At 34.4% G+C, this 72,089-nt stretch overlaps 4 protein-coding genes across 4 annotated transcripts in view; 1 reads left to right on the plus strand and 3 right to left on the minus strand.

Annotated features, from left to right (window-relative positions):
- LOC145795368 (uncharacterized) overlaps window positions 1-772 on the minus strand; it is a 3,473-nt gene extending 2,701 nt beyond the window's left edge. The window contains exon 1 of the mRNA XM_082879549.1: window positions 58-772. Coding sequence (XP_082735675.1) covers window positions 58-772 — 715 coding nt within the window. The remainder of the gene's footprint in view (window positions 1-57) is intronic.
- A 10,445-nt stretch (window positions 773-11,217) lies between these two features.
- On the minus strand, window positions 11,218-20,225 carry LOC145794362 (uncharacterized). Its single transcript, XM_082876987.1, has 8 exons — window positions 19,775-20,225; window positions 13,112-13,155; window positions 12,968-12,991; window positions 12,809-12,886; window positions 12,630-12,719; window positions 11,648-11,826; window positions 11,459-11,540; window positions 11,218-11,370 (listed from the first exon to the last, which is right to left on the minus strand). The coding sequence occupies exons 2-8, from the start codon at window positions 13,136-13,138 to the stop codon at window positions 11,224-11,226; spliced, it is 627 nt and encodes a 208-aa protein (XP_082733113.1). The 5' UTR covers window positions 13,139-13,155; window positions 19,775-20,225; the 3' UTR covers window positions 11,218-11,223.
- Window positions 20,226-23,996: 3,771 nt separating this feature from the next.
- Window positions 23,997-25,530, plus strand: LOC114263326 (LOB domain-containing protein 12). Its single transcript, XM_028203833.2, has 2 exons — window positions 23,997-24,385; window positions 24,974-25,530. The coding sequence occupies exons 1-2, from the start codon at window positions 24,230-24,232 to the stop codon at window positions 25,322-25,324; spliced, it is 507 nt and encodes a 168-aa protein (XP_028059634.2). The 5' UTR covers window positions 23,997-24,229; the 3' UTR covers window positions 25,325-25,530.
- An 8,167-nt stretch (window positions 25,531-33,697) lies between these two features.
- Window positions 33,698-52,719, minus strand: ENGASE85A (Glycosyl hydrolase family 85). The gene is made up of 11 exons (XM_082876985.1): window positions 52,126-52,719; window positions 47,839-47,976; window positions 47,272-47,381; window positions 47,058-47,169; window positions 46,869-46,976; window positions 40,938-41,050; window positions 40,096-40,177; window positions 39,409-39,489; window positions 37,089-37,144; window positions 36,425-36,557; window positions 33,698-34,570 (listed from the first exon to the last, which is right to left on the minus strand). Exons 1-11 carry the CDS (start codon window positions 52,603-52,605, stop codon window positions 33,836-33,838), a joined length of 2,148 nt encoding a protein of 715 aa, XP_082733111.1. The 5' UTR covers window positions 52,606-52,719; the 3' UTR covers window positions 33,698-33,835.
- Window positions 52,720-72,089: the final 19,370 nt, after the last annotated feature.

Below are 72,089 nucleotides of genomic sequence, written 5' to 3' on the forward strand. Positions count from 1 at the left end.
AAGGTCGATCATACTGAACATTCCACAATTTCAACTCAGGTTCCCATCCAAGCTCACCATATGGAAATAATAGAACATAATGTAATGGCAAGTATGCTGGGTGACATTCATTAATTTGCATCAACTCATTATTTCCTCGGAAATGTAAAATAATATCTCTCATTCCATTTACCTCTGTTCCATCACCTGGTATTACAATTGCAATCTCATCTGTAGTTGGTAGGTTATACCGACGTCGATCAGTTGTTGAACTGTAATGAAGATGAGCAGGTAGATTGTGTCCTGCCGAGTCTAATTGATGTAAAATGGCATGAGCCTGGCGATATTTATCTACAAATGCATTGACTTGCAACAAACTATCCTGAATAGTTTTGAGAACATCCCTTCTCAAGTTAGGATTTCTACGATTACGAATTTCTAAAGCTGAATAAGGGTCATAGATATACAGCTGAGCATAACTCGCATCCTGCCCTAGTTGTGGTTGTAGTGATCCTGTTCGATGTCGCAATTCCCCATGAATTGTGAATGATGTAGGGCCCCTTCCACGGAGTACTCTAGGATCCAATGTAGCACCAAGACTCGTAAAAGCATTGGCTGCATTGTACACTCGAGTATAACTTCGAAAGGATTTTGATTGATCATTATTCCCATCATACAATGCCTGAAGTGGTGGAGGGGGTGTAATAAGTAAAGGTAGCCTAATCTTTCCTTCCAAACAGCAAGTTCCGAATAAGGGACGCTTTATAGATGATTTTGTCAATTTTTCATCCATCCAATGTAAGGCTAAACAATAAGGACATAATACATCCATCTTGCCAAGATAATGGCGGCAAGAATCTTTGTGTGCCCGGGCCTCAATTGATATACTCGTAGGCAAATCTTCTAATTCATCATCAGTACATAGATCTTGTTGAAAAAATCGATTTATAGGAGTAGACCTACGAATATTTGTGTATAAATAAGATTTTGTAAAACAAAACGGTATGAGTAAAAGTATGTATTTCAAGATTAGACATAGTAGTTTACCGATTCCTTTGTGAATTTGAAGATGTGCTTGGCATAGAAAACGAACATGTAGAATGATGGGTAACCATTGATCGTTTTTGTGCCGACTGAGAATCTTCAGTTATTGTTTCCCACTCCAAGTGAGTGCGATCGCGACGAATTGGTGTTAAAGAATGTTGTCTTAGTTGAACACATTCTTCTAATCCCTCTTGCTCTCGTTGCAAGCATTGAAATTTAATTTTTTCACGCTCTCGCCGTGCCCGTTGGGCCAATGCAGCTTTTGATATTACATTATCATTTTGTGCCTAAAAAGAAAATATTTTATCATTGAAGCAAAAGATGTGAATATTTTGTGCTTAAAATGAAACTATCTTCTTATTTCTTCCCTTTCTCTTAATTTTGTTTTCTATTTTATTTGTTTTATACCTTTAATAGTGTTTTCTTTATTTTTTTTTTTCTTATTTCTTCCCTTTCTATCTTCTTATTTCTCCCCTTTCCCTTTCCCTTTCCCTTTCTTTGTTTTCTATTTTATATATTAAATAAGAATTAAAAACCTATCTTATTTAGTTTCTCCTTTCTTCATATATATTTTTTTTATTTCTTCATTTCTTTTTTCCTATTTTCTTTATATAAGTAGCAACTTATGGACGGTACATTATAAATGCACATGTATTCATGCAAAATAAGAATAAATAAATTTGAAAGACACATACAAATAATAGCAAGTTACAGGAAAACATAGTACAATCATTCTACAAAAACAACATTATAGCGATCCCGGGTTTACCTTTGTTATACCGTGATCCGGACATGTGTCCGTGGATGTTGGTAGTTGTTTATTATCTTGTTTACATCCTTTCTTACTTTGTATTTGAGTTATAGGATGTGTTGAGCGGGTTTGTTACAGGTTGGTTGAGTTTAGAAACCAAAACTAGTTGCCCAGATTTTTGGCCTGTACGCTCGAGCGGAGGTGTTGGCGCTCGAGCGTAGATTACGTCCATCCAGTATCTTGTTGTGCAGTGTTGTGAGCTCGAGCGTAAGGTTGGGAGCTCGAGCGGAGGTCTGGTTCTGCAAAAGTGCTGGGCGAGTGCATTCTGCGCTCGAGCGGGAGGTTGGCCGCTCGAGCGGAAGTTTGTGAGTGGCCGCTCGAGCGGGGTGTTTTACGCTCGAGCGGAAGACTGGGTTTAAATCCCGAAATTGTGACTTTTCAAATCACTTTTCACTTTCTCTTCTCTCTCTTACTTTTCCAAAAACACCATTGTTGAGCCTCTCACTCTAGACTCTACCTTCTCTCTAGGTTTTGATCTAGTAGGAGTGATTTACTCACCTTTGGCCTTTACAAAAAAGTTGTTGATCGTCGAGGGCTTCATTTTAATCTAAAAATCTCGGGTTTTGGAGCACGTTGGGTTTTGTCGTCTTCTCCTTTGGAACTCCGAATTCGAGGTAGGGATAACCTACTCCTCTCTATGGGTTTTGTCTTTAAATTTTGGTATTTTGAGATGTTGGGCTTGGTTTGGTAATTTTGTGAAAGTTTGGGGCTTTTGTGCAATTATACAAAAGTTGGGGTTTTATTCATAATAAACCTAGATGCATGTTTAGCATGAAAAAAATGGAATGATTGCTGAATCATTGAAGAAAATGGGACCTAAGGGTTGAAATGGTAATTATGGAAAATGGCCTAATTACATTGATTAATTAATTGGGATAATTAATTGGTGAGAAATGAGGAAATGAAATGTTGATTGAATATCCATTTGCGCATTTATATTCTGTTTTAGAAATAACTGCTTGGGGCTATCGGTGGAGGATAGTCGTGATTGTTGTAGACAATGTATGTTGATTAGGCAAACTGAAACTAATCAATGGAATGTGTTATGGAACTTGACAGTTGCTAGAATACATTAATTGTTTGTATTGTGTGATTGTATATAGAACCAATGTGTTTATATGCGTTATGTGTAGAGGAGGAGATAGGGGATGTACTCCGCGGTTTAGGGGAAGATAGGGGATGGACCTCTAAACCGGATAGGTATTGGGAGGAGATAGGGGATGAACTCCGTAGACAGAGCTCATATGCTTGTCTAGAGAAGTGAAGATAGAGCTCATACGCTTATCTTTGTGAAGTGTGGATATAGCTTGTATGCTTATCTGTGGATATTGTTGATATACATATCTGTTGAGATTGTGGATATAGCTTTTATGCTTATCTGAATGTGAGATATAGTTTTATACATATCTGTGGAAATGATGATAGAGCTAGCATGCTTATCTGTTGAAAAAGGGAAAATGAAAAGTAATTGGGACTTGTAAGTCGTTGACATAAATATGAAATTTATGTGATTGTATCAGTGTTGACCAACTATCAATTGCTAATGTTTTAGTCATTGTCCATGGTTGGTTTAGTGTATTTCTACTGGGCTGTGGCTCACCCTATATGGGAATATCATTTTCAGGTACAGGAAGCATGCCACCTCCAAGGACATAGCTGGGAGGCTTGTGGCGGGCATAGTTTTGTCGTTTTACTTTTGATGTATTACATGTAATTTCAAGCCAAGGGCTTAATGTGTAAACGAGTTAGAACTCTTTGTTGTAACCAAGTGTTAACTTGGAAAGCTGTAAGCCCGTAGGGCATTTTGTTATGAGGTTAACATGTAATACTTATGTCTTGGAATTCTAATGAATGAAAGGAATGCGGTTAGTCTAAATGTAAATGCATGTCTTATCTGATGGGTTTATTGTTATTATTTTGAGGGCGTTACAACTTGGTATCAGAGCGTACCGGGTTCGAATACTTTGGGTACGTGGGAAGTGATTAGGATCACAATGGGTTTGTCTCGCTTGATAGAGACGTAGATGTAGTACCATATGCTATGTGTTTATTTGATAACATGCTTATGTGGCTATGTGGGTATGGGATTTAATTTCTGGGATATTGATTGGATCCTTGAGTTTCTGGGAGTCTTGTTGGAAAGGCACTTGATCAATGCTGTTTCTAACCGGAACTCTAGTAACGTCTCGGGACTATCATTATCCGGAAATGAAATTCGTAAGTGCTTATGTGTTTATGTGCTTATGTGGAGTGAATTACAGTTGTCCATGCATTAGGACGTGAGTGTTTAGTTTCGGCACATTCGTGAATGTGCTAACGTTCTGTGTTGCCTTTATTAGGATGTCAGGACGAGGAAGAGGTGCTAGGCGTGGTAGACCTGCGAGGCAGGAAGTACCGTTACAGGGTGAGATTCCGGCAGTGCAGGAGGGAGTTGGGCAGGCCAATGTGGCCGAGCCAGTGGGTCAGCAGGCTATGGGTGCCTTGGCCAGAGAGATAGCAGGAGCTTTGGGTATTCTTAGAGCTGGGAATCAGGCAGCTGAGACAGGGCCTTCCTTCTTGAAGAGGGAGTTCTTTCGGTGTAATCCGGACGAGTTTATCGGGGATCCTAAAGAGCCGCTTAAGGCAGATGAATGGCTCGAACAGACAACGAAGACGTTTGAGATGCTTGGCATCGAGGACGGAGCACTGAAAGTGACCTTGGCATCTTTCCAACTGAAGGGAGATGCGGGTCAATGGTGGAAGTACGAGAAAGCTCGTGTTGGTGGTACTTGGGAGGCGTTTGTGAATGCTTTTCAGGAGAGGTTTTTATCAGCAGCAGCTAGGGAGAAGCTGAGGGATCAGTTTAGCCGGCTTAATCAGCAGGGCTTGTCAGTGGCCGAGTTTGAGGCTACTTTTACCAGTCTGTCCAGGTTTGCACCTGAACTGGTGGCGTCTGAGGAACGCCGTTGCTATGAGTTTGAGCGGAAGTTGAGGCGGGGCCTCAAGTTGAGAATTGGTGGGTCTTATATTCGAGAGTATAGACACCTGGTAGATGCTGCAGCTCATATGGAGCTTATGATGCAGGAGGAGGATGAGGGTCAGAGAGGCTCCAAGAGGAGCCAGGATAGTCAGAGTGATGGCAGGAGGCAGAGGGGTTCTAACCCTCAGCAGTCTCAGGGTGCAGTCTCTAGATCGACCTTTCCAGTGCCTAGTGTAGGCTCCGGGAGAGCTGGTCAGGGAGAATTCACTTGTTACAAGTGTGGCCAGTTGGGTCACAAGGTTTCTGTTTGCCCGCAGAAGGGTGGGGGTCAGAAAGCTGCTTCTTCTTCAGCTAGACCGCCGAGTCAGAGTTTGGGCAGGGGGCAGCTCTTGACTTGTTATCAGTGTGGACAACCTGGGCACATGAAGAGGTTTTGCCCACAGTTGAGTGCCACTTCGGGAGCGTCTGGTTCTAGGCAGACGCAGGGTTTTCAGCCAGCTCAGTCTGTGCAGGCCTCGAGGGCCAATCCGGGAGTTTCGTCATCCCAGTCTGTGCAGCAGTCTTTTGCTCCGAGAGGTGAGCAGGTAGACCAGGGGCCTACGGGGCGCGTGTATGCTGTTACCGCGCAGGATTTAGTACCGGCTCCATCAGTAGTGAGAGGTACTTTTCTATTTTGCAACTCGGTTGCTAATGTGTTGATAGACACGGGTGCATCTCATTCTTTTGTATCTGCTGCATTTGCATCTGTTTTGGAATTGGAGTTAGCACAGTTAGCATCTCCTATTTGTGTGGTATCGCCTTTGGGTGGTGAGTTAATTCTGAAACAGGGTGTTAGAGGATGTGATATAGAGGTCGCCGATTATAGGCTTCCTTTTCCGTTTGTTGTCATGCCCATGAAGGGTTTTGATGTTATTTTGGGTATGGACTGGCTATCGTCATACCGGGCTGTTATTGATTGCTACCGCCAGAGGGTCACGTTATGTACCTTGAGCGGGGAGTGGTTCCATTTCTTGGGAGACCGGGTTGGTAGTGTTTTGCCACCGGGGTTTGATTCGCGAGGGCGAAGTGAGCTTAGTGGTTTACTTGCTAGCTTTGAGAGTAGCGAGTGTGTTGAGACCCAGGTTGTGTTACCGAGGGTGGTTTGTGAGTATTCGGATGTCTTTCCCGAAGATCTTGTTAGTTTGCCACCTCACCGAGAGATAGAGTTCTCTATTGATTTAGTGCCTGGTACGGCGCCGATTTCTATGGCACCTTACCGTTTTGCTCCAGCAGAGTTGGTTGAGTTGAAAGTTCAGCTCCAGGAATTGCTAGATAAGGGCTTTGTTCGCCCTAGTGTTTCACCATGGGGAGCACCGGCACTCTTTGTTAAAAAGAAAGATGGTGCCTTGAGATTGTGTATAGACTACCGGAAGTTGAATCGGGCTACGGTTAAAAATAAGTACCCTATGCCCCATATAGATGATTTGTTTGACCAGTTGAAGGGTTCCCGTCGTTTCTCTAAGATAGACTTGAGATCGGGTTACCATCAGTTGAGGGTCAGGGAGGAAGATATTCCTAAGACGGCATTCCGTACGCGGTATGGCCATTATGAGTTTTTGGTGATGCCATTCGGACTTACCAATGCACCGGCAGTCTTTATGGACTTGATGAACCGGATTTTCCGGGAGTTCTTAGACCGATTTGTGGTTGTTTTCGTGGACGATATCCTTATCTATTCGTCTTCTGAGGAGGAGCACGAGGCACACTTGAGAGTGGTGCTTGAGTTACTTAGAGCCCATAGGCTGTATGCCAAGTTTGGGAAGTGTGAGTTCTGGCTGAGGGAAGTCAAATTCTTAGGCCACGTGGTATCCGGGGAAGGGGTGTCTGTTGATACATCCAAGGTTGAGGCAGTGCAAGATTGGGCACAGCCTAAGAGTGTGTTTGAGATCCGCAGTTTTCTGGGATTAGCTGGGTATTACCGTCGGTTTGTGAAAGATTTCTCCAGGTTAGCGTCACCGTTGACTAGGCTGACTCGGAAGGGAGTCAAGTTTGTGTGGAGTGAGACTTGTGAAAAGTCGTTCCAAGAGTTGAAAATTAGATTGACCACCGCTCCGGTGTTGATTATTCCGGAGAGAGGGTTGGATTATGCGGTTTATTGTGATGCTTCACGAGAGGGTTTGGGTTGTGTGTTGATGCAAGAGGGAAAAGTGGTAGCTTATGGCTCACGTCTGTTGAAAATACACGAGAAGAATTACCCCACACACGACCTAGAGTTAGCAGCTGTGATCTTTGCCTTGAAAATCTGGAGGCACTACCTTTATGGTGAGAGGTTCGAGGTATTCTCGGATCATAAGAGTTTGAAGTATCTGTTTACACAGAGAGACTTGAATCTGAGGCAGAGGAGATGGATGGAGTTCATCGAGGATTATGATTTTGAGTTGCATTATCATCCGGGAAAGGCCAATGTTGTGGCCGATGCCCTTAGTAGGAAAACCATTAGTGATGTAGCTTGTATAGCCATCCGGGAATGGGAGATGTTGGGGGCACTTGGCGAGTTTGATTTGCTACTGGGCGAATCTGTTGAGGCTGCGGCCTTGTTTTCTGTTGTTGCGCAGCCTACACTTATGATTAGAGTGTTAGAGGCACAGAGAGGTGACCTTGAGGTAGAATCCCTCCGAGAGAAGATCTCCAGTGGGAAAGTTGAGAAGGGTTTGACGGTGTATCCCGACCTGAGTGTGAGATACCGAGACCGTTTGTTTGTACCGGAGTCTTGCCGAGAGGAAGTACTCCGAGAGTTTCATCATTCGCGCCTTGCGGTGCATCCGGGAGGTACTAAGATGTATCAGGATTTGGGTCGCCAGTTTTGGTGGCGGGGTATGAAAAGAGATGTGGCTGTTTTCGTATCGAAGTGCCTTACTTGCCAGCAAGTGAAGGCCGAGCATCAGAGGCCAGCGGGTTTGTTGCAACCTTTGCCTATTGCCGAGTGGAAGTGGGAGCATGTCACTATGGACTTCGTTGTAGGTCTTCCGAAGACTCAGCGGGGTAGTGATGCTATTTGGGTGGTTGTAGACCGGTTGACTAAGTCAGCGCACTTTATTCCTATGCGCGTGAGAGATTCGATAGATCATCTTGCCGATGTGTATGTTCGGGACGTAGTGCGATTGCATGGGGTCCCAGTGACGATCGTCTCAGATAGAGATCCTCGTTTTACTGCTAGGTTGTGGCAGAGTTTGCAGAGTGCGTTGGGCACTAAGTTGACCTTTAGTACGGCTTATCATCCTCAGACTGACGGGCAGTCCGAGCGTACTATTCAGATCCTCGAGGATATGCTTCGGGGTTGTGTCCTGGATTTCAGTGAGACGTGGGAGAGGCACTTGCCATTGGTAGAGTTTGCCTACAACAACAGTTTTCAGTCTAGCATCGGTATGGCACCGTTTGAGGCCTTGTATGGCCGACCGTGTAGGTCTCCAGTGTGTTGGGCCGAGGTGGGTGATGTACCTTTGTTGGGTCCGGAGTTGGTTAGGGAGACGACGGAGAAAGTTGAGCTTATCCGTAAGAGGCTTGTTACAGCCCAGAGTCGACAAAAGAGTTATGCCGATCGTAGGAGGAGGCCTTTGGCGTTTGAGGTAGGTGATCATGTCTTTCTGAAGATATCACCTAGGCGAGGTCTGATGAGGTTTGGGAAGAGTGGGAAGTTGTCCCCTCGGTTTATTGGTCCTTTTGAGATCCTTGAGAGGATAGGTGAGGTTGCTTATCGGTTAGCCTTACCGCCGCAGTTGTCCGGAGTGCATGATGTGTTTCATGTGAGTATGCTTCGGAAGTATGAACCAGATCCATCACATGTGTTGGATTGGACAAATTTAGAGGTAGATGAGGATGCCTCGTATGAGGAGAGACCGGTTCGGGTCTTGGATAGGCGGGATCAGGTCCTGCGTGGCAAGACCATTCCTTTGGTGAAAGTCTTGTGGAAACATCACGGAGTGGAGGAAGCCACTTGGGAACGTGAGTTGGAAGTCCGAGAGAAATATCCGGACTTGTTTGTTGTTATGTAATCTTATATTTAAATTTTACATTTTGTTGAACTTAAGAGCTTTTAAATATGTCTTAAGTTGTGAAACATTGAAAATGTTTGGTTTATTGAAAGTATGTTTTGGAACTTGCCTCATATGGAAGTTGAATGTAACATTATATCTGTTGAATATATTGTTGAAATTGGAAGGATAGTGCATAATGTTGATGCATGTTGAAAGTACATATGTTGTTTACATATTGTGATATGTCTCTTGTTAAAGGGATGGGATGACCGGTAATGGGTCGAATTGTTGAATGTTAAATTGTAACATTGTCTAAAATGAAGGAAAACTTGTTTTGAAAACTTGTGCTTAATTTCGGGGGCGAAATTCTTTAAGGGGGGGAGGTTATAGCGATCCCGGGTTTACCTTTGTTATACCGTGATCCGGACATGTGTCCGTGGATGTTGGTAGTTGTTTATTATCTTGTTTACATCCTTTCTTACTTTGTATTTGAGTTATAGGATGTGTTGAGCGGGTTTGTTACAGGTTGGTTGAGTTTAGAAACCAAAACTAGTTGCCCAGATTTTTGGCCTGTACGCTCGAGCGGAGGTGTTGGCGCTCGAGCGTAGATTACGTCCATCCAGTATCTTGTTGTGCAGTGTTGTGAGCTCGAGCGTAAGGTTGGGAGCTCGAGCGGAGGTCTGGTTCTGCAAAAGTGCTGGGCGAGTGCATTCTGCGCTCGAGCGGGAGGTTGGCCGCTCGAGCGGAAGTTTGTGAGTGGCCGCTCGAGCGGGGTGTTTTACGCTCGAGCGGAAGACTGGGTTTAAATCCCGAAATTGTGACTTTTCAAATCACTTTTCACTTTCTCTTCTCTCTCTTACTTTTCCAAAAACACCATTGTTGAGCCTCTCACTCTAGACTCTACCTTCTCTCTAGGTTTTGATCTAGTAGGAGTGATTTACTCACCTTTGGCCTTTACAAAAAAGTTGTTGATCGTCGAGGGCTTCATTTTAATCTGAAAATCTCGGGTTTTGGAGCACGTTGGGTTTTGTCGTCTTCTCCTTTGGAACTCCGAATTCGAGGTAGGGATAACCTACTCCTCTCTATGGGTTTTGTCTTTAAATTTTGGTATTTTGAGATGTTGGGCTTGGTTTGGTAATTTTGTGAAAGTTTGGGGCTTTTGTGCAATTATACAAAAGTTGGGGTTTTATTCATAATAAACCTAGATGCATGTTTAGCATGAAAAAAATGGAATGATTGCTGAATCATTGAAGAAAATGGGACCTAAGGGTTGAAATGGTAATTATGGAAAATGGCCTAATTACATTGATTAATTAATTGGGATAATTAATTGGTGAGAAATGAGGAAATGAAATGTTGATTGAATATCCATTTGCGCATTTATATTCTGTTTTAGAAATAACTGCTTGGGGCTATCGGTGGAGGATAGTCGTGATTGTTGTAGACAATGTATGTTGATTAGGCAAACTGAAACTAATCAATGGAATGTGTTATGGAACTTGACAGTTGCTAGAATACATTAATTGTTTGTATTGTGTGATTGTATATAGAACCAATGTGTTTATATGCGTTATGTGTAGAGGAGGAGATAGGGGATGTACTCCGCGGTTTAGGGGAAGATAGGGGATGGACCTCTAAACCGGATAGGTATTGGGAGGAGATAGGGGATGAACTCCGTAGACAGAGCTCATATGCTTGTCTAGAGAAGTGAAGATAGAGCTCATACGCTTATCTTTGTGAAGTGTGGATATAGCTTGTATGCTTATCTGTGGATATTGTTGATATACATATCTGTTGAGATTGTGGATATAGCTTTTATGCTTATCTGAATGTGAGATATAGTTTTATACATATCTGTGGAAATGATGATAGAGCTAGCATGCTTATCTGTTGAAAAAGGGAAAATGAAAAGTAATTGGGACTTGTAAGTCGTTGACATAAATATGAAATTTATGTGATTGTATCAGTGTTGACCAACTATCAATTGCTAATGTTTTAGTCATTGTCCATGGTTGGTTTAGTGTATTTCTACTGGGCTGTGGCTCACCCTATATGGGAATATCATTTTCAGGTACAGGAAGCATGCCACCTCCAAGGACATAGCTGGGAGGCTTGTGGCGGGCATAGTTTTGTCGTTTTACTTTTGATGTATTACATGTAATTTCAAGCCAAGGGCTTAATGTGTAAACGAGTTAGAACTCTTTGTTGTAACCAAGTGTTAACTTGGAAAGCTGTAAGCCCGTAGGGCATTTTGTTATGAGGTTAACATGTAATACTTATGTCTTGGAATTCTAATGAATGAAAGGAATGCGGTTAGTCTAAATGTAAATGCATGTCTTATCTGATGGGTTTATTGTTATTATTTTGAGGGCGTTACAAACATAATACAATAAATTCATTTTATACACTCATATATTTTAACTATTCAAAATTTTGATTAGTTTTGCATCATATTTTAAAAAAAGAATATATACCACATGACATGCATTTGTCATTCTCTTGCCGGAAGGAGCCATCTTTTCTTTTCCTTTAGACATTGGGTTGACATTTTCTTTATCTTTTGCCTAACAAATATAAATAAAATATTGAAAAGATTAAAAAAATCTTATATAAATAAAATACATATAATGTTTGACTTGATTTTGTACTTACCACACGAACACGGATAACATTAAGGTCGTGCTCATCACGGATGACCACACCAACATTTCTACATGGAGTTGTAGGAGGAGGCCTACAGAAATAGATTGTGAAAAAAATTAAAATCTATATAATAAAGCGGTAATAGTAAGAGTAAAAAATTAAAGATTGTCTTGGGTAAAAAATTCTTTTTATTTTTACCAATTTGGTGTTAAAGAAGGTTGTCTTGGGTTAATACATTCCTTCGATCTTTCTCTTTCTCGTTCTCGTCGCAGGCGTTGTCCCAATTGGTATGCAGAACATGGCTTTTGATTTTTTTCACGTTCTCGCCGTGCACGTTGGGCCAATGCAGCTTTTGATAACACATTATCATTGTGTGCCTAAAATAAGAATATTATATAAGAAGGTGCATAAAATGTGAATATTAACTAACTTTTTCTCTTCACTCGGTTAAGTTGTTAGTCATATAAGAACCAATGCATGTATTTATGAAATTTAAAAAGGAAGGGAAAAATAATTTGAAAACACATTAAGCACACAAAACTGCAAACTCACTATGCACGCACTTATTGGTTTTAAGACACTACCCATCTCTTTACAAAATGTACGTTAAAAAGGTAAATATTAGATCATTGGGTATATAAAATGTGAATATTAGCGTGTAATGTCTTGTACTTTCCTTTTCTCTCTTCTTGTTGTTTCTGTTATATTAAAATACATTTTTGTCTTTTTCTTCTTTCCTTAAGAACTTCTTATAAGAAAAATAAAAATTAAAAAAAAATTATATTATGTAGTTTCCTTTTCATCACATATTTGTTCTTTCTTCTTATTTTCCTTTTTCGTTTTCTTCTATTATATTTTTATTATGCTATGTTGTAGATGCAACATATTGTACAAATGCAACATATTGTACAAATGCAACATATTTTTATCATACAAATAGACAAACATATTAAAAATTCAAATTAATGTTCATACAAATGCATTAGCATATTGTACAAATGCTTACTTTAACATGCTTCAGAAAAACATTTCACATTCAATAAAAAGAATTGAATAAATTTTTGAAAAAGAAACTTTTGAAAAATATACATAAAAAATAGTATATGACACTACGCAATTCCTAAAAAAATCTATATAATATTCGAAAAAGAAACTTTTAAAAATTGTTGAGAAACCATACCATGGGATGTGCATTTTCCTTTCCTTTGCCATAAGGAATAGCTTTTTTTGTTTCCTTTAATATTGCTTTGTCTTTTTCCTTTGCCTTTGCCTGTAAAAAATAAGTAGAATATATTTATAAATTATTTTTAAAATGATAAAAAAATACATGTCCAATGTTCAAGTGACTTTTATGCTTACCTCATGAATGCGAATAGTATTAAGGTCACGCTCATCGCGAATAACAACATTAACATTTCTTTCTTGAAGAAATCGAACCTATACATACAAAAACTTTAGAGTAATAAATAAAACTTCATACACATAAATAAGAAAATTAGTAAAGAGAGGAGATATTACGGTTCGGTGTAAGTCCCCATCCACCTATAAAGCATGAGGAAAAAAATAATTAGAACAGTGATGTTGTCCATAACTGTTGTACTTAAATTTATTAGAGAGGTACTTAAATTTATATTAAGAGAAAAAAGAAGAAAAAAAACTTACTTGACCAAAAATAGTGATATTGTTCATAACTGTTGTACTTCAACCTAAAAATTTTAGACACAAAGAAACAAAAAATTAGCAATAATAAAAGTTAACATGGATTTCATTGGCAATGAAATGTTATTTCCAAATATGTTGCTACCAAATCGAATAATAAAATTCAAAATTTTATTTAAATAAATAGCTGTCATGAATAGAAAATACTTAACGGGTTACAATCAAGAGGAAAAAAAAATAAAAATAAGAGCAAAATTAGAAGGGTACAATTTAGAAAAAGGTACGTGCCTTCTCTATTTAGAAAAATAAAAATACTCGGTGAATTTAGAAGGGTACAATAAGAGCAAAAATAAAAATAAACTTCTAAGAAAAAGAAAAAGGTCAACAGATACCAGAGGCACGTGCCTTCTCTATTTAGAAGGGTACAATTTTTTTAAATTTTTTTTTTTATAACAAAATGTTAATACATTTGTTTGGGTTAAGTTAAATACTCGGTGAATTTGATTCAAAACAAAAATCCTTATGATAAATACTTGCGTTAAGTTAAATACTTGTAAGTTTAATACATTTTTTTTTTATGAAGACAACTAAAGTAATACGCACACACATAAGGATTGACCAAAATTATATTCCCTTAAAAAGATGCAAAAAAAAAAAACATAGAATGTTAAATGAAAAATAGAATATTACACATAGAATAGTCTATGTTGTGTTCATGAAGAATATTATGTTGAGTTTATACCAACATAGAATACTATACTCCCATAAATGTTAAAAAAAAAAAAAAACATAAACTCTCTCGCCATATTACACATAAATGTTAAAATGCCAAGTCTTTCAAATTTTTCTTTTAATTGGGAACTCTAGATATTCACAAAAAAATTAAATGAAAAATATTTATCATCTATACATTAGAATTACACAGCAAATAAATATTACATTTGAATGGTACAACTAAATAAATATATTACACAGCAAATAAAATGTTAAATAAAATTTTCTGAGTGTTAGTTTAATTTTTTTGTTGCAGGAAGATCAACTAAATAAATCACCCTTACTTTCTTTTTAAATAGCTCCAAACAAACAATCCCTTCCCCCTCCCCCTCTCTCTCTCTACATTCTTTGCGAAACCCATAATCAAACTCACATTTTCTGACCAACATTTAGAATAGATGTTTTTTAACAGTCACATTAAAATGATAAATTAAAAATGGAGCACAATAAAATGGTCTAAATTTGAACTTTTCTCTTTGTTAACTGACTTCAATTTTATAAAGATGAAATTAAAATCAAAATCACACAGCAAATATATTACATTTGAATGGTACAACCAAATAAATATATTACACAGCAAATAAAATGTTAAATAATTTTTTTTGAGTGTGAGTTTAATTTTTTTGTTGCAGGAAGATCAACTAAATAAATCACCCTTAATTTTTTTTTAAAACTAAAGTTATTGTATACTAAATCTATATACTAAAGCACATCAGTATAATGTAGGCATTCAACTCATCTTGGTAATGAAAAAAAGAAAAGAAGCAGAAATATGTGATATTCTACCAAATTGCTATCAAAATGCTAGCACATATTATGTCTATGATACCAAGAACCCTTTTATTTACTCTCCATTTGATACTGTCAAGTGTATTAAGGGCCTGAAATGCAGAAAAATTTGTAGAGTAATTCCAATTTCAAGTGTAAACATAACAAATTGGTTAGACCAACTCCCCGAAGCTATTTGAAATGAAAATCATCCAAAAGCACACAACCCATTTAAAAAATAAAACCCATCAAGTATTAATTCAAATTCAAAACCTTTTAAAAAATTAAATCCATTTAAGAAACATAATGTTAAGATTAAATTGGATAAATTACATTTTAATCTACATTATAAATTACATTAAACTGGATAAATCTATTATTGCAGATTAATCTATTATTGCAGATTAATCTATCTATTATTGTAAAACATTTACAAATGATAATATTAAATTTTTTTTAAATAAATCGTAAACTAAAAGCAAATTGAATAATTTAATTCCCAATGGAAGCCAATTTTCTATGAGTGGGGGTTTGCGGAAAAGAGGGAGAAGTGTGGAGCAAAAAAGTGTGAAAGAAGTGTGGAGCAAAGAAGTGTGGAGCCAATTGCTCCACACCACCAATTTTCTATGAGTGGGGGTTTGCGAAATTTTTTTTAAGATCTATGTGTAAAATCAAATAGAGAGAGGAGCACTAAAGATCTTTGCAATTTTCTTATTTGTATAATCAATTTTACTCCCCAAAATTACTATATGTGAGAAAAAGATTTCAGTCAACATTATTACAATGAGCACACAACAGGTTCTAATTTCTTATTTGAAGTCCTTTGCTGTTCCAATTCTACGTGCACTGAACATATAAAGCTGATCAAGAAGGCTTATTCTTTCCAATTTTGGCTACTTGTATTTCAAGCATCTCCTTAAATATAGCTAGCTATGAGACCTAGGATGGTTTTGAGTGGATACTATCATGAGCTAAATTTATATTAAAGAACTGGTAGTTTTGGGTCCAAAATATAAAAATACCATATGGAGGTGGAGTGTGATCATAAAAAGGGAAAACATTATGGAGTAAACAAACAAATCAAATTAAGTAAACAAACAAATCAAATTTTTTAAAACTGAATTTATACACAATTTGTATACAGAATCTTTTTATATAATACACCTAATATTTTCTTAGTTGATGATTCAAATTATTATTATTATTATTAGCGAATAAAGATCAAATACACCCATATTGTAATAAAGATCAAATCACATGGTGCATTGTAGCTAAGGGGTTGGGTGACTCATCATGTTTATTACCTACATGATTTTCTCGGTAAATTAACAAATCTTAGGAAATTAATAAAAAATAACACACATTAATGATTATTTTTTCTCTCTCTCAATTTACTTAACAATGGTGAGACCCTAGACTATTTTAAAAAGATAATTAAAAGTCATCTTTTAACTTTTAATGCATTTTGAATCATATAATCTCTCACAACATAAAAATAAAAAATATTGTCAAATGTCATAAAAAATGTCATATTTTTTAAAAAACAACATAAAAATAAAAAATAAAAAATGAAAATCTAACTTTTAATCATCTTCTCAAAAGAACTTTCCATAAATATTGTCAAATGTCATTTTGAAACCACTGAACTTTCAAGCTCACTAAAAGAGTTGTCCTCCAACTTCTGAATCTTTTGGATGGTGAATATCAAAGTGAAAGGAAAGCATTTGAGTAACCAAAAAAAGGAAAAGCAAAGCAAAAACTTACCACTATTTGCAGTAACAAAAATAAACAGGTGTAATGCTGGATAAATCTAACATACTTTATTTCACTAATCCCTCAAACTTATTTCAAAATACATAAATATCAAAACCGAAATCATACAAACCCATTTCAAAATCAAAACCAAAATCATTCAAACCCATTTCAAAATCAAAATTAAAACTGAAACCATGTCATTAAAACCGAAATCATGTTTTCAAATATCATGTTTTCAAATAATATCATGTTATTGAAATTCTGAAATTAACATGAGTTATTAACATGATTTATTAATTGTCCATGAGTTATTGAAATTCAATTTCCTTTATTTTAGCATGAGTTATTAACATGAGTGATTTAACAGGAAATCAACACCTTACACACCATGTATCGAGCAACAATTGTATTTATACCCTTAACACTAAATTGAATAAAAAAAATATTACACACCATCTAGAAGAGAAAAATCTACCGATGATTGTTTAATTACTTACCAAGTCAACGTGTATTGTTTTATTCATTGTTTAATTACTAATTTTATTATTGGTGCTTTTTTCACTTGCATTGTGAAAGGAAAGCACAAAATAAACTCACTTGTAAAAATAATTGAACAATTTAGCAAATATAATAAACGTATGTTCATCCAACTTCAAAGTGGAAAAAAAAAAAAAACACTTTAAGGCAGACTATACAATAAGTGACACTTAAAAAAAAGAAACTCACTTGTTATATGCCAGCCCACCAAAGTGGCTCATACACTATACTTTTATATCTATACTTCTATCCTATCTATCTATCTATGGTATGAACACTTTTGTTACAATTTTTCTCATTTCTAAACTGTCCTTCTATAACTGTAATTGTCAAATTCAAACAAACCTATGAATTCTTTTAATATTTTATATATATGGGAAACCATCTAACCTAATACCAGTGGTGATAGACTCAGATAACACACAATCAATCAGTAAAGAAACATAGATGGGTCATCAAAATCACCATTACACTTACAAAGTGGACAACACTTTCTTGACAGAACATAAATATAATACCATAGATAGATAAATATAATACCAGTGGTCAACACTTTCCTGTTTTTTTTTCATGGCATGCTAAACAATAATGACTAATTAATCTATCTATGGAAAAGAATAAGCAAAGTGATGATCAACACTTTCCAGAGCAAAGTGATGATCTAACATAAATATGATAGAACATAAATATGACAGAGCAAAGTGATGATCAACACTTTCCAGATTTTCAAATTATATATAAAATTGACAGAACATAAATATAATCTATATAAAATTACACACAATAATTACACACAAAATTATTATATATAAAATTCTGAAACACAGATTTTCAAAAATAAACTCTGCATTTTAGTAAATAAACTCTGCATTTCCATACAAATTTTCCACACAAATAAACTCTGCATTTTAGTATATAAACACAAATTTTCCACTCAAATTGTTATTAAATAAACTCTGAGAATTTGCTAATTTACTACCCTTTTGTTTGGCAGATTTGGGCTAATATGATGAATTGGTGGGATGTTCAGGGTGCTATACCAAGTTTGGTGGATCAACTATTGGTTTGGTGGGTTGGAGGGATGATGAAGAAGATGGAGTGGAAGATCTGGAGTGATGTTCCGTTAGTTGTACTGTGGTCTGTCTGGAAGCATCGAAATGAATGAGCTGCAAATCCAAATCTGAGTGAGCTTTGTGAGTTGATTAAGATTAGGATTGCTTTGTGGATGAGTGCTTTGCTTTCCGTTAGTTGTATTGTGGTCTGTTCCGTTATTTTCATTCTAAGACAAATCAGGAAGTGCTTGGGGAATTGGCAAATAGTTAAGATAAATCAGGTAAACTCTGAAACACAGATTTTCAATATAAATCAGAGTTTAAATCTGAAAATCTGATTTTAAAATCTATAAATCTGAAAATCAGATTTTCAAATCTATAAACTCTAATTAATAACATTTATCTGATTTATATTGAAAATCTGAAAATCTATAAACTCTAATTAATAACATTTATCTGATTTATAACTATATTTTAATCTTAAATTATAACTACATTTTTCATGTGTGTTTCAACGCAAGCAACGCTCCACAATCATAATGCAAAATTTAAAAGTAAATATATAAAAATTTCAATAATTTAACAATTATATATTTCGCTAATACAAACTAAATAATTCAATTTAAAAGCAATATTCAAATATAAAGTTTAGAGAAATTCTATTCATCAATATTCAAAGCCATGTACATGTGCAGGATCCATATCTATTGTAGTTATTAATTAGAGTCTATAATGAGTTTAGAGAAATTCTATTATTAATTAGAGTCTTTTTTAGAAATCTATAAAAAGCGAATGCTTCAGATCAATATTCAAAGCCATGTAATATAAATCAACTGATTGAATGTATGAATATAAATTAGAGTCTATAAATCTAATTAATAACTACAAATAGACTCTAATCCAGTTTCAACTGATTGAATGTATGAATAGATTTATAAAAAATCTATATTCTCACACATAGTGAATGAAAATAACGGAACAGAGTTGGGTGTACATGTATCTATTGTAGTTATTAATAGATCCAAAAAATCTATATATCTCACACAATGTGTGTGAGAATATAGATTCTATTCATCTATATTCTCACACAAATCCAAATCTCACACAGTTGGGTGTACAGAGTTGGCTGCTGGGCTAGTGCATGACTGCTAAAAAATCTATATTCTCACACAAATCCAAATCTCACACACAGAGTCTATATAAATCTATATATCTCACACACAGAGTCTATAAATCTATAAATCTATATTGAATCTATAAATGTATCTATTGTAGTTATTAATTAGAGTCTATAAATCTATTCATCAATTAAACAATCTATAAATCAGATTTCAGATTATAAATTATAAACAATCTATAAATCAGATTTCAGATTATAAATTATAAACAATCTGTAGTCTATAAATCAGATTTCAGATTTCAAACAATAATATCTCGTGCATACGCTAGTAGTTGTTTATAATCTATAGATTTCACCTTTGGAACGGGCATATAGATTATAAACAAAGGTGAAATCTGATTACCAATCACGGGCATACACGGGCATACACCAGATTTCAAACAATCTATAGATTATAAACAATCTATAAATCAGATTATAAACAATCTATAAATTATAAACAATGGAAGCCATAGCTATAGATGAATGAATGTTATGGTTTAAGTCTGGTGCTCTATTTAGTTCTGTATGAAAAATGTTCAACGGCTAACTCTGCAAACCATAGCACTTTCTTAAAACAGGGCACTTTCTTAAAACAGGAAATAGTGAGAGTGAACTAACCCAGCAGCCAATAAGCAAAGTGATGATCTAACCCAGATGTCGAGCCGGAGTGATGAACTAACCCAGCAGCCGATGAACTAACCCAGCAGCCGAAGTGATGTCGAGCCGGAGTGAACAATGGTGAGAGTGGAACGGTGTAAGCTCTGATGAAGGCTCTGTGTAAGCTCTGATGAAGACTCTAATGAAGGCTGTGTGTAAGCTCTGTGTAAGCTCTGAGATTTTCAAAAAAAATCAGAAGAAGAACGGAGAGGAATAGAGAGGGAAGGTGGGTAGACAGAGGGTAGATGGGGAGGCAAATCAGATACAGAGGTCAGATACTGAGAGAGGAGTGGAGAAACAGCCATGTTGGGCGGGAATTTCTGTTTTCTGTATAACCTCAGCCATTGGATAGATATTACAATTGATCTAGACCATTGGATCAAATGTATCTCACACACATTTTTGACATAAATTCAAAATCCCTCTTGCCTTATTATATAGATAAATATAAGATTAAATATGTATATATAACACATTATATATATATATATATATAAAATTAAATATCACGTTAAATTAATTGAATACCACATTAAATTCTCATGTAGTCACACAATTAATAAAACCAAAGATAAAATAAAATAATAATAATAAATAATGACTTACGAAAAATTAGGATTGCTACAAATATTCTAACATATCGGTTGTTTTGAAAAGATGGTTAAAAATTAATTTTTTTTGGCTTTTTTTGAAAAAACATGTAAAAAATATGAGAGATGATATGACTTAAAATGAGTTAAAGTTGAGAAGTAGCTAAGTAGCTACTAACTCACTTCCCAAAAGAGCCTTTTGTCACAAAAATAGTTCTATTGGCACTAAAATTTTGAAATCTTTCCATCGATAGGTTGCTGAAGCGTAGTGAGGGGACATGTGAGATGGCTTTTTGAAGAAAGACAGAAATCACAGGAAAAATTCAAATTGAAAGATAGTTAGTTGTTGCCAAGAGTAAGGGATGGAAGACCAAGTCAAATAGAAAATCTGTCAAAACGATTCCTAACATAAAGAGATAAAGGTGCAAAGGAGTAGAAGATCAAGGAGGATCATGGAGGATAACTGCATTGAGGGATGATCAAGGAAGTATAAAATGAGGACTTGAAGAATGACAGGATCATCAATCAAACTACTCACACGATATTAGCTTCTAATTAAGAGCAGTCAAATTAGCAACTTTATGAGTAGATTAGTAATAGTCTTTTCTTTTTTTTCTTTTTTTTGCATTTCTTCTGCCGATTGTTATATTTTTCAATTCTTTATTCTTGTTTAAGTTCATGCAACTTATAGCAAGTGACAATTTATTTGAATAATACATATTCTTATCTGTTTTGTTTCTTCTTTATTTAATTACCTCTAAGGAAGTCCTTAATCTATTTGAGGCAAAGACTTCAACCACAAGTCTGATCTTTTTGTGTTTGTGTGAAAATTAATTTAAATCCATCAATTAATCACTGTTGACTACACTTAAACCAAATTTTTACTTAACAAGTTTGTAATATTTTATCATACTGTGCACAACATAATAATTTGTAACTTTTACTTTAAAGTGTAAACCATAGATTCATCTATTCATAACTTTTAATACAATGTAATGTAATACTTATAATATATCCTTTTTTTTAAGAAGCATACACAACAAATTTCTCCTAAAAATTTTGATAGTTCAAACCAAGATTTTTTATTCTTAAACAATAAAGATACAATAACCATATTTGTATATCATAAAAGGAAAATTCTAATATGGATATCCTTAAAAAGGATATACCATATGCATCCCTAGTTATATCATTTTCTTCCCTAGTTATGACAATTTTCTTATTTAGTTATGACATTATTTTAGTTATGACTCATGAGATATGTAGTTATGTCTCGTGTTGTATTTAGTTATAACAACAAAAAAACAAATTTAGTTATGACTCAGAAAATATAAAATTATGATATTTTATTTTTTTAATTATAAGGTGTATATAAGGTGTGTACCAGTCTTTCCCATCATAAAAATTGCTTATAATCGTATGTATTATCATTGCATTGACTTAAAAAGCCCCATCACTCATGTAGGTTACTAATGTGGTGACTCATGAAATAATAAATACTTTATAGCACACAAATATGATCATTTTCAAATTGTAGAATGTTACATATAAACAAATGTATTAGGGCATGTTTGGTTATCTTTTGAAACTATTTTCAGATTTTTTTTTTTTGGAAAAAATAGAAACTAATTTAATAAAAATAAATATCAAAAAGATATTTTTAAATTTTTAAATTTTTAAAAATTATTTCTATTCTTCCAAATGATAAAAGAGAAAAGAAAAATACTAGAGATACTAACAAAATTGCCAATAAATCTATCAAATCACTCATATAAGTGTGGGACCCACATTCATGTAGGATTCACACCCATGTGAGTGTGTGGTAGGTTTTTTGGTAAAAAGTTTGATGTCTCTAACATTGTTGACGAGAAAATTGGTGATAAATCTATATTTCCACCGCTATAAGCTATTAAGGACAATGGTGGATTTATTGGGGACATAAGGACATTTGTTGGAAATTTGTTAGTCAAAAAGACATTTGTTGATCAAAAGGACTTTACCACATATCTGTTAAAATTTTTATTTAACTTTTCTGTTCAAATATTTTTTTTATTTGTTCAAATTCACCGAGCTTATTTTTTCCTATCTGTTGAAATTCACAAAGCCCATTTTTCTTATCTATTTGAATTCACCAAGTTTTGTTTTTCCTATCTGTTTAATTTTTTATTATATCTATTCAAATTCTGATACATACACACATATATATCTAGAGAGAGGAGATTGAGAGGTCTTATCTGTTAAAATCATTTTTTTAATCTATTCAAAACCCAATTCTCTCTATCTCTCTTTCTACAAACCCACTATCTGTTGAAAGAGAAAATCAAATCTGAGATCACACAGAGACATCTATTTAAGGAATGATATCAAAACTCAACAAACATTGTTCCAAATCTACCATTCCCACAATACTCAACAAATATATTCTAGATCTGAGACCACAAAAAAAGAAAATCCTGAAAGTACAACGATGAAAGAAACATCTGCTCTTTCTTTTACTATCATTTTCCTCATCTTCTCCTTCATCTACCTCCTTTATCATTCGTGCTTCTCATGACGCATAAGACGTCGACGACGGCACATCCGTCAATGGCGTGCTAAGGGAAACCTATGATGAGGTGAGGTGACAAAGGATGATAGATCGTGACACCTTGAAACGTCCCGTAGTAATACTGTTGTGATGCCGAGGACTGTTGCTGATCGTCGACTTCGATGGCGAAGCCTTTGTTCTTCCCTCCTTCACTTATTTGTGTGTGTGTGTGTGTGTGTGTGTGAGGTTAGGGTTTCAAGAATGACAATGAGAGAGAAACAATGGGTGTGAAACAAAGATGTGAGAGAGAGAGAGGGAGAAAGAGAAATGAAGTTAATTTGAACAGATAGAGAAAGAAAGATGGAAGAGAGAGAGAGAGAGAGAAGTTTGATTAGATAAAGATGCGTGGATCCAAAAAGCGCGTGGACTATCCTTATAGACATTAGACTATCCTTATAGACCCAACAAAAAGATGTATAAATCTACAGATATACAAGTCTATAAATAAGACCTATTGCCTGAGCACCCAAGATAAAATTATATAAAAATATTAATAATAATTTTTTTTTCCTTTTTTTTCACTAAATTCATTTTTAGTTTTTCAATTTTTTTTTTCTTCTGATAACAGATTTTAAAAATCAAACCAAACAGAGTCTGAATTTTTTTTACCACTAGACACGAAGCAATGTATTACACATATCTATATATTAATATGAACGCATATAATGGTGTAAGAAAATTTAGTGGAAATTTTGTTTTTGAAGATGATGTTGAAAATGGTAACAGATTATAAAAATCAAATCAAACCAAACAGAGTCTGAATTTTTTTTACCACTAGACACGAAGCAATGTGTTACACAAATCTATTTATTAATATGAACGTATATAATGGTGTAAGAAAATTTAGTGGAAATTTTGTTTTTGAAGATGATGTTGAAAATGGTAACAATTGAGTGAACTTGGTGACTTGGTCCACATGTCCTCCCAAATGATTCCAAACCTTACAAAACACACACTACCAAATGACATAAATAAAGTTCTTTCTTTCTCATATCAGACATTATAAGTAATCATATCAAATTAATTATTAATTTACTATTAATGTTTTGTCATTTTCCTAAATATTTAACAATAATTTTGTCGATCTAATGTACACTAATAAACTAGTTCCCACATGTTAACACCTACTATAAATTTCCACACTCCAACCCCATTCCCCACAACTCTACAAGCTCTTGAGCTCTCTCTTCTCGCTTTTTGTCTCACCAACTTTCTCCAGAGAATTTTCCTGAGAAAAAAATGGCTGGAAATTCACCTTGTGCTTCCTGCAAAATGCTGCGGCGTCGATGTGCCAAGGATTGCATCTTTGCTCCTTACTTCCCTTCTCATGACCCCCATAAATTCGCCATTGTTCACAAGATCTTCGGTGCTAGCAATGTCAGCAAAATGTTGCAGGTCTCTCTCTCTCTCTCTCTCTCTCTGAATCATATACATGTCTTGTACACATTTACACATCATACATATATCAGTGGTTAATTTCACTTTTTTTTTTCCCACCATTAAAACTATCAATTTCATCAACTTAGTTTATAGAGTTTTAAATTTTAGTTCATGTGATCTAATTGTTAGATTAATGTTATATAGTGTGAGTATGAAAATAAATGATTTGAATAAACTATTTCCCCTGTCATTGTGAAATAGAGAGTAGAAAAATGAGTGTTTTGTTATTTGCTTTAATTTGTTCAAATTTTAAAATAATTTTTTGACCTATTAAATTAGGTTTTATCGGTTACTCATTTAGGTAACTGTTTCCAATAGAACCATTTTAGCTAAAAAATAAAAATAAAAATGGAAACTAAATAGATGGAATTAAAATTTTAAAGATAAAATTAAGAAAAAAATGATTAGAATTACAGAGATAAAAGTAAAATTAACTTCATTAATCAATAAATCTATTGCTCATCGTTATTAATCTAATTTATAATAATGATACTGTCACATCATTCTGAAAGTTGTTTCTGTATAAAAATTCCGATGATATAGGAGATTCCGGTTCATCAGAGAGCAGATGCAGTGAGCAGCTTAGTATACGAAGCGAGTGCAAGAACAAGAGACCCTGTTTATGGCTGCGTGGGAGTGATTTCACACCTTCAAAACCAGGTGGCTCAGCTAAAAATGCAGCTCGCGGTGGCTCAAGCCGAGATGCTCTGCATCCATATGCAGCATGAGCCGGCCATACCGGCTCCAGAGTCGTTTGACCGAGCCGACAAATCTTTTCTTCTCCAAAACAACCTCCCACAGTGCCTCAATTTTGTCTCTTCTACTAGCAATGTAATTCAGGACTCTCTCAAGAGTGAGTCCTTGCTTGGACATCATGACATGGTTTCTTATTAGTGAAAGGAAAAAAAAAAATTTATTTTTAGTCATTTCTAATCATTTTGATGATATTGATGATGATGATGATGAACCTAGCATCTGCAAACAAGGATAAATATTGATGGGGTCAACTCTAGCTAGCATGTGAGGCATGTAAGTGAAATAGTGTTTTTCTTTCTAAGTTATTAAACAAATTAATGAAGGTTACATGTTGGTTATGTTAATTAAGCTATGTTCCTTCAATTCAAGGGTTGGTGCCGTTCTAAACTATTCTGTAATTGATTTTTATAAAATATTTTAATACATAAACACTTTTTTACTACTCTTATAAAGAAATAGAGATAGTCAATCCCACATGAACTAATTAATGTGGATCTCATTAACTACCTTTTAATGATAAGAAAATACTATTTAAAATTTACTTAGGCTTCGTTTGGGAAGAATGGATTAGGTGAGTTTGGAACTATTTTAGTCACAAAAAGACAGAATAAACTTATTAGTGCAATAAGACAAAACATTACATCCAACCCATAATCATTACATTATTTCTCTCACAAAAAGTTAAAAAAGCTAAAAAGTCCTTTCCAAATGATACTTTTTAGCCCTAGGCTAAAATAACCAAAAAACCAACTCACTTTTCAAACGAACCCTTACATTAAGGTAAGTTGCTTTTTTTGTTTTGTTACTTGCCACACTAGATTATTTCTAAAAATTTTATGAAACTTTTCTTAATATTTCTTTCATAAAACTTTACGTTACTCAACATTTGCTTTTTAATTATCTAAAATAAAGTCTAGATGCGGCTCAAGACTTGCAAACTCTATTGGCTCCGTTTGGTTTAGTTTTGGATTTATAATTTGAGTGTAGAGTTGTCATTTAAGTGTGGAATTGTGAATTAAGTTTTAAAAAGAGAAAAATTATTTGGTTATAAGTTGTGAAAAGAGTTTTGAAAATAATTTTTGAATTTTAAATTTTGAATTTTGAAAAGAGTTTTGAGTTTTGAAAAGAGTTTTCAGGTGTATTTTCAGTTTTGAATTTTTGAATTTTGAAATTTTTTGGATTTATTTTTTTAAAATATTAAAAAATGTTTAAGAATTTTTTATTTTAAATATTTAATTTTATTTAAATTTTTTATTTTAAATTTTAACCAAACATATAACTCAAAACTCAATCAAAAACTATTTTCAAAATTCATAATCAAATACATAATTTGAAACTCTATACTAGTTTCAAAACTCCACAATCAAATTGTAACAAAACACATAACAAAAAAAAAATTAAAATATTTACAAATACATTTATAAAATAAAATAAATATTATATATTTAAAACAAAAAAATAAAATGTTTCAATATTTAAATTTTTTTTACAGCACACAAATGTATGAAATATAGTGCACATTAAAATAAATAAATATTTAAAATATTAAATATTAAATATTTACCCTAAAAAAATAAAATTAAGAAAAATTTTAAACATTTTAAAGAAAGAAATCCAAAAAAATTCAAAATATAACTCAAAACTTAAAATATAACTCAATTCAAAACTCATAACCAAACAAATTTTCTTTTTTCAAAACTCAACTCAAAACTCAAAACTCAAAAAATAATTTTAAAAAAAAATTGATTTTTTTTTTTTAAAGTAAAGTTTTGAAAATAATTTGATTTTGAGTTTTAAATAGGCTATGTTTGGCATAGGCTTTTTTTTGGGGGGGCTATTTTAGCCACAAAAAGACAAAATAAACTAGAAATCTAATAAGATAAAATGTTACATCCAAATCATAATCATTTTTTTTCTCATAAAATTCAAAAAAATCAAAAAGTCCATCCAAAACGAGACTTTTTAGCCTAAGGCTAAAATAGTCAAAAAACCAATCCCATCCCAAACGAAGGCTGAGTTTTAAGTTGTGTGTGTGGTTATGAATTTTAAAAATAATTTTTAAATTGAATTTTAAATAGTTTTAAGTTGTGTGTTTAATTTTAAATTTTAAAAAAAATATCAAATTTTTTTTTGATTAAAATCATAATTTTAAAAGACAACCAAACACCGTATATACATTTCCTACAATTTTATGTACTATGCATAAAAAATTGTTACATCTTGTGATTGGTTTTATGTACTACACACAATGCACCGCATCATAAAAAATTGTTACATCTTGTGATTGGTTTAAAATTGTGTGATGGATCCCATTTACAGCGATGGCCACCATAATGTTTTAATCAATCATAGTATGTATTTTATTCATAAATTGCATGAACAAATTTGGACTTTAAAGTAGGTTAAAATTTTTATATTTAAGAAGATAGTTGAATTATTTTATAATTAAATGTGATATTTGTGACAAAAAAAAATGATTATAGATTTAATGTGACATTTTATCTTATTAACTATTTTAATTTATTTTATTTTTTTTATAAATTTTAGCCAAAAAATAATCTAAACCCAACTTGCCAAACACCCACAGAGAGTGCTAAGCAATTTCACCATAGAAAAATTACTCGTCTTTTTTTGAGGAAACTCACCAGACAAGCCTCAGTTACATCACTATGCCTATGATTACACAATTTTTGAGACTTTTAACTTCTTTTTTTCTTGTCCTTTTTCTTTTTTGAAATTAGAGACTTTAACCTTACAACAGTACAATTTTAGCATCTGCAATTGTAAGATGGCTTTAATATGATTAAAGTTTTCTCACTTTTTAAACTCAAAAAATAAAAAATTGAGAGAGGATTCTCTCTAATAAAGTGGAGGTTCAATTCAGGAATGTGGACCATCACCTGTTTCACTTTGATAGCTGGAGTCATTTAACTTAGGGTTTTGATAGAGATTCCTTCCAATCACCATCCTCTCCAATCACCACCCTCTACACACACGTGGCGAGTGGTGATTAGAGGAGAAAAGAAAATCTGACCAATCAGATCAAGAAGGGGTCAAGGGGTAGGGTAAAAAGGGGGTCTCGGTCTTTTTCCTTTAACTTATAAGTCTTACTGTATAAATTTACAATATTTTTGCAATTTTTGTCATTGTCTACCAACCAATAGCTACCACATGGCATGCAGCCATCCGGTCCTAAATTTTTATATATTCTTCGGTATGGTCTTGAAGTACATATGAAACCAATTTTGCTACATACAAAATAAAAAATAAAAAAGCTATGCAGAATTTTAGAGAGAATTGAAATGTATATATGAGCGAAATTTATTCAGAGTATAGCCCACAACACACTAATTTTAAAACGACACCCTAAACTCTGGTTTTGGGTAAAATTTATAGTTTTATTTTCTGAGTAACTAAAATTATTGATATAAAAATGCTCATGAGTGGTAAAAAAAACTCTAAATCTTCAATCTCAGTAAGCTAAGCCAAAGTGTTTGGATGTGTAGATATATACCATATATACTTGCGTAAGTTCTCACAAATATATATAATTATAAAATCGCATAAGTTCCACAAATATATATAAGTTCTCTCACAAAATCGAGTAAATTTTCACAAACATACGTAAGTTAACCCACAAAAACTTCTCACAAATTTCTTGCGTAAGTTCTTAGAATATATATTAGTTACCTCACAAAATCACGTAAATTTTTAAAAATATAAATAAGTTTACCTAATTTTTTAAAAAAAAATCATAACTTATATATATATATATATATATATTTGTGAGAATTTATACAAGTGCCTACACACTTAAGAATTGCCATTCTTTCTAAAACTATGTTTGGTTTTGGCTTTTTGGATAAAAAAGCACAAAAGACAAAATTAATTACATAAGTTAATAAGACAAAATATCAAATTCTAACTATAATCATTACACTTTTTCTCTCATAAAAGTCAAAAAAGCTAAAAAAAAAAAAACCAAACGAGAATAAAAAAGACAAGCTAAAATAACCAAAAAATCAAAAAGCCAAACTATTTTAACTCTTCCAAACGAAGAATAAGTGATTCACGTGGGTGAGCAGTGCAAAGAAGTGCTCATCAGTTTATAAAAAATGCACATAAGTGGACAAAGTTCTATACATTATGTATGTATTTAATTCAATGATAACGTGATGTTCTAAATCCATCTCTCAAAACAATTATATGTCCAATCAATGAATAAATGTTCAAAATTGAAAAAAAGAAAGAAAGATAATAATTAAAAAACAAAACAAAACAAAAATAAGAAGGTGGTAACAACTAGTGACTTTAAAAGATTCCTCTCATTCACTTTGTTTAATGTAGAAGCATTTCCAAAAGTCAATCCCTTGATGACTTATGATCAGTATAGCTAGCTGGAAGGTCTTTTGATCCTATGTCTTTATATTTAGTACTGATACTGATGAATAGTTTCTTCTTCACTTTGTTTTTGTTTTGTTCTTATTTTGACAGTAACATAACATTATATATGACTTCTTCCACCTTCCACTGAGATCATGTTATTTGATTATTGCTACAAATGATGTTCTTAATTTACAACAATCATGATCAATAAACAGCTGTTTAACATAGCAACGGTAACAAAAAAAATCCTAACCTAGATGATGGAAAAGACATGATAATGATCCTCATAAACACGTTAACTAAAACCCGTGAAAAAATCAGCATAAAAAAAAATATATATCAAGCAAAGTATCTTAATTGTCTATGTAAGTTCATTCTGCAACAGTTGCTCAAATAGTCTGTGGTGGGGTCATGGCGGCATTGTAGAATTTAGGATATCATTAAAAATGTTACATTATGTCCAAAATTGAGCTTCAAATGTGACAAATCTTGGGTTAGCACATGAAACTTCCATGGAGGATTAGAGGAAGAAAGAAAGTAGAGAGAGAATCATATAAGTTGAATATGTCCAAAATGGAGCTTGAAATGTGACAAAACCAGGGCTAGTACATGAAACTTCCATGGAGGATTAGAGGAAGAAAGTAAGTAGAGAGACAGAGAGTCGTAAGTTGAAAATGATTGATTGTATCAGAGGGGATAAAAGTGATGGAAAAAGTGAAAAGCATGACCGCTCTCTATCTATCAACCTCAAATTTTTTCCTTTTTTTTTTTTTTTTTTTTTTTTTGGGTGTGTTTTAGAGCTGTGTGGAACCTATTGTCTTTTTGGGTGTTTGGCAACGGTTATTTTTGGGTTTTTTGGGTTAAAATTCATAAAAATATCAAATAAGTTACAATAATTAATAAGATAAAATGTCACATTAAATCCATAATCATTTTATTTTTTCTTTCATAAACATCGCATCTAACTATAAAAATTCTAATTATCTTCTCAAACATAAAAATTTTAACCAATTAAAATAATTAAAAATTAAAATAATCTACTAAAATAGTAACTTTCTAATCATCCACAAAAACTTGAGGACAATGCTTCCAACAAGAAGGTTGTTTGGCTTTCAAGTATCATTCCTTGGTTTCACTCCTTTATTGTTTCTTCATTTTTCTACAGATTAAAGTTATTGTCATGTGATATGTGTTTTTTTTTTTTTTTTTTGATAACTAGTGTGTAGTGTCAATTTAGGAGTGTTTTAGGAAGTTAGTAAAAAATTGACTTTTGACTTTTTATCAAGTTTTTTAGCTTTTTGAAAAGTGATTTGGGAAGTTGGTAAAAAGTTGACTTTTTGCTTTTTAGTTTAATATTTATTTATGGTGTCAAATCAAATTAAAATGATCAAAATATCTTTACCCAACATAAAAAATTTATTTTTTTATTTTTTTTTATAAGCTCTAATTTGTAATTTTACACTTGAATTTTTAGCACTTGCCAAACCAATTTTCTGGTGTTTTTGACACTTGCATTTTTGGATATTTTATCCAAAGACGTGACTTTTTGCTATGTTCTCAAAATGGCACTTAGGCACACATCGATTAATTTTAGAGTATCAATCCGATTGCCAGAGCAATCGCCCTACATGGATGGACTGACTCCAAAAAAAAAAAAAACTAATTACGGCTAATAAGGTTAAGTTTGACATCTACTAAGCCTCCGTTTGGGAAGTGGGTTGACTTTTTGACTTTTTGACTTTTTTAGCTATTTTAGCCTGGGCTTAAAAGCTTGGTTTGGGAAGGGCTTTTTGGCTTTTTGGCTTTTTTGAGTTTTTTTGTGAGAGAAGAATGTAATGATTATGGGTTGGATGTGATGTTTTGTTTGTTATTGCTAAAATAGCCTATTTTGTTTTTTGTGGCTAAAATAGTCAAAAAAGCTCAAACCATGGCTTCCCAAACGAAGCCTAAATAATACAAAAAATCAAAAAGTCGCTATCTTATTTAAGTCACATCACCTCTCTAACACATCACATCAAACCCAACCCAAATCCAATCCATATAAGTCAATAAATCAAAAATTATATTTTTTTAAACATCCCAAGTCAACCTTAAATATTAAACCTGAAATCAAGATAAATTACACTGTGCCTATTAAGCTAACCGTTTAAGTTTCTATTGGAGTAACTTTGATTCAATGCAAAATGCAAAGAAAGCAAATCAATTTTTAGTTACAAACTACGGTCAGCTTTTATGGTAAAAGACAAAAAGGAAGCTCAGTCAGTGATGCCGGACACTTTTTTTTTTGAATTGTGAGTTTAGAATAGAAAAAAAAGGAAATATTAAAAGGAAAAATAATATAATTTTAATTTTTTAAATTATAATTAAAAAAATATCATAAGTAAATATATTACGAAACATAATTAAAGAATTCATAAATTATGATTAAAAAATTAATTAATTATAACTAAAAAAAATGACATAATTAAGAGTGCATATTATATATATTTTTTAAAAGAATGTATATTATAATTTTTTTTTTTTTAAAAAAAAATCTCATCTATTTGGATGAGTAATAAAGATTTTTTTTAACAGTTTAATGGCCAATCTTACACTACGCTTAAATCAAGGGATTTAGTGAGTAACGGTAAAAAATAAAAGTTATGTTCGTTTTGCTTTTTAAAAAAAGGATTGGACTAATAATCTACAGGATCCATCTAAAGAGTGTTTAATTAGACACCTAAGTGAAGAGATTAACTATTCACTAGTAATCCCCAATATGGTTGGACTAACAAAATTATGCGAGCGTTGGGATTAGAAATTGAGTAAGGGGATTAGTGAAATTTTAAATGATTTTTAAGCAAAAATTATATTTTTAAAAATAAAAAATAATTATAATATTAAAAAAATAATAAAACTTAAAAAATATTAATTTTATATATTAATATTATCTATAATATTACTAATCAAGTAGTGTACAAACAAACACTCTTTGTTACACATTTCCAACCTAATACTACTAACAATCTCTCACTCAATCTCACCGTAACGTTAATTTCCTCTATCCTATGGAGCTAAACAAACGTAAAAATGTAATTTTTTTTTTAATGATATTTGATTTATAAGTGTGAATGATAGAAATGATATGAAAACTCTATTATTTTATAAATTTCATTTGTCACCGGTAGTAGTGAGATTTGGTGAGAAACAACTTGACTGATTATAATCTTTGTAACATCAATATTACCTACTAAAATATAAAGAAGAAAAAAAATCACCCATATCTCTATATCGCTTATTTTGCTTTCTTATTCATTCAAATATGATATTATAAAAACACAATATTTCTTCTTTTTTTCTCACAAAAACGAGAGATCACAATAATTTGTTTTATTTTCTCATCCAACTATCCAAATGAAATGTTAGTATTATACAAAGTACACAACTAATCATTTTATTTCTTATCAAATCTCACCACTTTTAGTAAAAATTAAAACTTATAAAATAATATAATTCTCTTTCTTATTTTTCACAAATTCTACCCTGTACTATAAACCAAACACAAGGGTTTAAAAAAGGTTCTATTTTCTCTTCATTTCTCACAAAATCACTTGATCCAAACGGACTGTGAGCGAAGCACTAGGTCCCAAACAAGGTGATTAGATGAGAAAACTCATACTATTGTCCCACTGGGGCAATTCCTTTGCTTCCATACACCCTATAGCTAAAAATACTTCATTTGGAATGTTTATTTATTACATCTAGAAAATAATATTTTACATTTTACATTATACATTTTATCCATGCTTCTAATTTTATTTTATTTTTTTCTATTTTCCCCCACTGTCGCCTTTGTTTTTACATAAATTTTATGTTTGTTTTATCATAGATCAAATAAAGGACCATAAATAATTGTTTTTACCAAAACCTAGCATTTTGAATAAATACAGAAATTCAATTGTTAGGAATGGAAATTGTCGTTGCTTACATTTGCAGCAAGAATCTAATAATTCAAAAGTGCTAAATTGGGTAACCATCTATAGGTTTTTAAAAGCAGAGGAATAAAGGTGTATCAGATGGGACTATATAGAGTTCGACACGTGGAAGACAACTTCAAATAGGTACTCATCTTTACAGCCAATTATATACAGTTCAGAAAACAATGTCAAAATGACATAGACCCAACTCTTATTTCAAATTTATTGTCATGGTACAACAATTTCCAAGTACATCTAACATAATTCATGTTCCCTCTAAAAACAAAAGATGAAAAAGTAACATAATTTACGAAGGTTTAACAGGCAATTGAAAAGAGGGAGAATCATCTACCTTTTGAGAAGTCCCGTCATCGCCACACACTTGGATGATGAATTTGAGATTAGATGTCCCAGATGGAACTGAAAGATCAGAAACATAGAACGCTTGGATTTCCGCCACTCCCAGATACTCCTGCGCCCCAGCTTCTTGATTTGCAAGCTTTTCAACAAAAATATTGTACTTTGGGAACAGAGAAGCCTTCCCATCTTTCAATTTCCAAACAATCTTAACACTAAGAGTCTTCAACCCCTGAGAACCTGAAGTCCAATTAATGTATTGACCCTCGACTAGCCATGAGGTAGATGGTGGGAAATCCAAGTTCTGTCCAGGAGTTTTGACAGTGAAGTGACCCAGAATGGCAAAATATTGAGTTGAACCGCGATCCAGGGAATTCTCTACTCCATCTGGCTGGGATTTTAAACTCATTCTATTAAGTTCGGGCTTTGAATGGTAGCATACAGCATGAATTTCCGTTAATGTTGATCCATTCATTGTAATGCTACTATCCTGTATGACCCATCCTGGGTCGGTTTCTGGCTTTGTAACTTGACGAGGCATAATTATTTTACTGAAGTGGCTTGAAAACTGGTTCATGGTAAGTAAAGCATTTCCATGGGAAGCAAGAAGTACTGATGTTTTCTCATTCGTGGAAGAAGAAAATTTAAGAGAAAGGCCTATTAGAGAGCTCCCATCTGATTTAACCTGCACAAGGTTGTGGTGTCAACATCTACAGGAAATGAAAGGAAAAAATAATTCTTCTTATGTATCTCATAGTGCTGTTTTTCAGGCAAACATATGAATTATTGGTCATTTATCATTACACATAATCTTGGGGATAAGACTGATGTTTTAAAGGAGTGTCATTCATTATTGGGGGCAAAAAAATCTCTGATCTATGAACTATAAAAGAAATGAAAACGACATTGAGATTGCAATGATGCAAATGCTAGTAAAACTGTAAGTACTTGGCCCACCTGGTCAGCCCATTCTTTTCTTGTATCACAAGCACTACTTGGATGCGTTTATAAGTTTTAACTATCTTCAAAGATTGTAAATGTGATGATTGGACGTACTAAAAGGAACAATATAAAAGAAATGAGGGCCAAGAAGTGGCTGGGGTACAACTAGTGGAGGCCATATGACAATGGAGGATCATTTCTAGTGACTCAAAAAATGATATGATTCGGTCTCATTGTCCTATGTACTGGTCATTTTTGAAAATAAGACCATTTCCTTATGGATTTTACCTTTCTTTGTTTTAAACTAAGGTTTTGAAAAATGGTTGCGGTTGTCGTAACGGTTGCGGTCACGTGGTATCAGTTGTAGGGTATAAAGGCCGCAACGTAACGGTTGCAGTAACCAAAACCGTGTTTTTTTTAAAATTTTTCGCACAATTTAAAAAAAACTTACTGACACACATATATATATATATATATATATATATATTTTTTCAAAATCACATTTATTGGAATTTAAAATAAAATTTGATTAATTTTTATTAATTTTTAAGTATGATCCAATATATTTCATATTTATAAATCACTATAAAATGAACTTTTTACATTTTATTTCAATAGTTAATGATTTAAAAAATAATCAATTTTAAATGTCTACAAATTATTTTTTACCAATGCCTGAACTAACTAAATAAAAAATATTCATAAGTATTAAATGAAAGGATTATAAAATAAAAATTGTGTCATAAATTAAATAAAAAAAAAATTATATAAGATTTTTTCTTTGGATTTTGATCACTTGAGTATTTGTTCTTTTTTTTTTGTAAGCTTTTATTTTATTTTTTTTGGGAAAAACGAAACTATTCAGAATATTGTAAAAAGATGCAACGGTGTCTAATGGACCGTTACGGCCGTTATGGTACTGCTACAACTATTATGTAAAACCAAAACAACCGTTACTCATGTGAATTTCTGTCCTACCGTTGTAGTGGGCCGTAACGGGTGGTGGTAACCACCACAACCGTTACGTAACAGCGTTACATAACGGTTGCGGCCACTTTTTAAAACCTTGTTCTAAACACAATCAAATCAAATGAATCCATTTTCTCACAAGACTTTCTGAAGGTTCCACTTCAGAATAAAATGCTTAAGATTACTTCAATCCAATTCAACTGAATATGTTTCTCAAATCAATTTGGACACAACTATATTAGAGTTCACATAGAAATAGCTGGGAAATGGACCTACCATTGATCCAACTATGGCAACCTAGTGAATTGAACTTGGGTTGTGATTGTAATCATATAATTTTACATTTCAGATGTTTTGTGTTATCCTAATGATTCTAACAAACTGGCTTAAATATTTATAATCAATTGAGAAGTTTGGGTTTTGAGCAACAGCGGGCCTCCTCATTCCCCACCAACCATGCACATGACACATTCAAAACTTGGTCCCCAAAGGCTTGTACAGCATAATGTTCATAAAACTTTGGGCATTTGTCAATCAATTTATAATTAATCAGAAAAAGGTAGGACAACAATATAAATCAGGTCTCAGATTGTCTTTGCAAGTTTAATTGACAAATGAGATGGCTTACAGAATATGTGAAGTGGACTGGTAAATCCCCAAAAAGAAGATCTCCCTGAAACAGCCTTCTTGTGAAATATGTGCCTTGCAGAGTTCCCTTAAATGTAATGCTGCTTCCTCCACTATAAGATGCTTCCCTACGACTATCATTCGAAAATACATACTCAATTCAACAGATAGAAAAATGTTTGATATCTAACTAAAACTGTATAAATAAATTAATGTAAAATGGAGAATTTTGAGAACAAATAATGTACTAAATACGTCATGTAGCTGGGAGAGATATCAAAAGGCTTGATCACTACAAAGACTCATCATGCTTAGGTCCAAAAGAAGTCACAAAGAATCAATATTATAAGGATTCGTGCAGGAAGTGATTCTAGGCCCAAGTAGTGATTGTTTAATAGAATGTCTGAAAGGTAGGCTAACTGCGCAATATAAGGTGTATCAAAAATCACTTTTGATCCTGATGGAAAAGTAGAATTTTCCTTCTTCAAAATGATCAAGAGAAAAGAACGGAATGCTGAAGCTTCATTGTTAAATTTAAGCATGTGAAAAAGTTTTCATGGACGGTAGTTGATTCATAGCATCTACTTTTCCACAAGTGACCACATCACAGTGTGATGGATTTATATTTCGAAGAGTAGAACATATATACGAGTAATAGAACTTACTCAACAAAGACTTCAATTGATTCGGAAGGTGGATCTTCAGAAAACTCAAGGAAAGGCTGTGATGAATCAAGTATAAATTAGAGGAAAAAGATGACATGCTCTAAAGGCAAACATAAATGAAACAGATAACAACGTATTCTGTTAAAAACTAAACTTAACACCACACCATTGCACACACAGCATATCACAATATATTTGCCAATTGATTCAATTATATTTCTCCTTCAAATGCACAGAACAGAGGAAAAGCAAATGAAAATAGCCATTTTCTTTTCACTGTAATACTATTATCAAATTGCTAGCTTCAAACCTTCAATACAGGATTCAGATTTCACATTTACATCTTTTCTACTTCAACTCAATAATATTGATTTGTTCTCATATTGTCCTTATTGAAATCACTAACCTTATATTACTACTGTAAAAGCCCTGAAGGGAGATTTAAAATCAATTTCTAAAACTATTCTGGAAACAGAGAAAACTGACAATGACCAAAAACACATTGGCCAGATAATTTTTTAATACTTTTTTTGACAATGTCTTCAGTAATAATCAGCTTATTTGGTTTTAGTTTCAAAACACTTTTCAAAGAATTCTACCTTTTTATTTTTCATATTTTTTTGTTTTCAATGAATTTTTTTAATATTTTAAGCAATTTTTTTAATTTTTAAACACACCTAACATAAATACACTTAAAAAGTATAATATTTGTGAAAAAAATCTTAAAAAAATTCACTAAATACCAAAAACACACAAAAAAAAAAATTCAAAAATATAAAAATTCAGTATATTTTTCATATTTTTGTGTATGTATTAATTTTTTAAAATATTTTTTCACAAATATTTTACTATTTAGATACATCTAAGTAAAGTGCATCCAAAAGTAAAAAAATTGCTTAAAATTTTAAAAATATTCACTAAAAACAAAAAAAAAAAAACAAAAAAAGGGCAAATTACCAACACCCCTTCGAGGTTTGACTAAAATACGGATTCCCCCTGAGATTTGGGAGATTACAAATTGCCTCCTGAGATTTATATTTGCATAACAAATTCAGGAGACAATTTATTATGTAAATATAATGGGATGTAATTTCTCAAACCTCAGGGGGGATCCATATTTTAGTCAAACCTCAAGGGTGTTGGTAATTTGCCCAAAAAAAAAAAGAAAAACAAAAAACTCAATTTATAGAAAACTGAAACCAAACATACTGAATTTTTTCGGAAACTTGAAAGAGGATTTTTTGTGCATTTTCAAAAGTTTGGGTGCATTTAAAATAAATGATCCAAAATGGATGCAGTTTCAAAGTTTTTATTGTTTTCATTTTCAAATTATTCAGAAATGAGAAATGAAGAAGAATACCAAAAACGGTATACATTTCTTGATGAAACTTAAAGAGAAAAAAAATAGATCAGTACTCAGAAAAAACTCCTAGAAATAATAAAACCAAAAAAGAAAACAATTACATGTAATTGGCCCAAAAAGCATGCTTGTGCAGAAGAGAAGGAAGAGAGACAGTATCAAGGATATGGAATTCAAAAGAGAGATTAGCCAAAAATTAGTGACATGATGTGGCCACTTCTACAGTATTTCATGTCTCTTGACAGTATCAACTATTGTCCTTTATAATTGGGTAACTATTCAAGTAAAGATGCTTTTTTTGTTGCCAAAATTTGAATTGGAATGCATCCAATGTATGAAATGCAGGTGGTTAGTGCAGGTTATCATCAATGTTCTATTCCACAAATGCAATGCTCACCAAATGCCTCCTAAGTATAACTAGAAGAACAATTATAAGTGATGCACAATCAGTTCTAAGATGAAGCTAGATTACACAAAATTTTAGTCCATCCATCTTGATGAACCAAGAAACAGTATGGAAGTATAATTCAAGTGAGGATCTTATTTGCTAAACATTTCTAAATATTTGTTCTCTCTCTCTCTCTCTCACACACATTGCTAGCACACATGCTTTGAAAACGGTAATCAAATGGAAACCACACACATTTTCATTACACTAACACAAGTTAAAGCTCTTCACAACTGCTTTAGTAAACAGAATTTTAAGGAAGCCATTGTGAAAGTAACGTGATAAAAATTAAGTTAAACAATCATTGCAGAACCATTGTTTCACTTAAGTTTTTGAGTACATAGTGTTGGTGTAGTGTTGGTGTTGAAACCTTGATTAAATTCAGAAGAAAAGTTAAAGCCATAAACAAATAAAAAGAAAATTGAGGCCTAATTGCATCTCTTATGACAGAATTGAGTAGCCTAAAACAATAGAGAAGAAGGAAGAAAAAAACAATTCAATTAAGCACAAACCTGAAAGCTTTGGGAGGATATGTTGTTCCAAGAACCACTTGATACTTGACCTCCATCTACAGATATATGGTAACCACAACCCTGCACAATTTAAACAAACAAGAAATGACATTTATACGTATACTGTACATTGCTTGCAGCCTGGTTCTCTCAGTTTTTCTTTCAAGCAACCTGCAGTGACCACTTCTATCTTGCTATAGGACAATAAATGACTTAAAATAAAAAAAAATGGATCCAGCTGGACCATTTGGAATACAAGTGTGGCAAGTATGTGTAATTGAATGAGCTTTTTACCATTTTAATCACATATATCATACTAAGAATTCAATCCATGGTTGAAATGACCAAACCAAGATAATATTTTATATGCATGATGAGATTGACCCTACTTTGTCATGCTGAGGTGAATGACACTACATATTTAGATGATCACTAGTGGATGCCAAAGAAAATTCACTGTAAAAGTGCATGCTGTTTAACGAGGAATCCATATAACTTAGCCAACAATAAGTGACTTTTAATTTTTGAAGTTAAAATATGAATGAAAGGAATCTTAATTACGTGTTCCTTTAATAATCATTCACCATAAAAGCTTTCATATGCTACATCCTTAGACAGGGAAGAAGAAGAAGAAGGCTGAAGGAGAAAGAAAGTCAAAAGAAATGAAGATATTGATGAAGTTTCAACCTGATCAAAATTTGAGTAGAATGGTAGCACTCGGGGGTAATTTTGTACTATTCCCCATGATTTCTCAACAAGCGCCCACCAACTGCAAATCAAAAACATACGACAAATGAAGGTCATCAAACAATTAACATGACCAGAGAGAGTTAGCATGAAGAATGTGAAACAGAAAGATTTGTCAGGTACAGAATTCTAATCATAACATGTAGAAGTTACACTGATAACACAGAAAGAACTTGCGATAATTGAAAAGCTGAAATTGCACAAGTACAGGCTAAAAATATATAATTTTCAGTGTTGCCTTTTCAAGGCCAAGAGTGCTACTACATTTCATATTTTCAAAGCTTAATGCAAATGGATTAAGAAAACCTATTAGTATTACTGAGATAGAAAGGTAATTAATATGGTAAAACCAGAGTTTGGAGATGAGAGCATAAACTTTATTGTGATGATAACATTGAAAGCTAGAAATACAAAACACAAAACATTTGAAGAAGATAAAATTTTTTAACTTTCAAATTACAGTGTTCATCTATTGCACCATCTTGCGAAAGTGGTTTTAAATTTATCAGCCTTTAAAAAACATAAACCATCAATACATTATGCACAATATGAGTTAATCACATTCCAATACCATTTAATTGATTAAGATATATGAAGCATTCAAATGTGTTCAAGCTGGTGCCATATTTTGAAATAGGCAGGCTATACAACATGAGAGTTCCACAACACAAAGACTAGACAAAAGATGCTGCTTCACATTTGTAGATCTGTTATCCAGCAATATTATATAATAATATACATGTTACATAATACATATATTGCAACAAGAATGAGTTTATTACCGGTTTTGAGCAGTCTGAAAATCAGGTGGTTGTTTAGTCTCATAGACCCACCCAGGAGCAAATATTGCAGCTGACACATCATCTTTCTTTAGTACATCAAGTGCAACATTGGTCTGAGGTGCAAAGGTTAGTATAACTATGTGGCATCTAAGAAATTATTACAACTATGTGGAATCTAAGAAATTATTTCACCATTCAAATAAGAAACAGCTAAAAAACAGTTCCTTCTAGCACACACACACCGCCATATAAATTGACTGACTTAAGATGGTGTCATAAGAGTGAAGTTTGTCTTATTTGAAAAATTAGTACGACATAATTATGGTAGCTAATCTATCTGTTGGAGTGTGCATTGTTGGGTCCCTTCCCTAAAAACTTAAATTTTTAGGATTTCTGGTGATCAAGGAGGTCCTGGATTCAAGTCCCTCCGTTAGCATTAGTTTCCCATCTGCATTCTATTTCTATGTTCAGATGAAGGCGACTGCATGTGCAAGATAAAGGTTGCACATGAGGGAGGCTGTTGGAGGGCTTGATATGCATTGTTGGATCCTTTTTCTAACACCTCAAGTTTTTGGGACTGGTGATTTAACAGTATCATCCTTCTTTAGCATATATCTGAATTTTTCTCCAACCGAGACATCAAAGAGTTATAACCAAAAAATCTTCAAAAATCTTTGACCGTTCAAATTTGAAAGACATAATCAAAACTACCTAATAATTTACCAAAATTAAGGTAACAACATTTTCCACAGGAGGAGATCTAATAGACCATAACCTGCTTTCCAGTGTTAAGTAGAAAACTCTACTATGCAAAGTAGGGGAGGCAATGACCATTGCTGGTTCTGATAATGCCACTTCTTTTGCATGATACTTCAAAAAGGAGGGCATAATTGTAAGACTCAAAAACTTTTGTTAGGTTAGTTTACGTAATTCCTACCCTCCTCCCTCTGCTCCCATGAACCTAAAAAAGCTCATACCCATTGCACGAGAGTCCCACTTACAACAAAGTATGAGAGGTAGTATCTACGTAGCCAGCAGCTTCCCCCACTTTTTTGTTAATCAAAATTGCACTGCAATGCTTGGAGCAGATAGCCCTTGCCATTGCTCCAGGTCACGACCTCTCTCTTCCCATTAATCTGTTTCTCCCAATTGGTGGACTGTCACTTGTGCATAGCACATGCTTCACTGTCTATAATTGAAGAAGTCCATACCATTCCCTATTTCTCCATAAAAGCTGATGGGGACAAATCTTTTACCCTTTCAATCTAAGACTCTTGACCACTAATCAATGTATAATTACTTCCCTTATTTTCCTTAAAACACGTGCCTCTATATGACAATAATGTCACCAAGAAGGCAAATAAAATGTAACCTTGAAATAAATCGTACGTTACACAAAATGAAACAAATGACCAGAAATGCTAACCTCTTCTCTCACAGAAATATTAAAAAAAAAACACAGTTCTCAAAAAATTCTTACGTCACACTAAGGTGTAAGATACACTGACTTACCAGGAGAAACCTTGTATGTTGCATTCTTATCCTCTACAAACCTAAACTACTATTGCAGAATTCTCTTTAACCATCCTTGAGCTTATTTTGAATAGTCAAAATGAAAAACATACTTATCAGAAAGAAAACTTTCCATCCCCAAGATATACTGAAAACTTTGTGGCTTTATTAGGTAACAAATGCCATAAAAATGCTTAACTGTATTGAATAACTTAATAGAAGAGACCAAGCAGAGGAAGTGATGAGAATCAGTGAAGGTATAACCAAAGAAGCACCAAACATTTATGGAAAAGAAAAGGGATCCGCCAGCGGTTAATCATGATACAAGCCTACTCCTATAAGTGAAAAAACTTGACACAACTATCATGCCCTAATTATTCATTTGTTACATTCTTTCTTCCCTCTACAAGAATATGCACATATGGAAGTCAAGATGACGTCTGACAACATCTAAACATCTACACAAACTCAACTTCATCTACTAGATAAATTTTTTAACAAGATACACTACGAGCTGATTCTTTGAATGAAATAGATATTTGTGTAGTACTCTGTTTAGGAAATAACATATTTGCAATTAGGTAGAAATTAAACACACATGCAGTGAATGAACTCAATTAGTGGATAATTCCAACAAACTGTAAACCAAGTCAGGATGTTGTGGACTAACCACTTTGATCTACAGTTTCAAAAAGTAAAGAGTATACAAACAGAATTCCTATGATATAGTGTTAGAATTTATCTCCACCTACCACCTCCACTATCACACACTCCACACCTACCACCTCCACTATCACACACTCCACCTACCACCTCCACTTCACTCCTACACCTACTACCACATTTTCTTCTATATATAGGAATCCTTGTAATTGTAATCTAAATCAATCTTGTAATTACATCAATCAATCAATATCAATAATACATATATTTTTACATGGTATCAGAGCAGGTTTAGAACCTAGTATTTTCGCTTCCCCGGCGGGCGGCAATCTCACCTTAGCCGCCCGCCGGACCTCAACCTAGTCCGCTAAAATTCTCTACACATACCGTCACTCTTCTTCACCAATGTCTGCAAACAATCAGATCTCTCTGAGACATTTCATCGAACACCATGTCTGCAACAATGATGGGCAAAACACACACACACACCATGCAGGGGGGACACCCTTCATTACCAAACAGAAGGCCATCTCTTCTCCAACCAATTTTTTTCTCTCTCTAGACCTTGGGGGTTTTACCCCTAATTGGGGCATTTGTCTTCTCTCTCTCAATTTGATCTTTATTATTTGGTTTCGGAGCTTGAGATTCTGTGCCTAATTTGGCTGTACATGGTTTCATCATCCGCAGCAATTGAGCATATGGTTCGCTGATGTTCCACTCTGATTCGACCTATATTCAGTGTTGTAACTTGGTTCCAGTTCATGGGCCTTCTTTGCAAATCAGTTTTGCAGCCCACATGCGAGTTGATTGACACCTTCGATCAAAGTATTGCTCTTTGCGAACTGACTGGAGTTCTTCGCGAAGCTGTTCTTGTCGGCATGTGAATCTAATCACAAACTGAGTTTGCGATCTGACTTTGCAGATCAAGATTTGATCAGAGTTTGGTCCTGCAACTCAGTTCGTCGCTGAATCAGACATCGCTGACCTTTCATCAACTCTGAAATTCGAATCTAGACTCCTTCGTGATCTGACCTTGGGGCTTCCTTCGCGACTCGCGATTCTTCTTCACAGTCCTGAGTCGAATTTGCGAACCTTTGCAATCAACTCGCGACCTGAAGTGAATCAATCCAACCTGCTGTTGTTCTTGGTGACAAAAGTGAATGAAGATTGTACCAGCTTGGTATATATGTGTATATGATGTGAAGGATCTGTCTTGCCTCTCACAGGATCTCTGCCGAACAGTTATTGTTAATAACAACCCATTCAGTTTCTTATTGCCACCAGTGACTGGAATTCCATGCATCCCCTTTTCTGCAAGACAACCACATGATGATCAGCTTCTGGAGGTCCTTCTTCCACTCCTCAGACACCTCTCTCAAATCCGGGAAACACATTTTCTCTCTCACTTTACTTTTTCCACCACCCACCAAACATCATCATCGCCATGACTGGGTCTGCCCCCTGTGCTTCTTTTTCTTTTATTCTTTAACAACAACACTTAGTTGGTGAGCCCCTTTCACACATGTTTTCCACTAAACCACATACCCATCACATTTTTTTAATATTTCTACTTTTTCGTTTTTGTTGTTTTTTTATTTTTTTATTCATCACCCCACCTGGGCATGTCTCATCCGGGTGCTTATTTTTCTTATCTCTATTTTTTTTTTTATTCTCTTTGTTCCCACCATTTTTCATCCCACTAGAGTATATAAAATATATTTCTATTTTAAAAACAATTTAACATATATATATATATTGTTTTATCTATTTTTATTTTATTTTATTTTATTTTTATTATTCCACAAAAAAAAAAAAAAAAAAAAAAAAAAAAAAAAACAAACAAACAAACAAACAAACAAACAAACAAAAACAAATCCACAATCCATTCACCACCTCAGTTTTCAACCCGATCACAATTTTACACTAGGATCAACCCCGATCCCCATTTTACAGCAAAAAAAAAAAAAAAAAAAAAAAAAAAAAACAAAACAAAACAAAACAACAAACACACAAAACATCCACCCACACAGTGGGTTTTTTTCTTTTCCCTTCTCTACTCTACTGCAGGTCTCTTCTTCTTACTTTTATCTTGGGTGTCCCGTGCCAGTCCGGTCTCCGTGTTTCCTTGTCCACCGAGCACGTTCACTCCCCCATACTCCTCCACTGCAGCATATGGCGGACCTCCAAAACGGAACATCACGGTGGCCTTCCGCTTCAGTTCCTTATTTTCCGCCTTTAGCACACTTATCTCTGCTCGCGCATCCTTATACATGCGTTGGAGCAGAGCCAGCTGGGAGTTTAAATGCTGCACCTCATTTGTCCTACTCTGCAGCCGGTTCGACAAATTTGTGACCGCCGTCATGCTTTCCACACATGCCTTCAGAGTATACTGATTTGCTTCCACATCCGACTGCACTGCCATTCTTTGCTCCACAGACCGCATCGGAAAGTTCAGCGGAGTAAACTCCGGGGCACTCGGTTGAGGTTCCAGTGCTACCGCTCCAGTTCTCTCTCTTGTTGACTCGTTGAGGTCGGGAAAGAGGGTGAGCAGACTCCGGGAAGACGAGGCCATTTTCTGGGCAACAAAGTGTTACAGACTATTTTCTGGGCAACAGAGTATTACAGACTATCTCTCTCCGCAAACGGAACTATCTTTCTCAGCAACACGAAGGATTTTTCAGAGGTTTCTCTCAGTTTTTTCTCTGCCTCAGCCTCTGCCTTCGTCTTGGTTAAATAGCCGATGCTGCCACGCGCATCGCGCGCCTCTTGACGCCCGACAAACTGGCACGCCTTTTCATGGCACATCTTTTGATAAAGTGGACACACCTTTTGATGGCACGTCTTTTGATGGCACGCTTTTTGATGGCCCGCCTTTTTATGAATTGGGCACACCTTTTGAGGGTGCAACTTTTTTAAGGGTCCGACAAGACTCTGTAAACTGTCCCGACATTGATTCCGGTTAGCTCCTTTATGGGTCCGACAAGACTCTGTAAACTGTCCCGACATTGATTCCGGTTAGCTCCTTTATGGGTCCGACAAGACTCTGTAAACTGTCCCGACATAGATTCCGGTTAGTTTCTACAAGGATCCGACAAGACCCTGTAAACTGTTCCGACATTGATTCCGGTTAGTTTCTACAAGGGTCCCGCAAGACTCCGTAAACTGTCACAACATTGTCTTCTACAACGGTCCGACATGACCCCATAAACTGTCTTCTACATCGGTCTGACACCACCATACAGTGTCCTCTACACCGTTATGACACCCCATACAGTGTCTTCACCAACGGTCTGACACGACCATACAGTGTCTCCTATCCTTTTTTATTTTTATGTATTTTCTTGTTTTGTTACTCTCTCCAAACTCAAGTTGGTTAGTTTCTATCCTCCTTGAGTTTGCGGGGGGCTGTTAGAATTTATCTCCACCTACCACCTCCACTATCACACACTCCACACCTACCACCTCCACTATCACACACTCCACCTACCACCTCCACTTCACTCCTACACCTACTACCACATTTTCTTCTATATATAGGAATCCTTGTAATTGTAATCTAAATCAATCTTGTAATTACATCAATCAATCAATATCAATAATACATATATTTTTACATATAGAAAATGCCACGGCCACATCATTCTGGACGAGATTTATAAAAGTTCTGTTTGCATACCATTTTCCAACAGTAATATAAAATATCTAGAGCATAATGCAAGATGTCTAACACATAGCAGGACTGAATGTTACACTTACATCCCATTGTCCACCACCATAAGTGTTCCTCCCAAAAACATCAATTCCCATGTAAACATCAAACTTTCTGTTACCAGCAACAGCAGCTGAAAGTTTTGGATAGTCTTCCTGCAGGGAAAAAAAATAAATATGACAACATTCGGACCACAAAATAAAATTCTGAACAAGAGCAAAGAAATAATGCAATACCTGCCATGTATAATTTACAAATATTCCATCACATATATCAAAGAATGGTTTATTACTGTCATTCAGTTGATCTTGCCAGCTAAGTTCGCCATCAACGGTAACACTATCATACCTGAATAGTCAATAATAAAAGACAGAATTGATAAGTTATCTATGTTTCAATAAGACAAAATCATTAGTACTTGCGGGCGACGTATCATCTCATATGACTTACCATATAACTAAAGATCCAGGCACTGAGGAGTGCATTGTTGTAGTTAAATGGATGATAAATTCTTTTAGATTAGGGATTTGCCCTACATCCAAATCGACCTCCATATTCATCTACAGACATATTCAAGGTCAATGATGAAAAAGTAAACAAAAAGTCCTTCAGGGGAACCATTTTAATAGAAGGAACAGATTTCAGATTTAACCCTTTTTTTATGTTTCTTGTCAAAAGCACTAAAACGGCATGAAGAATTTAGATTTTTCTCTGCGAGCCATGGAACTTTTTCAGTCATCCCTAGAGTTTTGTTTTTATTTTTTATTTTTTACATGCTTCAAATCGGAAAATTTAACCAAGCCAAACCATGCAGTCAAATTTTTAGATCATCTCATGACAACAGATTTTCAGGTCTGCATAGACTACAAAATACATCAAGAAGTTCATAAAAATAAGCTATCAAACAAATAAGTAGGGTGTGAACATAAAGAATGTCAACTCCACGAGAGAATAAAGAGGAACCAAAAGATGGCAGTGGCTATGTTGTAGAAAAAAGGAAAGAAAAGGAGACTTTACCAGCCAACCATCAAATCCCAAAGCAGTAGCTAGTTCAGTCAAGCGCTCAGCATACATGTGGGCAGACTCCTTCGTTGCTAGCAGTTTACTGGCATTAACCCTCCCATCATCCAATTCTGTGATGAAAGTCCCCAATACCTTATGTTCCATGGGAAGAAACAGAAACATTATGTCCAACAATAACTTCTTCAGTGGATTCTTTATAACCAAACAAGACTCTGTAGAACATTGAATCATAACCCACTATTCTGTGCATTCTGAATGACTAGTAAATCCTCATCAATTAAAAAAGAAACAAAAGAAAAAGAAATTGGAATGCTTTATCACTTATATTTTCTTTGAATCAGTACTAATGTGTCTTCTCATCATCTGCTGAGTTAATTTGTGTGTCTGTTATATTTACATAAGCCATAGGCAGATCCAAGTGAGGATTCAAGTGAGGGTAATTGCCCCGCCCCAAATTTTGGAGAATTTTCAATTTTCAGCCATCTGCCTGTTGTCACATATGTGGTTGTAGGGCCACTCAAAAATTCCCTTGAGAGCATAAGCAAGGTAGTGACCAGAAAATTTATAATTACCCTTTTTGGTCTTTATCCTTAAAACATTGATAATCACTTCACGTAAATCAATTCCGTCAAAGGTCAGCTTGATTAGGTAGATTTTAACACTTAATTACCTTAACTTGACTCTGAAAAGTTCACAGCTGTGCAATGTTGAAAAAGTAAAGTAGTATTTGAATTGTCTAAATTGCTTCATCAAGCTAAGTGTGAACATGGGGTTTTTGAGGCTGCCATTTCCACAAATGGACCAACGGCATCCTAAAGGCAACCGGGGGTGCAGAAAAATAGCTAACAACAACAAATATATGTACAGAATAGTGAGTTCAAGAAAAGAGACTACACATGCAATGACTTAAGGCCTAACTTTCCATAAATTACAAAGTGATCAAAAGATAACACCGACATGCATTCTCATGGCGACATGATGGTCTTTTATTATAAGAAATACATGCTCTATTTTAAATGTACAAAATTTATGAAAAGCAAGAAAACAATCCTAAATATGCCATATAACATATCATTTTAAACATACATTTACCTCATACGAGGAGTTGAGCCTAGAGGGCCCGTAAATAATGGCTGCTGGGGGGTTCCCCTAGGCAGGGTTTCGGGGGCAACGCCACTGTAGGCTGTAGCACAAAACTACTCAGATTTCTTTATTAAAAATGCACCATTAAAACCTATTTTTATGAAATGTAAAAAATGCAAAAAATATGAGTGAAAAATAGAATGTTCACTAGCGTGATTTGAAAAATACAAAGCTCCCGGCCTTGTTCCTCCAGTGAAATTCCCTCAGTTGTGAATGATCATCTTTAGGAAACTCTAGGCAAAGTGATACATGTTTGGTTATGGATATTGGTTTTAGAGGTGATATAGAATGTAAGAATAGAGACTACAAACAAAGAGCTAGAATCTCTCTCTCATCAAGATTAGCTCCAGAGTGACAAACTTCTCTCTCTATGTTCCCCCCCTTTACAATGGTTGAATAATCCCTTATTTATAGGCTAAGAGGTCCAAAAACAAGCATAAGGCCATTAGACAACTTTTTGCCTGGATTGGTCAAGTGCAGTTGATAAAGGTGCGAAGACAGTGCAGGAAAAGTCAAAGCAGCACATGCCACATCAACACCTCCCGCGCCATACGGCCCTCTAGCTATGAAGCACAGATACTTCAAAAAGGGTGACGTATCCGTATCGGATACTTATCGGATACCGATACTCCTCGGATACTCGCGGATACGTATCGGATACTTCTTAAAAGTATCAGATACTTCTTAATTAATTTTTTATTAATTTTGAAGTATCGGATACTTAATTTTGAAGTATCGGATACTCGAAATTATATATTACTTATAATATTTTGTTTAGTTCATTGATAAGAGGAATATAGTGAGAGTTAAAGTAATAGAATTTGTCAAATTGATGTATCCTTGTTGTCTCTCTCACTTCTCTCTCGCTTTTTCACTCTCTCACGTTTCTTCTCTTTACTCTCATTCTTTTTTTGGTGTTGGCATGTAAGGATGATGTTTAATTTGCATTTGCATTTGCTTTTAGTTTTGGATGTTTTATGAATGTTTGAGCACTTTTAGCTTAATAGGAATCCCTCTCCTTGTTTATTAATTTACTTTAAGTTTTATTTTCATACATATTACATTATTAAAATTATATAAAAAAAAAAAAATTATGAATGTATCCCCACTGTACCCGTATCGTACTTTTTCAAATTTTAACATATCGCCATATCCACATCCCCATATCACCATATTCGTATCCGTGCTTCCTAGGCTATCATTGATGACTTAAAAAAGTATATTTGCTGAAATTTTTATTTAAGAATGGTTTTTTGACTTTAGCTAAGGTCTTGTGATATTCAATGATGAAGGAGAACAAGTTGAAGCTATTGACCTTGAAGACTCTTAGTTTTATAGGAATCTTTCTTCTTTATCAAGTTGTCTTTTGCTTTAGGTTTTATTTTTATGCATACTGCATTACTAAAAATTGTTAAAATAATATTTTTTACGAACGTATCCCCGCCGTACCCGTATCCTAATTTTTCAAATTTTGTCGTATCGCCGTATCCGTATCGTATCGTATCCGTATCCCGTATCCGTGCTTCCTAGCCCTCTAGTGCGCACCACTCTGGGGTAGATTTGTACTTATTACTTTTTTGCAGTATAGAGACCACCATTAAATTCTTGTCTACAAGCGCATGTCAACAGCCTATTGATGGTCTGTTTTTTTGGGACAAACTCTCTGTTTCGATTTTGGGATGGCCTGAATTGGTTCGACAGAGTTCAAAAGTTTTGCGCAACCCTTCCTCAATCACATTCTCTAAGGAATAGTTCTGTTTCTTTCTTTGTCATCGGGAATATCATGGAGGTATCCAAATCTTATAGTGGAACTAAATCAGGTGTCTACACTAAGGTTACATCAAATAATCTATTTTATGACACTCGGTAAAACACGTCCCTTGTACATTGTTCTTCCCAGTTTGATATTATCAATTTTATCCCAACTTCGGAATATCATGGCACATCTCATATCTCCTAATCCATGAGACATCATAAAAATTTAAAGGCTTCGTAGATGCATAACATGCACTTCAGGTATCAAGTTAACTAAGTTTCAATTTCCCCATAAAAACAATTTTAACTTATAAATTAAAAACAACTTTGAAGCAAATCATAACAATATAACTACGGAACATAAGTTCACCCCCTTGAGTAGATCGGATGCAATAGTACTCACATTTATGAAATCAACAAGGCTAAAGACACAGAATCAACCACAGAAAACAATCCTGACTATCGCAATAAATCGGGAGCAGCTCATCTCCACTCCATGATCAGACTATTCATCTTGTGGGCCGGGCCCATCTTGACGATCCAAACCGTTCATCTTGTGGAGCTCGTCAAGAACATTACTCATACCAAAATTAGGTCGATCAAATATCAATAACCACTTGATTGGATTGCATTTTGTCTTGAAAAAAGTAGTCCATGATCAGACTGTTCATCTTGTGGGCCCGCATTGGGTCCATCTTAACAATCCAAACCGTTCATCTTGTGTAGCTCGTCGAGAACATTATCCGTACCAAAATCAAGTTGACCAGATATCGATAGCCAATTAATTGGATCACATTTGTCTTAAAAAAAGTCCGTCTATTTTATAAGACAAATATGATCTAATCAAGTGGCTACCGATGTCAAATTGACTTGATTTTTGGTATGAATAATGTTCTCAGAGAACCACAAGATAAACAGTTTAGATCGTCTAAACGGGCTCAATGTGGACTGAACTGGACGTCTCCAGTCCGATCATGGACCGGAGAGGAGCTGTCCCCCCAACAAGTCTATGGACACAAAACCCACCACAAAACCAACCCCGTAAAACATAAGGGGAGCAATCTAAGTGAAACTGTAAAATTATGATAAGCTCCACCATATAATATATATAGCCAAGATTGTTTTATATTATTGGTTCTGTGTCTCTGTAGTCTTGTTTGTTGGTTGTGAAAAACCAAATTTCAATGTCAACTACTCAAATTCCGATAAGAAGTTCATAAATTCACAAGCTCCTTCCCCTTATCCCTTTAAACCAATCAATACAAAAGTGAATCCAACTTCCACAACAACCTAGCCAATTTTTTAAAACCAATTTCAACTTCAATTCACTCAATTATGCTAAAATACAAAACATGGGTAATGAATATAATTCAATCACCATACCTTGACACCATGCTTGTGCGCGGTATTAGTCCAACACGGAGGCGGGATAGTAACCAAAGTATGCGAAAAGTAGACAAAAACATCGATCAAATACCAGTGCCATATCGCATACGCATCTGAATTAGTCCCTCCTTGAACCCACTTATCATCTATATACCCTCCAGCCATGTCATGACAGACCAGAACTCTCGGCCGATCAGCCAATCTAGACTGCAGAGCCACCGAGGCCTTGTTGAATGGGAAGTGAAACGAATCGAAATACGACCTTGACTCGAGGTCGTCTAGGGTTTTGATCGGAAAGGAGACTGGAATCGCCGGCTTCAACGGATCGAACGGCGGAGGATCGGCGGAGGACTGGTTTTTGCTGGTGGTGGTCATTGGGAGGAAGCGAGAGAAGAGAAATTTGTAGATTGATTGGAGGAGGTTTCGAATGGAGACTAGGGTTTGGCGGTTTAAATAGGCGCGAAAAAAAATCAGCATTGGAAGTGGAGATGCAGAGAAGAGCTTTAAAACAAACAAATGGAGCAGACGAGTGGCGTACTTGACTTGGAAAAAGACTTGGAGAAGAGCGTTAAAACAAAACGCGTGGCGGACTTGACAAAACGCGTGATTTATCCTACTAATTTTTAAATTATTAATAATTTTAATGAGTTTAAAAAATAAAAATAAATTCAAGTCAAAATATCACATCATTTTAGTGTGAATTACTGTGTTACATTATTAGTGATGTTTTAGAACTTCCAATTTAATGCTCTAAAATATTATTCTAAAGCAAAACAAGTGGTGGACTTGACTTGGGAAATGTGTAGTTTGATTTTTAAAATACGATTTAAATGAAAAAATTGAAAAGTTGGTTTGGTTAATTAATTTTTAAAATTAATTTTTTTCTCTTTGTTTTATTATTAATAAATTAATTAATTTTTTTTTCTTTTTTCTTCTCTTTTCTCTTTTTTCTCTCGGTCTCTCACTTTTTATATGTCAATCTATAAATTAAATCTTTTCTCACCCATCTATTTAACTAAAGAAATTTAAAAAATTATAAATTATTTAAAAATTATTTTCAAAACTCATAATCAAATAATTTTTCAACTTTTAAAATTCTTTTCAACAATTCATCTTTTAAAATACAATTCAAAACTCAAAATTCATTTCAAAATCTAAATGAACAAAGTCTTGTACTGGTTGTTTAGTTTTTAAATTAAAAAATATATGTTTGATTTATTAATTTTTAAAATTATTTTTTCTCTCTCTTCTCTTCTTTTTTTTTTATATATTAATAACTCAATCAATCACTTTTTTCTCTACTCTCACGTTCTCTCACATCTCATACATCAATTAATTAAATTTTCTCTCACACACATCTATTCAACTACAAAAAATGAAAATAAAAAAATTATAAATCATTCCAAAATCACTTTTAAAACTCATAACCAAATAAATTTTTCATTTTCAACAAATTTTCTTTCAAAATACAACTCAATACTCAAAATTCTTTTAAAAAACTAAACCAAACAGAGCCTTGCTTTGTTTTTATTTTGTTGTTGGGGCTCAATATTTGATTGGGTAAATTACACTTTACCCCTTTATGTTTAATCACTTTCTTATTTTGACCTTTAAAATTTATTTTTTTCTCACTTTGGCCTTTTATATTTCAAGTTTTTTTCAATTTATTCATAAAGTTAATTTCTGTTCAAAATTAAACAAAAAATGTCATAATAACTATTACATAACATAAATAATATATTATTATATTATAGTTTAAGTTTATGTTAGAGATGTGAATTATATTAAAAGGGTATTTGGGAAGAACTTTAGAGGCTAAAATAGTCAATAAAGATAAAATATACTAAAATCTATATAATAAGGGAGGAAGGATTTTGAAAATGTATAAAATGTATGTGAGATACATTTTAATTTAATGGCTGAGATTAATCCTAAATATATATCAATGGTTCAGATCAATCTCTTTGCCCAAACACATCTGCTCTACGCATTCTCTCTCGTCTATATAATAAGGGAGGAAGGAATTTGAAAATGAATAAAATATATGTGAGATACATTTTAATTTAATGGCTGAGATTAATCCTAAATATATACCAATGGTTCAGATCAATAGATCTCCCGCCCAAACAACTCTTTGCCCAAACTTATCTGCTTTACGCATTCTCTCTCATCCTCCTCCTCATCCCAAAGCCCTCTAATGGCTTACCTCTCAACGGAATTTTCTGACCAACGGCATTTTCTTCACACTTTTCTTCTCTATGACTTACTACTTCCTCCATTGTTAGCGCGATCGGATCCGATCCTCCACCCCTCTCCACGTCGTCACTCTCTTCGAACTCGCTGCCATCGCCTCCCTCATCGCTTCTTGCATCTACCTCCTCGGTTTTTTCGGCATTGGTTTCGTCCAATCCTTCATCACCCGTGCTTCTCACGACGCCTGAGATGTCGACTATGACCGCTTCATCCTCAAAGAAGATCGCTGCCCCCTGATGGATCTGCTGCATGTGAATCGTCAAATCGGTATGATTTGGGTTTGATATTTTTTGCCCTTCTTTCTCTGTTCTTCTCCTTTATTTCATGAATATATACATTTTTAGGGTTGTTAATAACATTCTTGGGTTTGATTGGTGCATTTGGGTTTGATATTTTTTTTCCCTTCTCTCACTGTTCTTCTTCATTTCATTAATACATACATTCTAATTTGGGTTTGATTCTAATTTCTATTATTTTTATTTTTTATTTTTGTTCAAATTTTATGTTGTATTCATATATTGGATTACTCATTCGAACTGTTCTAATCGATTTGATAGTACAATTAGCTCATTCAGATTTCTGAAAGACTTTAATTTTCTAATCAATTGATCTTGAAAAGTTTGAGAATTGTATATGTACATAATCATAGATTAGGAGAAGAGGAAGAGCAGTGGGTTTCTTGCTTTTGTCATTTTGGACACAGTACTATTGACTAATGTTTTTGTATTTTTGTTCTGTTTTGTTTTTGCGATCCAGTTGGGTCTACAATAGTTGCTTTGTTTTGCTTTTTCTCATCTAACCGATGTAAATCGCAGACAGAAAGAAATGTAATGTGCTCCCTCCTCTGTATAGAAAGCTAGAAATTAAACCAAAAAAAAATTATTGTTAGTTTATTTGCCACTGAGTTTGCAGTGTTTACTACATGTTTTGTTCATTGTTAATGGTGGTTTAGTTTTTCGTTAACCTTTCATCGACCAACACAAACTCAAACAGAGGGGGGTGGTGGTGGGACGAGAGAGGAATAGCATATATACTAATAAGTTTTACTTCAAGAAAGAAGTTCAGAGACTTTAACGTTTCTGTCGGGTTGTTTTCTTAACTTTTCCTTTATACTATATTCTAATAATTGAAGTTTGCCTCTGCCACTTCCCTTTTCTCATTTTCATAGATTTTAAACATGATAGTGTTAAGCATTTTCAGTGTGAGAAGTATTTACAATATTTTAGGTGAACTGCATCCATTTTGCCGATTTATGTATTGATCATTCAAAAAAAATGAAAAAAGAAAAAAGAAAAATCAGATCATAGTTATGATTATCAAATTAATTTGATTTTTTTGTATGAATAATCTATAAATAAACCTAATAAAATAAATAGTTCAAACATCAAATACATGACTTATGATGGGCTCCATGATATCCAACAACACACCAGCGTCTCCCATTTTAAAAACATGATAGAATTTCAGTTTCTTTATTTGAAGCGTCTCCCATTTTAAAAACATGATAGAATTTCAGTTTCTTTATTTTATTATGGGAGAGGAATGGCTTACATACTAATAAGTTTTACTTCAAGAAAGAAGTTTAGGGACTTTAACGTTTCTGTCGGGTCATTTTCTTAACTTTTCCTTTATACTATATTATATAGATTTGAAGTTTGCCTCTGCCAGTTCCCTTTTCTCATTTTCATAGATTTTAAACATGATAGTGTTAAGCATTTTCAGTGTGAGAAGTATTTACAATATTTTACGTGAACTGCATCCATTTTGCCGATTTATGTATTGATCATTCAAAAAAAAAAAAGAAAAAAAAAATCAGATCATAGTTATGATTATCAAATTAATTTGATTTTTTTGTGTGAATAATCTATAAATAAACCTAATAAAATAAATAGTTCAAATATCAAATACATGACTTATGATGGGCTCCATGATATCCAACAACACACCAGCGTCTCCCATTTTAAAAACATGATAGAATTTCAGTTTCTTTATTTTATTACACGTAACTTCTTGAAAATCAATGGAAATCACTATTCTTGGAAATCACCATTTTGAGAATTGTTTAGTAGTGATTTATTAATAACACCATTTTGAGAATTGTTTAGTAGTGATTTATTAATAACACCATTTTTACCTAACTTCTTGGAAATCACCATTTTGAGCTTCTCGCGAGGTTGTTTCTCTTTTTGATTATTTGTTTTTATTGATTGATTAATAACATATTTTGTATAAGCTAATTTTTTTTATTAATAGTTAGCATAGAGTATGTGTGTGTTCAAATTGTGAGATGGGTTTTTATATTTGGTTAAACATTCCGGAGAGTAATTGAGTAATTGAGGGAATTACTGACTTCTTTCAGTTAGCAATGGGTTTAGTTCTGAGTTTTTGAATTTTGCTTCGAAGCTCTTGCAGGTTTGATGATCTTCACAGTCTTCTCTTTGTTATGTTTCTTTTTCATTTTTTATTTATGTAGCTTTCAATTTATTTGGATTGGTGTTTCTAAACCTTAAACTGATATGTATTTGTTTTTCTTTTTTGTGTTGAGGCATGAGTCTTGACATTAGATCTATATCCAGTAGCACACTCGATTAAGAAGAATTTGGGACCATCACTTAACAATGCCCTTTTATTTCATTTTTTATTTTATTTTATTTCATTTAATTTTTAATTTTATTTATTTATTTATTTTTTTCATTGCTTGCAAGTGCATTTTAGAAAGGAGCTTCATGAAATATAAAATTCAGTTCACTTACAGATGAGGACTTTGATTGTGAAAGTTGTTCTCTGTCATACAAAAACTGATATGTATGGTTGATCGCTCCTCTCTTGTTGTAATCATCCATGTCCTTTTATTTCATTTTTTATTTTATTTTATTTTTAATTTTTAATTTTATTTATTTATTTATTCATTACTTGCAAGTGCATTTTGGAAAGGAGCTTTATGAAATATAAAATTCAGTTCACTTACAGGTTAGGATTTTGATTGTGATAGTTGTTATCTGTCATACAAAAACTGGTATGTATAGTTGATCTCTCCTCTCTTGCTGTAATCATTTGCTTCTGATATGGGATATTTAATGATCCCTCTAATAATCTTGAGCTATAATATTTAATTCTAAAATATTGAGATTGCACATCAACAAATCCATTAAGCTAAAATATTTAATTCTTGAGCTATATGCTTTGAAGGGTTCCTAATTAACTATACTAATTCTTGAGCTATATGGTTGGAAGGGTTCCTAAAATCCAAAATAGAAGAAAAAGAAGAACTTGAAGTAGACATGTAGAATGAATCTAAAAAAAACGGAAGATATATATATATATATAGAGAGAGAGAGAGAGAGAAGATTAAATTACCTGAAATGAGAAGAATGAGAAACAGAACAAACTTGTGTCTATGTGGTGGTGGTGTTTGTTTTTTGTTTTGGTTTCAGAGACATAGGCCTCTTTTGGGTATATGGTTTTTAGCCACTTTTTTGAGTTTATAAAAGCCAAAAGTTAGCTTTTTTGTATTTAAAGACATTTGAAAAGTTGGTTTTTAATAATTGGTGAAATTACAATTCTACCTCTCATGGGTCAAAATATGTTACATAGGTGAAGTTGTAAATATTTTAAATTAAATGTGGATAGTTTGGTCATTTCATTGTGATTTGATATCATAAATAAATATTAATAAAAAAAGTCAAAAGTAACTTTTTATCAACTTCTCAAATCATTTGTTTAAAAAAGTCAAAAACTTAATTAAACGTAAAAAAAATTATTTTTTACCATTTTTCCAAAAACATCCCATAGAAGGGTATGAGAGAGAGAGAGAATGTTGAGCAATTCAGAGAGATAATGTAAGATATGTATAGTAGTTAGGTAAGGGAGGAGAGTGGTTGGGAATTGAGAAGAACGAGTAAGAAATGGTGTACAATTCATTACCAACATAATATAGAAAAACATATAGAAATAAATATAGAAACCCATATCAGTTGCTATCAGTTTAAAGCAACAATTACTTTGGGCTTTATTTTATTTTTTAGAGCAATAAAGGAAGTTAGGTTGCTAGACATCAAGTCCATTTCGTATTAAATTCATATTATGAATACCATGTTTTACAACTTAAAAAAAAAAACTTTTACATCATTAGGTGAAGTTTGGATATGGTGTTTAGTTTTTATTTTTTATTTTTGGTCACATAATAGGATTAGGTACGTGTTTGGGTATGATTTGGATTGGTGTTTGTGTTTCCAAACTGGTGAGCAACTTTGCGTTTGTGTTACGAAGGTAAGAATGAAAGGAGATGTGAAGTTGCTAAAAAATTAGTAGAGCAACTTTATCGAAATATTTAGGTGGGTTGAAAGAGCAGTTTTTTATTTTTTTTTTGGACTCATTTTGTAGTATGGTATACAAGCTGATCCTTGGGTTTGAAATAATAATTGATCCTCATAAAATGGTTATCAAATGGTTTTTAAGATATTCTTAAGTGATTTTTCAAATGGTTTTCAATGTTTCATTGTATTGGATTTGTGTTTTTTTTATTATTATTTATTTTTGTTGATTAGGTTGTGTTTTTAAGATTTCGGTTTCGATTTGTGTTTGTGTTTCTAATATTTATGTTTCTAAGATTTTTGTTTGGGTTTGTGTGATTAGGTATGCATTCAACGGAATCACAGAAAAAGTTGGAAACAAAGCTTAAGAGACACAAAGCATTGGAACAGAGCATTGAAAATCATTCTGTTTCTTTTCAATCAAAGCAAAAGAGACCCATCAATTTGGGTTTTTGTTTCTAAGATTTGGATTTGGATTTGTATTTGTTTTTCTAAACCTTAAACTGATGTGTTTGTGTTGGATTTGTGTTTCTAAACCTTAAACTGATATGTATTATTTGGGTTTCTTTTTTTTTTTTGTGTTCTATTTCTTTTCATTTTTTTATTTATGCAGTTTTCAATTTATATGGGTTGGTGTTAAGTTATGTTATGTATTTGGGTTGGTGTTTCTAAATCTTAAACTGATATGTATTTGTTTTTCTTTTTTGTATTGTCAGGCGAGGGTCTTGACATTGGTTTGTGGGGCTGTTGACATTGGTTTGGGTCTCAACATTTTCTTTTTTATTTTTTTTTTCTGCAATCCGCATGTCTCTCACAGGTCATTATTTTTGTTTTATTTTATTTTATTTCTATAACCCAATTTAAATTTTCACTCATAATTCATGGACTATTTCTTCATCCCTGTTGAAGACATGGTGAAGAACTTGAAAAGAAACAGAGTAAGGAAAGAGATAGTGGTTGGTTTTCTTAATTGTGCTGCGCATTCAAATGCTTGGTCACTATCAAATCTTTATTTATTTTATGTGCTATTCAAATTGTGTTGATATATTATTTTTTTTTTCAATAGGAATGCAAAATGTGTTGATATATTATTATTATTTTTCCATAGGAATGCAAAAAAATATGTGAAAGATAGACCCTGCAAAGGACTGATGGCTACTTCTTTCTACCGACAAATTGCTTGGATTGTTAATGGTATTTATTTATTATTTATTATTTATTATTTAATAAAATACGTAAAAGATCTCAGATTGTTTAGATTGAAAACATGAAAATAGTTTAAATTGAAAATAAATCAAAAATTTAATATTTAAATTTATAAAATTGAAAACTCAATAGTTTATTCTGTTACAAGTATTAAATTCTAAGTTTTTTTTTTTTTTTTTGAGTAATTTTTCCTAAATTTTAATAATACCTAAAATTATTCAAACAAAATTGGCTTATGTGTGGTGCCAACATACAATGTTTCTAATATATTCATGTTCCCTGTGATTAATTAAATGTTGAGGATGTATTAAATTGATTAATTAATTGACATTATACGTAGAAATTATAACTACATTTTAATCCCAACATTATTTACACCGAACGTTATTTACGTCGTGCCTTCAGGCACGGGCATACGCTAATAAGACAAAATGTCAAGGATAATTCTATTTACATCACTAATTATCTTAGTACACACCATGACTTTCTTTTTGCTTAGTTCACACCACACTCAAATTAAAAGTTTTGATTTTGTCTCAATACACACTACAATTTTTTCATATAATACAAAACTATCCTTCTTATCTCTAGCAAAACCCCAACCCTTACCACTACAACAACCACTGTCGTTCGCCGGCAGCCATCCCTCTGCCTCTTCCATGGACTCCCTACCTTCCTACTAGTGCCATTAACCCTTTCTCCCAAGCCCTCGCTGTCGTAGCCAATACCAACTCCTCTCTCCAGTCTAATCGTGCATTTCCTAGTTCCGTCACCCATCCATCCATCGTTGTATGCCCTTATCTCACCATCGTGAACAATCTCGCTCCTCCATTGCCATCGTGAACAACTCCATCCTTTATCCCACCATTACGATCCATCTTCCCTACCTCTCCATCACGACACAACCTTTTTGCATCCTAACCTCCTCCATCGCAGAAAGAAAGCGAGAGAGGAGTGAACTTTGGGGTTTTCCAGATCTAGATGATGAAGAAGAAGATAAAGATAGACGATGGGCCAAAAATGGATGACGGAGGAAGAGATGGGAGTTGCAGTTAGTGATTGCGGGAAGGACATCACGAGTTGTAGTAGCGGTGAGAGGCATAGTGCAAATTGTAGAAGAAGAAGAGAGATAGGAGGTTAGTGATAGAGACTGAGAGAAGAAGTTGAAGAAGATGGAGGTTGGGGAGTGCAGGCGCTGGAGTTGGAGCTAGAATTGGAACTAGAGCCGTCGGAGATAGATAGTGGTGATGACTGAATGTGGTGTGTATGTCTAAAAAGGTAATTTAATTGAGGGATAAAATTATAATAAAAAAAATGAATAAATGGTAGGTACTGAGAAAATGAGTGGTGTGTATATAGAATTTTTCAAATGTCACATCTAAACCATAATTATTCACCTTTTTTTTCTTTTCTTACAATCATCAAATAAATTTAAAAAAAAAATTAAACAACTTCTCAAATATAACTTTTTTTTTTGTCAGGTTAAAATAGTTAAAAAAATTAAAAAGCCAACTATAATAGTCAACTTCCAAAACGATGACATAATAAAATATTTTTATGGTACGTAACTGTTAATATGTTATTTTTTATTTAATTTTTAATAAAAATTAATTTAAAAAATTTAAAAAGTAAAATAGAAAGAAAAAAAAATTAAAGATCAAAATAAAAATATAGCAGACATAAAACGAATAAGGTGTTATTTTGGGGTGATTTTAAGAATTAGTTAAAAGTTAATTTTTTAATGGGAGCTTTTTTGATAAATCCATTTTTTAAGAGCTTTATTCCATCCAACCCATATTCTTTTTGACTATTCCATTAGGTCCAATTTGAGATAAAAAGACCAAAATACCTTTTTCATCTACTTATGTTCCATTTAGTTCACATTATTTTCTTATATTTCAATAAGTCCTATGGGTGATATAATTACCAAAATACCCTTAATGTGAATGTTCACACCGTCAACGTAAATGTTCATATCGTCAATGTGTAGGGGCCCGGCCCATGTCGATCCTCGTGGGTGCCCGGAAAAATTCGAGTCGGGCCGGGCCGGCCCATAGGCCAAAAAAATAGGCCCGGCTCGGCCTGTTGATAATATGAATATTCACATTGACAAGTTAACATTCACATTGATAGGAATGTAAAATTGGCCTGCGGCCCGTGGGCGGCCCGAAACTAGCCCGCCGCCCGGGGCAGGCCCGGATCGGCCCGTTCACAATGTGAATATTCACATTGACATATTAACATTAACAATAACATTGACAAAAGTGTAAAATTGGCCCATGGCCTGTGGGCAGCCCGGGCCAGGGTCGGGGCGGGCCCGGCCCGGTCCGGCCCTTTGACAATGTGAATATTCACATTGATATGTTAACATTCACATTGATAGGAGCGTAAAATTAGCCCGCGGCCTGTGGCCGGCCCGAAACCCGCCTGCGACTCGTGGGCTGCCTTGGGCGGGCTCAGCCCGACCCGTTAATAATGTGAATATTCACATTGACATGTTAACATTCACATTGATAAGAGTATAAAATTAGCGAAACTAGCCCACGGCCCGTGGGCGGCCCGGGGTGGGCGCGGCCCGGCCTGTTGACAATATGAATATTCACATTGACATGTTAACATTCACATTGATAAGAGTGTAAAATTGACTAGAGTCCCATGGGCAGCACGAAGCCCGTGGGCGGCGCGGGGCGAGCCCGGTCCGGCCTGTTGACAATGTGAATATTCACATTGACATATTAACATTCACATTGATAGGAGTGTAAAATTGGCCCGTGGCCCGTGGGCGGCCCGAAACCCGCCCGCTGCCCAGGGCGGGCCCGGCCCGGCTCGTTGACAATGTGAATATTCACATTGACATATTAACATTAACATTGATAAGAGTGTAAAATTGGCCCGTGACCCGTGAGCAGCCCGAGGAGGGCCCGGCCCCGGGCCGAGGAGGGCCCGGCCCGTTGACAGCGTGAATATTCACATTGACATATTAACATTCACATTGATAAGAGTGTAACATTAGCCCGTGCCCCGTGGCTGCCCGAAATACGCCCACGGCCCGTGGGCGGCCCGAGGCAGGCCCGGTCCGGCCTGTTGACAATGTGAATATTCACATTGACATGTTAACATTCACATTGATAAGAGTGTAAAATTGACTCGCGTCCCACGGGCGGCCTGAAGCCCGTGGGCGGCCCGGGTTTGGGTCCGGGCCTACCCCGGGCTGCGGGCGAGCTTCGGGCAGCGGACAAATTTTACACTCCTATCAATGTTAATGTTAACATGTCAATGTGAATATTCACATTGTCACGGGTCGGGCCAAGCCCGCCTCGGGCTGCGATCAGGCTTCAAGTCGCCCACAGGCTGCGGGCCAATTTTACACTCCTATCAATGTGAATGTTAACATGTCAATGTGAATATTCACATTGCCAACGAGCCGGGCCCGCCCCGGCCTGAGGTCAGGCTTCGAGCTGCACACGGGTCACGGGCCAATTATACACACTTATCAATGTGAATGTTAACATGTCAATGTGAATATTCACATTGTCCACAGGCCGGGCCGGGCCACCCGTGGGCGGGTTTCGGGCAGCCACGAGGGGCGGGCTAATTTTACACTCCTATCAATGTGCATGTTAACATGTCAATATGAATATTCACATTGTCACGAGTCGGGCCAAACCCGCCTCGGGCTGCAGTCGGGCTTCGGGCTGCCCACGGGCTGCGGGCCAATTTTACACTCTTATCAATATGAATGTTAACATGTCAATGTGAATATTGACATTGTCAACAGGCCGGGCCAGGCCCGCTCCGGGCAGCGGGGGGGCTTTTGACCGTCCATGGGCCGCGGGCCAATTTTATACTCTTATCAATGTGAATGTTAAATTGTCAATGTGAATATTCACATTGTCAACGGGCCGGACCGGGCTCGCCCCGAGCCGCCCATGGGCCCCTGGGCGGGTTTCGCACCACCACGGGACGGGGGCCAATTTTACACTCCTATTAATGTGAATGTTAACATGTCAATGTTAATATTCACATTGTCAATGGGCCAGGCCGGGTCGGCCCGCCCTGGACTGCTGTCCAGTTTTATACTTTTATCAATGTGAATGTTAACATGTCAATGTGAACATTCACATTGTCAACAAGCAGGGCCGGGCCCGCCCACGGCCCGTGGGCGGGTTTCGGGCAGCCATGAGGTGCGGGCTAATTTTACACTCCTATCAATGTGAATGTTAACATGTCAATGTGAGTATTCACATTGTCAACGGGCTGGGCCGGGCCCGGCCCGCGCCCGGCCTGCGGGCGTGCTTTTGGCCGCCCATGGGCCGCGGCCCAATTTTATACTCTTATCAATGTGAATGTTAACATGTCAATGTGAATATTCACATTGTCAATGGGCCGGACCGGGCCCGCCCATGGGCCGCGAGCGAGTTTCGCGCCGTCACGGGACGGGGGCCAATTTTACACTCCTATTAATGTGAATGTTAACATGTCAATGTAAATATTCACATTGTCAATGGGCCGGGCCGGGCCCGCCCCGTGCCGCCGGCGAGCTTCTGGCCGCCCATGGGCCGCGGCCCAATTTTATGCTCTTATCAATGTGAATGTTAACATGTCAATGTGAATATTCACATTGTCGACGGGCCGGATCGGAACCGCTCCAGGCCGGCCATGGGTCGCGAGCGAGTTTCGCGCCGCCACGGGACGGGGGTTAATTTTACACTTCTATTAATGTGAATGTTAATATGTCAATGTGAATATTCACATTGTCAACGGGCCGGGCCGGCCCCAGCTCGCGGCCGGGTTTCGGGCCGCTCACGGGCCAATTTTACATTCCTACCAATGTGAATTTTAAAATATGAATGCTCACATCATTAAATTGCTAATCGTTCAAAAAATATTTATAAGGGTATCAAAATTAAATATAAGGGCATAAGTGTCCAAGAAAATAGTGTAAATCAAGAAATGGACTTTATGGAATAAAACTATACATACATGGGACTAAATGGGTTAAAAAATTCCTTCATGGACTTCTTGGGTTAAAACACTTCTAAATTGGACTTATCAATAAAAATCCCTTTTTTAATTTTTGAAATTTTTTTATATTTTTATATTTTTTTATATATAAAAATATAAAAAATTATGTGATGTAAAATAGAATAAAATATTAAAATTAACTTCATACTAACTTTTCAAATTGGTCTTTGTTTGATTTGAAGTTTTATGTCCACTTTTCGAAAGCTGCTTTATTTGGATGATCTCAGCCGCACGATTGATCGTACGGTGATTTCTAATGTTTTGAGGTTCCAGCATTAGATTATGATGGGAAAAAAGAATATATACACGTGTGTTGCTTTCGAGGTTTTTTTTTTTTTTTTTTTTTTTTGGTTACGTGGTTTTTGCGGTTTTAAAAATAATTTTTGAAATTATATTGGTTTATTTTTAATGAATATTTTTTACATTTTAAATTTACTTGATTTAAATGTACTTAAAAATTATATAACTTATTAAAAAAATTAAAAATTTACTGAATAACAAAAAAAATATAAATATATGTATATAAAGTTTAAGTATATTTTTATATTTGTTAAAGATTTCTTAATAAATATTTTACTTTTAAATTATATCGAAATTATATGCGTCCAAAAAATAAAAATAAAAAATTATCAAAATAATAAAAAAATGTTAAAAATAAAAAAATTTAAATTGAAAATTCAAAAATTATTTTTGAGAAGGGAGAGGATTCTCCAATTCGGACTTAAGAGACATTCTTTGGGTTTCTAAGGCCTACCACTTGTTCTAGTTTGATGATACAATTTGTTTATTTTTAAAAAATTTCATGTATATAATCTATACAAAAATTAAGTCGTCCCAATAATTATAGTATTTGTCTTTAAAAAAATTAATGATAATTTTGTATTTTAAAAAAATAGACTACTCATTTTTTAAGATAAACACGATAAAATAAATATATTATAATTATCGAATCGACTTAATTTTTGTATGTGAATAAAATATATACAGCTCCGAACATCTCTCCAACCGAGATCTAGACCAACGAGTACCATCTTTCACAACTCAAAATTATAGATAATCTCAGCTGCTGACACAAAATTCTTTTAACATGTCAGTATCTTAAATTGGCTATAATTATTAAATTATGTTGTGAAATTTTTGTTCTTTAATATAACCACAAAAAAAGAAGGAAAATGCGTGGTAGCTCGAGAGTACAGTGGCTCGAACGGCTCGACAGCCCAAAATGACGTCGTTTTGGGATGTTTTTTTTTTTTTCTTCTTCTTCTTCGTCTAGCTGGTCTGAAACCAGAGGGAGAGGGAGAGAGAGAAAGAGAGAGAGAGAGGAGGCAGGTCGTCCGTCGCAGCCCTCCGCCATCGCCTCTGCCTGATCGTTGCAGCCCCGCATCGGCCGATCGTCGTCGCAGCCTCCGCCCCTCCGCCGCCTTCCCCCCCGCCTCCGCCTCCACCCCGATATGTTGGCCCCCTCCAGTCCCTCCTCCTCCTCCTCCTCCTCCTCCTCCTCCTCCAGCCTCTCCCTCTCCCTCCTCCTTCTCTCTCACTTTTTCGAGCCAATTTCGAGCCGAAACTCTCGAGCTACCAATCACTGCCGAAAAAAGAAAAAGAAAAAGAAATAGGCCCATAGTCCTCTTTTCCTTCCCACTTTTCTATCTCATTTTATGTGTCACAAACATATTGACAAAATTTGTGGGGCGAGTTATTTTGTAAGTGGTATTTTGAAAAGATAGTAAAAAATTAATTTTTTAACTTTTTTTTATAGCTTTAACAAAAAAGGTGACTTTTTATCAGTTTGTCAAAACATCCAATTTAACATATCCATATCGTCAATAGGATTTATACTGTGGTCTTTCTATTAGACAAAACAATTGTTCATTCCGACCCATTTTGCTAGTTTTTTTATTTTTGAAATGTCCCTAAATATTAATTCTATTGAAAATGTCAAAGAAAAAAGTGGTTAATTTTTCAAAATTGTTCCTCATAAAGTGGCTATAATCATCTTAAAAGTTAAAAACAAAAGAACATTTTTTAAATAAATATTTAAAATTTGAATTTAAATGTAATAATTGAATGTCACCTAAAAAAAGTTAAAACTTTCATAAAGGACTAACAAAATGGGGCAGAAGAAGTATTTGCTAAGTTGGTGTCTCTCGCGACAATTTGTCTTATTATCTATTTTATCTTATAAATTTTGATCTATACATTTTTGTCAATAAAACATGTGGTGCATTCTTATTAGATGAACACAATCATATGGTAAGTTGAACTGACTCAATAACTATTTCTTGTAATATCATCTGTTTTTACTTCTTTTATGTCATACCATTAAAATGAAAGGATAATAAACGTAAGATATATTAAGATAAAAAATCAAAGACAAAAAAACACAATCCAAAGCAGAAGATAGGATGAGAGTAAATCAAACATACAAGTGAGTTAATAATTTCATATCCCATATGAGTCTCATTTTGCCTGAGATATACACATTTTTTTAGCTCACAAATTATTATGAAAATATTATTAAATCCCTTTGGTTTGTGATTTTTTTTTTTTATGCTGAAAAAGTCCAAAAAAAATAAAATAAAAATACTAAAGAGCAAAAATAAATAAATAAAAATGTCATATCATTCATATCAATCAATTACTTTTTGTCACAACTCTATGTATTCAATAAAAAAATTAATTTCAAAACACTAATTTTTTTAAAAAAATTAAAAAATCAAAAAATTATTAAAAAATTCAAGTTACTAAATGAACACTTAAAATGCACGTGAACAATTAGTGGAGTGATCCGACTTTAACATGCAAGAGATCTCCAAAGATATGAAAATTAGGCTAAGTTTGGAAAGTCTCAAAAAAGTTAAAAAGTTAAAAAGTTACTCAAAAAATTAAAAAGTTATCACTATTCACCAAAAGTCAACAATTACAGCTGCATAACTCCCAATTCTAATTTTCCCCTACAAATTAATTTTTACAATTTTTTATTACACATGTTTTCATAAAAAGTCAAAAAGTTAGCCCAAACATTCATATTTTCAACCTCAACTTTTTAGTTTAAAAAGACAAAAAATACACTTATTTAGGACACCCCAAACAACCCCTTAATAATAAAATTCACAATTATTATTATATCTACAAAAACCCATCAATTATTATGACCCCATCTACCACACTTTTAGCACGAGGTGCACTGTCATGAAATCTGTAGATTCCGATATGTAGTAAAGACTCATTATTTAATGAATTTTTTTTTTTTTTAAATTATGTTTAAATTATGAATTTTGATAGAATTGATAAATAAAAGATATTAAAAAAAAGAAAAAGAAAAAAAAGTAAGGGCAATGTCATAATGTAATATTTTTTTTCCCTTTCCATCCGTTATCTAAATTTATAGTCTAAAACACAACATAACTGTCGTCAAGAACTGGGCTCTTACAGGATTAGAATACTCACTGCCTTCCAATGATTTGTTTTGTTTATTTTTTGGCTTGTGTGTAAATTATTTATAAAAAAAAAAAAAATTATAACCCAATTAGAGAGATTTATTTATAAATCTCATTTAGAGGACTAATAGTCCAATAGTTCACAAAGTATTCTTATGTTCCACCTAATCTCATACGTTTGAACTTATATTTCAATAAGTCTTTTTTTCCATATTAGAAGTATTATATGGATTATTTTACCCTTATAAACTTTTATTATAATATATATGTATATATATATTATATACCATACATTTAGGTGATAGTAAATTATTATTAGATTTTTTCATTTATAATATATATAAAAAACTGTGTTCGGTCCCTTGATTGTCAAATCCGGATACAAAACCTAGAGTTGTTAAAATTATTTATTTTCTGTGTTTTTGTTCTTCCCGCTCGAGCGGGGACATTGACGCTCGAGCGGAGTTTGTAGTCTCTCAGTATATTGACAGGTCTGTAAAAGTACTGGAGTGCGTAATTTTGCGCTCGAGCGGGTCATGAAGCGCTTGAGCGGATCACTGTGTTATCACACGAGTATTTTGTTGAAGCCGCTCGAGCGGGATGTTGGGCGCTCGAGCGGAGATCGCGGATTCAGGATTCCTATTTATATTTGTTAGGTTGTTTTTAGGATGACTTTTTTCCTAGATCTTATTCAAGAGTCCTAGGGCTTTGTTTGAAGTTTTCTTTTGAAGTTTTGATGAGTTTTTTCCTTGATGTTTTGAGAAGAGTTCTTCACTCATGTTCTAAAATACATACATCAAGAAGTTAGTTACTTTAAATTCAAGAGAGAGCTCTCTTCGGTGGATTCCGAAGATTCAAGCGTATAGTTTCGAAAGGCGTTTGATTCTATACGTAAGTGAGGTTGTGGAATCAACTTCAGGATTGATCAATTCCGAGACGAAGTCGTAGAGAAAGAGTTACAGAAGATTCGAAGACAAATTGACTGAGTTGGGTAATTTGTATGATATCTTTGTAATCTTTTTTACTTCAGTAGTGGATTGATTAGTGGCGTTTCGCCCGTGGTTTTTTTAATCACAGTTGGAGGTGTCCAATTGTGGTTTTTTCCACGTAAAAATCGTTTGTGTCGATTTATTAATTATTCTGAAAAAACAAACAATCTAAATCACTTTCGTAAGTGCTTGTTGATTTGGATTGTGTGTTTTGGATTTTTGGGATTTGGAATATTTTAATCTTGATCTAATCACGAATCACTTAGGATTTTCAATTGGTATCAGAGCAGGTCACTCTTTTTTTTTAAAAAAATATAGGAGTGTGATTTTGTGTGACTAGTGATATGGATTCTATTCGTGAAGGTAACTCGACCCATAGACCGCCTTTACTCGATGGTACAAACTATTAGTATTGGAAAGCTCGTATGAGAGCATTTTTAAAATCCATCGATGAGAAAGTTTGGCACAGCGTAATCTATGGGTGGAGTGAACCTACTATCATCGTTGATGGTGTTAATATTCCTAAACCCCTTGATAAATGGGACACGACTGATTACCAAAACTCGAGTTGGAACAGTAAGGCTCTCAATTCCCTGTTTTGCTCCGTCACACCTGAAGAATTTCGTCGTATCTGCACGTGTGAGGTAGCAAAAGAGGCTTGGGACATTCTAGAAACGATTCACGAAGGTACTACTTCTGTCAAAAGGTCAAAACTTCAACGTCTCACATCCTCCTTTGAAACCCTTTTTATGCGCGATGAGGAGACGTTTGATGATTTCTATGCAAAACTTAGTGATATCGTGAATTTCTGTTTCACACTCGGGGAAAAAATCCCGGAAGCTAAAATTGTTGGAAAAATTTTGAGGTCTTTACCCGAGAGGTTCCAACCAAAAGTGACAGCCATTGAGGAGGCTCAGGATGTTGATACCCTCAAGCTTGATCAATTGGTTGGAAACTTGCAGACTTATGAAGCTCACCAGATTTCAAAGAAAAAACAAAAAGAAAGTATGGCTTTCACTAGTGCTCATGAGTCTGCAAAAACTCCGGAGGTTGAATTTGATTTAGAGTCTGAAATGACGGCTATGCTTACTAAACAATTTAAAAAAATTTTGAAGAAAAAGAAGCCTAATTTCAGAGACCCTATTTCTAAAGACAAGAGTAATGAAAAACCCAAAACTTTTCCACCAAAACTTGCTCCAAAAACTGAAAAGAAGATTGTAAAGGGGCAAGGGGTCAAGTGCTATGAATGTCAAGGGTTTGGCCACATTGCCCTTGAATGCCCTTCGAAAAAGAATCGAAAGAAAGTCTACACTGTAACTTGGGATGATGAAAGCGGGTCGGAGCAAGAACCCGAAGAACCTGAATCTGGAGAAGACGGGGATAGTGCTTTTATGGCATTTTGGTCCACTTTCACTCAAACTCTTCCAAAGCCAGCGGAGTTAGCTCGTGGTCAGAACCTGCATCATGCTCCTACTTTTGATAGGAGTAACTACCTGTTTTGGAAAATCAGAATGAGGACTTTTCTGAGAGCTTTTGATCCAGAAGGCTGGCAGGCCATTGAAGAAGATACAGACAGGGCTGACAATCCGAGCAATCTGAGAGCCCTTATCACTATTCGTAGAGCAATTTCTGCTGAAGAACAGCAACGAATTGTTCGTTGCACAAAGGCTAAAGAGGCATGGGAAATTTTGAGCCAATTCCATGAAGGAGGAAATTCACTTTCACCACCATCCAGCAACCTTTCAGTCTTAGTTGCTAGATTGGAAGAGGCAAAGGAGAATGAAGAGCAAAAAGAGGATGATGAAACATTTGATGACAATGATGAGATCAATGGCGATGAACTACAACAAGCTTACGAAAAGCTATACGAGGAATCTCTGAATTTATCCAAAACCAACGACAAACTCTCTCTCAAGATCAAAACATGTAAGAGTGAGAATGTCAGGCTGAAAGGAGAACTTGTAGCAGCAAAGCAGAATATCGTCAAGATCTCGAGTGGTAGGCAAGACTTATGTGGAAAACTACTATCCTGTGAAACTGAAAGGAATGAACTTCTGAAGGTGTATTCCACATACGAAGAAAAGCTTGAAAGTCTTGAGCTGTCACAAGCCAGATTGGAAGAGATAGTCTGTCAAAAAGATGAAGAGCTCCGTGTTGCTAGAGCCATTATTGCCATGTGGAACAAAGGTTCCAAATATTTAGAAGACATCCTCGGGTCTCAACAAATGGGTTGCGACAAAAGCGGGATAGGCTATGGTGCAACAGCTCACAAGGGACAGTCCTCTACTTCACATGACAAGAAGACTCAAGCAAAGGGAAAATTGCAGGTAGACCAGGCTGATCTCTCTCTTCATCTACCCAAAGCTGGTAAGATCAACAAAAAGGAGGTAAAAACGGTTTTTATTTGTCATCACTGTGGTAGGTATGGCTACATTCGTCCTTATTGCTATGAATTGTTTGGTAAGGTGTCTAAAAAGGTTAGAAATTCAAATACTTTTTGGGCTAGGAGACAACCTTACATGTCTAGGCGGAATACCAAGACTAAAAAGATTTGGGTGAGAAAAGATGATTTGACTTGTTTAGTTGTTCACACTGCTCTAAAAGCACGTGATTCACACATGTGGTATCTTGATAGTGGGTGTTCTCGTCATATGTCCGGTAACAAATCTTACTTCACCTCCCTTGAAAAATATGAAGGAGGAACTGTTACTTTTGGAGATGGCGGCACTTCTAGAGTC

Source organism: Camellia sinensis, chromosome 1, assembly GCF_055761805.1.
Source record: "Camellia sinensis isolate YWXY chromosome 1, ASM5576180v1, whole genome shotgun sequence".
Classification (NCBI taxonomy): Eukaryota; Viridiplantae; Streptophyta; class Magnoliopsida; order Ericales; family Theaceae; genus Camellia; species Camellia sinensis.

Coding starts and splice junctions, on each gene's coding strand:
- LOC145794362 (XM_082876987.1), bottom strand. CDS start 13,138: ATGAACAATATCACTATTTTTGGTCAA. Junction 12,992..13,111: donor ATATCACTATTTTTGGTCAA/GTAAGTTTTTTT, acceptor CATGCTTTATAG/GTGGATGGGGACTTACACCG. Junction 11,541..11,647: donor CCTTCTTTAACACCAAATTG/GTAAAAATAAAA, acceptor CTATTTCTGTAG/GCCTCCTCCTACAACTCCAT.
- ENGASE85A (XM_082876985.1), bottom strand. CDS start 52,605: ATGCTGATTTTTTTTCGCGCCTATTTAAACCGCCAAACCCTAGTCTCC. Junction 47,170..47,271: donor CCTGGATCTTTAGTTATATG/GTAAGTCATATG, acceptor TTGACTATTCAG/GTATGATAGTGTTACCGTTG. Junction 39,490..40,095: donor TCTACTCAAATTTTGATCAG/GTTGAAACTTCA, acceptor TAAATTGTGCAG/GGTTGTGGTTACCATATATC.
- LOC114263326 (XM_028203833.2), top strand. CDS start 24,230: ATGGCTGGAAATTCACCTTGTGCTTCCTGCAAAATGCTGCGGCGTCGA. Junction 24,386..24,973: donor ATGTCAGCAAAATGTTGCAG/GTCTCTCTCTCT, acceptor CCGATGATATAG/GAGATTCCGGTTCATCAGAG.